This window comes from Quercus lobata, chromosome 8 (genome assembly GCF_001633185.2).
Source record: "Quercus lobata isolate SW786 chromosome 8, ValleyOak3.0 Primary Assembly, whole genome shotgun sequence".
NCBI lineage: Eukaryota > Viridiplantae > Streptophyta > Magnoliopsida > Fagales > Fagaceae > Quercus > Quercus lobata.
This window is the reverse complement of record NC_044911.1, coordinates 52,067,678-52,139,766: the sequence shown is the minus strand read 5'-3', so window position 1 is coordinate 52,139,766 and position 72,089 is coordinate 52,067,678. Positions and strand designations below refer to the sequence as shown.

Sequence of the window (72,089 nt, the reverse complement as noted above, 5' to 3'; positions counted from 1 at the left end):
ATGTATGTGTGATGTATGTCGTGTGCGTGGGTTAGGCTCGAGCTGTATATCGAAATAAAATGTTTTGTCTCTTATTCTTTTGATTCCATTAGTGAAACTTAAAAATCAAAAGAGAGGCATCAATAGACACCACATTTTGTACCCCTTACGACTTGGGCCCCTGTTCTCCAATGATGCTCAAACTCTAAGGCCTAAGGCCAGGTTAGGGCCCAATCAGATATTAAATTGATTTGAGGAGTGTTAAAATGGAAAATATAACATTTTTAATGAGCAAAAATTTGTTTTTAGAAATAAATTGACCAAATTAACCCTCAGCCTGCGTATGTGGGTTGTGGCTTGCGTATGTGAGCCATTGCATGCATACGCAGGCACAATCCTATGCACGTAGCTAGGGTTTTAGAATCATAAGAAAGGCAAGTTTTCTGCAATAATAGCAGAGGTTTGAAACGAATCGCATATCGTCTAGGAGCTACTCCAAACCCTATCTTTTCAACTATAAAAAGTCTTACATGGTACTTTTTCAAAACACACAAAAATCCTACAGGAAAAACCTAAGATTCACTAGAAAATAGTGAATCAAAAGGGAGTTTTTCACAAAACATCCTTAAGTCATTTTTATTTGATTGGGACCTTTTCTGGCCCCAATCTTTTGAGTTTAAGATTATTAATCACTTTTTCATTGAATTGTGATAAATTTGACAGAGGAGAACGATAAAAAATGGTACTCTTTTAAACTTTTCTTTTTCTTCTCTGTCTTTAATTCTCGATTTAATCTATTTCTTTTGTTTATTTTACGTTTATATATGTTTGTTTAGGTTAGTTTTAGGTTTTCCTTATGTTTTTAAGCATGCTAGGTTGTTAGATTTTACATTTATGGTTGTTGCTCTTTCTGTGTTGATTAGGGTTTCTAGGTAAGGATCTACATACGCATGATCTAGCTTGCATATGCAGGCTGAACTCATGCGTATGTAGACCTGTTCTAGCGTACGTGATGCCATTACCTAGAAAACCCTAATTTTTGTTTGTTTTGTTTCTATCTTCATATGTTTGTTTGCATAGCCTCCTTTTCACATGTTTTAAGCCTCATAAAATATTTGCTCACCTTGTTAACATGCTTATTTGTTTTCACATGTTAGAATTAGGGTTTGTTTAGTTTTTTTCTTGTTTTGATGACATGCCATTCATTCACATGCTCATGCATTGATGCCATATGTGTTGTGTTGCTGAGAGGTGAGTGAAGGGTAAGTCATGCATTAACAGTGATCATGCATTTATGTTGAGCCTTCTTAGATTTTCGATTAGGGTTTCTAATATGTTAATGTTTCTTTTTGTTTTGATATGTTTTGTATGATGATATGTTTGCTGCCATGTTTGGGGCTGCTGCCTTGTTTAGATGCATGCTAGGGTTTTGTGTTAGATGGATGCTAGGGTATTCTTTTGTGTGTTTAGTTCTCTTTTGTTTGGATAGATGGATAAGTATGTTTTGTTCGGGATGAAAGATGCCATGTTGTTTGTTAGATGCATGTTAATGTGTGTGTGATTCTAGAATACAAGTGTTTAGATAGTTTTTAATAAGGTTAAGACATAGGACACAACGATGGGAGGCCAACCTTAGGGTTGGGCAATCTTTGGGTGCCTAACACCTTCCTAAGAGCGTATCTAAACTTTGAACTCAAACTCTTGTAGTAAGATCAAAGGTCCTTCCTAGAAAGGACGTTATATTCATGGTTCCTAGACTATATAACTAGGTGGTGACTCCGACACTTTCCGTTGTGTCCATAAGCATCACGAACGCTAGAACAGGTCTGGGTATGCATGAGTTTAGCCTACGTGTGTAGGCTAGATCATGCATATGCAGATCCTTACCTAGAAACCCTAATCAACACAAAAAATAGAGCAGAAACCGAAAAAACATAAAATCTAGTAACCTAGCATGCTTAAAGACATAAAGAAAACCTAAACTAACCTAAACAAACAAAAATAAATGTAAACTAAACAAGAGAAGCAGATTAAAACAAAGATTAAGGCAAAAAAGAAAAAGAAAAGTTTTCAAAGCATACCTTAAAGCAAAAGCTTCTAGACTTGATTTTTTACCGTTCCCCTCAATCAAACCTATTACAATTCAATGAAATAGTGATTAGTAATCTTAAACTCAAAGGATTGGGGCCAAAAAAGGTCCCAATCAAATAAAAATTACTTAAGGGTGTTTTGTGAAAAACTCCCTTTTGATTCACTATTTTCTAGTGAATCTTAGGTTTTTCCTGTGGGATTTCTGTGTGTTCTGAAAATGTACCATATAAGGCCTTTTATAGTTGAAAAAATGGGGTTTGAAACGACCCCTAAACGATATGGGATTCATTCCAAATCTCAGACATTATTGCAGAAAACTTGCATTTTTTATGCTTCTGAAATCCTAACTACGTACGCAGGAATGTGCCTATGTACACATGCTTTAGCTTGCGTACATAGGTTGCGACCCACGTACGTAGGCCGAGGGCTGCTTTGGTCATTTTATTTCCAAAAATAGATTATTTTTGGAATTGAACAGTGATCAAGACATCCAAAGACTCCAGAATTATTTTCTTACAATTTTCGATTGATCCAGCCAAAGTTTCAACTAATCGAAAATGCTGAATTTCAAATTTTCACTTAGAAAATTCCAGAACTTGAATTTTTACTTTATGAAACCATATTCTCCAAACTAAAATATCATTATTACAACCTATCATTGTATATACCTATATATACAACAACACATCCCATAATTCTTCCAAGAATTAGGTTCAAGCATCCAAGAAATTAAAGGTAAAATGGAGTCCAACAACACTGGCTTAAAGGGTTGCACCAAAGGCATCAGGAAAACTGCAAAAGACAGTGCTGGAGTTGTGTTCAAATCCTTTAGGTGTGGGCAGATTGGGCACAAGGCTGATGAGTGTAGAGGAACAACCGAATCAAAATCTTCTATCCCAAACCTTCTGTAGCACCTTATGCTCCACAAATCAAAATAGGCCACCTATACATTAATTCCTAATTTTATGTTGTTTATTTCATTTACCAAAAATAAATAGAAAACAAAAATCCCAATGCATATTCATCCCACCACCGCCACCACCACTAACCTCATCGGCACATCCTAATCTAACTCGTCGGCTCCACCTTCAATTCAACTACAACAATTGTTAGATCTCAACAGATATTCATTCCACCACCACCACATCCATTTTGCTACAGCTTTAGCTCTTGAAACCATCGTGTCTTTCATTTCCTAATAATTGTTTTGGATGTCTTTCGTATCTCATGAAATTTGGATATTAGACATATTTGGGTTGGGGTCTCTTCCAGTTGCCATTGGGGAAGCAATTTGTCAATTTGGATATTAGAAATACTTTGGGTTGGGGTTTCTTCTCTTGTAATCGGTGGGTAACTATTACAATATTTTAATATCTATGGTGTCCGCAACTTGAAAATTTGTCAAACCATCATGCATTTCTCATTAGTAGGTGGTTTGTTTCTTTTTAATCTGTTACCTATATATTGTAGTACTTTAGCCTGCAAATTATTTTCTTTTTCTTCTTCTTTTTTCTTGTGTTGTGAAAAGCATTTGTCAATGTTCAAATTAGCTTCAGATCTGCCTAGACAGCTAGACTTGGTGGCATTGCCATGGTCGTGACTGGAGTTGATAGCATCGGCAGTCACATGTCAATGGCGTTGGGTGAAGGTTGGTGATCGTGGTTGTGGGGATGAATATGGTTTAGGGCTTTTCCTTTTCCATTTATTTTGTGTAATTGAAACAATTGTTGGGTTTTGTGAAGCCTAGTTGTGTTTAATCTGGATAACGACCCGACCTAAAATGATGTTGCGTGGTTTTTAATGGGAGATTTTCTTAGGCTTAGTCTATGGAGCAGAGGCTTGGGCCAATATAGGCCTGCGTAGGATATAAAAACTGTTATTTTGGTGATTAGGGTTTTTGGAAGTAGTTTTTGAGAGAGAAAAACTGTACTGCCGCACTTTGTATTTTTTCTCTGATAATAATGAAATCCCTGCAACTCCGTAGACTTAGGCAAATTGCCAAACCACGTAAATACTGTCTTGTGCGTGTGATTTTTTTTTTTTTTGGCGTGTGTTTTCTCTATTTTGTTTCTCACAGGTTTGGAAATTTCATGTTAATTCCCTACAACAAGTAGCATAAAATTAGGAATTAACGGACAAATGACCTATTTTGATTTGTGGAGCATGGGGTGGTATAGAAGATTTGGACTCAGAACAACCAACGTCTCGCATTGTAAATTAAAGCCTTTATTGGGACATCTATAAGAGTTATTAAATAAAATAACTATTTTTGATAGTTAAAATGTACATGCAAATTTTTTTTAAAAAAATTTTCTCTTGAACAGACTTTTCATAACAAAAAAAATCAACGCAAGTAAGAACTAATTGAGAGACCACACATCTTGGGTACCATGTAAAATTGAGCTGAAGGTTGAAGGTATTCTCAGGATACTATCTACTTCTTGTCTTTGATATTTATTACATCAAGGCTCACTTTATATTCTTTATTCTGGAATTCAAAGTTGTATGTTATCTCTCATGAATTCAAAGTTGAATTTTCATTACTACTTATTTTTGTATGAGACGCAAAACTTCTAAGACATTTCAAAGATAATTTTTCCCACCTCTTGGTGATGTGAATTAATGTAATCCATCCTTGCTAGAACACTGCGCTATTGTTGTAATCGAAAACAGTAAAGACAAACCAAGTTATATAACCTTGAGTGAAGTTATGGTCTACTTTTGTATTAGAACTCATTTCCTCTTGCTTGTGTGTTTGTTTCTAAAAAAAAAAAAAAAGAAAAAAGAAAAAAGAAGAGTTACACAACCTCATGCAATATTAACCATATAGCAATTAGCTTTGCTATTTATCCTTGACGAGTATCAAGATAAGATCGTCTAGGTAAAAGACGATCTTAGCCACACTCAATTCGGGGATGAGAGTAAATGTAAAATCTCGTTATCATACGTCGTCACTTGAAGCGAGCCAGGCCAGCACTCATTGAAGAAGCAAATAAACGCAATCAAGACAGCTAATAAGCAATGACTGCACCGGAACAGTTACAAGAGCAGTAATGGCTCAACGGTCATCCGTTACACTTTAAATGGAATCATCATTGTCAATTAATGCCGCGTTCCTCTCAGGAGAAAAACACTCAGAGCAGCGTTAACAGACATAACTGCACTGACCCAAAGCAAACTATAAAAAGGGAAATGGAACTCAGGTAAAGAGACATGAAAAATTAGAGAAAATTGTGAGAAACTTCTTTTGAGAACTGATAAGCTGGCTTTAGCATTAGAGTATTCTTAGCTGGCATCACGCTAGTGAAAACCTCCTTTGCCTTTCTTTTCTTAACAATTGGTACCAGAGATCGTCCATCAGTATTGACGAGGAGCATACTAACGAGGTCAAGTTTCGGCTTCATCAATCCTCATAAAATAATAAATAAATATATATATAAAAAAAAAAAAAAAAACCATATAGCAATTAGCAAATAGTACAACTTTACTATTTTATTGAGCAAAAAGGAGAGAGGAATGGGGCTTTTTCCACAAACGTGATATGTGACACAAAGTATCTCCCTGTTCAATAGTTTGTTTACCAAACCGTGGAGTCATGGACTTAGCCTAGGATACCTCTTTTACAATGATAACTTTGTCCCACACAATGAATAGTACTCCACTATATATGTAATTAATTTCTTTGTAGCATCATGATCTTGGAGCATTTCTTTTACTACAATATTTTTTTTCTTTCATGAATCCATATAATACTCTCATATGTTTCTAAAATTCAAATAACATGACTTCAAGAGCAGTTTTTAAGGTGGAAAAAGAATTAAAGAAATATGTACTCTTGGAGACTAGTTAGAACTTTGTAATTTGACGTCCCGTTCAGATCGTCACAACATGCTAATTATTTTATGACTTAAAAATTCAAACGGTATGTTTCATGCATGAAATACTCTCATACACATGGTGAGTGTGAGATTACCAATATGGTTAAGGTTTTCTTATACACATGTCCTAATCATGCTATTGAGCAAATTAGGCCATATGTTGGTCTTGTAAAACCATAATTAATATATTTAAAACATGCTATTGACCAAATTAGGCCATATGATGGTCCTGTAAAACCATAATTAATATTTTTAAAACGCATACTGAGTTTAACAATTAAATTTTTTATTAATAAATAAATACTAGCTTGTAATCTATGCACATGTGTGGATGCATTTAAAAATAAATACACTTTTTAATCATAAAATATAGACATAATTAGTCAAATTATTAGAAAAAATAGACGTAATTAGATCCATGTTAAAATTCTTGTCTAAGTTTAGTACTACTTATGATCATTAATATTCTAATTTTTAATAAAATAGAACGGTGTGGTGATTTTTGTTAAATAAATATATGATTTTTGTAAGGACTCGATTTGTAACGACCCGTAATAACGTTGGGTTCGCACGTAAAAAGGCCCAAACAATATCATTTATAGAGCGTGGGTTTGAAAGGCTAAGCCTTGATCACCAGACAATGGGTTTTTTTGTGGTGTTCATACATAATTAAATCGTGTGCGCCCTAGGAGTCTTCCTCCAGGAGGCGGGCTGGGAGGTTCTGGTTTTTGACCATTTTTCCCAGCCTCCTGCTTGGTGCATTAGCCTTCACATTATATAGCCATTCTTGGTTGATCTTAGCCCTCCACTTGTTGGTCAGGCAGGTGCCTACTTCTGTACCCGTCCTATCAGCTGTCCCTTCTTGCTTTCTGTTAGTTGTGATGATCGAAGTTACCCTGTCCAGGCATCTTTTCTCATTAACATGGTCAGGACGCTGGCGAGTGCATTTAATGCGGAGGGGACGTATTTACCTTGAACCAATTTTGCATCGTACCTCCACGTGGGCCCCATTCTACTCGCATCTCCTTCAGGGGGCTGTTTGGGGATAGCCTTCATCGAGACGTCGCTCTTCCCCTTGAAGTCCTGGAATGCCGAGGATAGGGTCGTCCTCAGCTGTTCCCCTCGACACCTCGGCCTTTCATCATTTGTCCTCGGCACACACCCTCCTCGGCATGGGCCCTGAGCCCTAATAGAGTGTGGGCCGTATCATAAGTTCCCCGGCCCCACAATTTTCTTTTTAGTTCATTAATATTGGATTCTTAATATTTTCCTCTCATTAACTCACTTAGTACAAAGATTAAAAAAATGTAAGTAGACACATGGCACAAATTAAATTGGCTCACAATTAAAATCTAATTTGGAATATAATTGAATTTTATTTCAACTTTGGTTTTATTTTATGTGTGTGTGTGTGTGTGATTTGAAAACAATGTAGTTCAAAATATGCATGCTACGTACGTGTATATTATGAGTTTGTAGGATTAGGGTATTACTTGTTGCATATAAGCTGTTACACAGTTTTACATAAACCTCAGTTTTTAATTGAAACCGATTTCTAAGTTCATAATTGTAACTTTAAGTCATGATTTTAGTTCAAAAATAGAGTGTGGGAAAAACTGTGTATAATAAACACAACCCGTAAAATTAGTAAGTGTCATGTCAATATTATAAGGGCATGTATATAAAAAACATTGACTGCATTAGTAATTGTTGTACACATGCTGACAATAAGATGGCGAAAGATATTAATGAAATTTTAAAACTTCAAGAACTACGTTGAATTGATATTTTAGAGATTTTTAGGGATTTTTTTTTTTTTTTTGGGATAGTTTAAAGCTAAAATTGAAATATGATGACACATAGTTATTGGTTAAGTATTTTCCCCGTTATCAATGTTTATCAATTGAAAGTTTTTCATCCAACCTTTATCTATTCAAAATGTTCACTTTACAAGTATAAGTGTTTGTGGGTTATGGAGGAGAAGGGCTGGAGTTCAAATCTCCAAGAGTGAATTTCATATACATATACATATACACTTAGATTAGGTTAAAGTAGAATTTCTATCTTATATTAAAAAAATAAAAGAAAAAAATAGAGAGAGAAAGAAAAAAAGAAAAGAATAAAAGAGTGATAAGTATTACTATAGTACAAATGAACATTCATGCAACTAAACGAAACATTTTGTCAGTGTCTGATTATGAATTCAGCTTTTATGGTGTGGGAGGTAAGGGCCGAATTTCAAATCTCTAAGAGTGAGTTTCACACATATACACTTAGATTAGATTAGAATAAAATTTCTATATTATAAAAAAAAAAAAAAAAAAAAAAAAAAAAAAAAAAAAGAAAAGAAAAAAAGAGTGTGGGAGGTAAGGGTTGGAATTCAAATATTCAGGAGTGAGTTTCACACACATATACACTTAGATTAGGTTAGAGTAGAATTTCTATCTTATATAAAAATAATAATAAAAGCAAAAAAAAAAAAATTAGAAAGAGAAAGAGATAAAGAAAAGAAAAAAAGAGTGATAAGTATTACTATAGTACAAATGAACATTCATGCAACTAAACAGAACATTTTGTCAGTGTTTGATTATGAATTCAACTTTTAAATAGGGTATGCAGGGGGTGGTTTGTCAACAAGGAATATTACTTTCTAAAGTGGGTGACAGGATTACTTTCTTTTTAAAAAACAATTAAATAGTGGGGGGGGGGGGGGGAAGCAAAACTTGAATCACATATATTAGACATCATAAAAAATGTCATTATCACTAAACACCTAAAAGTATGTTTGCTTTCCAAAGATTTAGTTGTTCTACTAACATGGCTGGATGGAAATTGGAGTTATTCAATAATGCTAGTAGTACATACCTTTGCATACACTTTATCACAATTGTTTACAGGGAAGGACCCACTAAGGGGAAGGCCCCCCCTCCCCCCCAACAAACCATTTCTTTGAAAATTTTAAGTATATTGGATGACTCATATTTTAGAGTTTATAGTTGGCCCCCCTCAAATTTTTGGATTGGTTCAAATAGCCCAAAAGAAACTAATCATCTAACCTTTTCTTTGCGCCAATGGCCCCCCATAGTCCAAATATACACAACAAAAAATCCACAAATCACCAATATCATAATTCAATAATTCATAACCAAAAAAAAATCTCATAGAAAATAAAAATCCCTTACAGGGGTGACAATAATATATATGACTTCTTAATTGATTTATAAATTATGGGAAAGTCAATTACAATATTTAAAATTTTTTCAAAAGATAAAATGCAAAAATTTTTTAGAAACCAATATTGATGATGTAGCATTGCCAACTCTTAATATTAATATCCCAATTTTTTAAAATCCTCAAACAAAGTTTTGAAAACTTCATTAGTGTGATTTTCAGTTGCATCCAAAAGTATGGGTTTATCATATTGGTGAGTTGGTTAACGTGATAAAATCAACATATTAATTCCAATTACCCAAAATTTGGAGATCCAAAGTCCTCTTCTTTTTTTATTCTTCTTCTTCGAAAATGTTAGAATATTATATTATAACTTTCAACTTTTTTTGTTCATTTTATTTCCTTCTTGACTTAAATATTTATGGTAATAAAGTGCAATTGTTTTGTCTACCATGATTTTTTTTTAATAAACTATGTCACTTGAAATTTTTTTGGTTCATGCTTTGGCCCCCTAGGTTCAAATCCTGGTTCCGTCCCTGATTGTTTAACATGACAAATTGTGATTTATGAGTGGTGGAAAAAAATGATGTATCTATGTGATAGTGACAGATCTATTACACTTTATCACGATTGTTTAACATGACAAATTGTTATTTGTGAGTGGTGGAAAAAAATGTGTATCTATATGATAGTGATAAATCTATTATATAAAATAATTGTGGCGAAGTGTGTGTATTGTGTAAAAGTGTACAGTAGTAACATTATTGATATTTCTTACCCAATCCAAAGGAGGAAGCTTCAAGTTCAAGGTTATCCCAACATAAGCCCACACCTTACGCATTGTCATTTGTCAGTTCTATATATAAGTTTTGATGGATGATTCCAGCTCTTAAAAATAATGGTTAATGATGACTTTTTCTTCAACTAATAAAAAGCTATAAATCTTAGAGTGGACAACATTCAACATTACGATGGAAAGTGGAATGAATGCAAATAAAAACCATCATATTCATTAATAATCCAAAGCAGAATAGGACTCAGTGGGGCCACGTTACAGAAGACATTAAGAAAGCCAGTTCTTGCTTGCAAGTTTGTAGTTTCTGTCATGTTAGCAGGGAAGGGCCGGCTCAACAATTTTGAGAGTCTTAAGCGAAAAATTTAAACGAAAATTTTAAGTGGATTTTTTAAAAAAACTTTAAAGTCTAAACCTGCATATATAAAAATTAAATTATTACATGGTTTAATAAATTAGTATCACTATAATACAAATAAGTTGATATACATCAAATGATTAATTGGTGTGATAATATCTATATATATATATATATATAAAATCGAAACTTTTGAAGTTTCCACAATTTTTCACGTCAGCACAATATTAAAAAAAAAAAAAAACTTTTTAAGACTAAAAAAAAACCGACATTATCAAAAAGGAAAAAAAAAAAACACCCAAAAATTTCAAACCGGCATTATCAAAAAGGAAAAAAAAAACCCAAAAATTTCAAACCGGCATTATCAAAAAGGAAAAAAAAAAAACACCCAAAAATTTCAAAACGGCATTATCAAAAAGGGAAAAAAAAAAAAACACCCAAAAATTTCAAACCGGCATTATCAAAAAGGAAAAAAAAAAACACCCAAAAATTTCAAACCGGCATTATCAAAAAGGAAAAAAAAAAAACCCAAAAATTTCAGCCCCTTAAAAAACAAAGCTCAAAGCATAAAAAGAGGCTAAAACCAAAAATTTTGTTCTCCCCAAAACCAAAACCCGATGAAAAAAAAAAAACTCTCTCCCCCTTAAACGCAAACATAGTATCGCAAACTCATCAAACTCCCTCTCTTCTTCTTCACATAGTCCCATCTCCATCTTCAAACGCACAATTTCCTCCATGCCTCTCTCTACGTACATGTTCCCCTGCCTCCAATCTTTGTCCCTTCTCTACCTTCAAACCCCTAAACTATAGTTTGCAAGCGCCAGCCACCCACTTCTTTAGTGGCAGAAAGTTTTTGATTTTGAGACTTTACCATCTGACCAGATTCTCTCCGCAAACATTACCGATAAGTTTTTATTTTGTTCTATAATTTGAGAGAATTTAGTTGAATTCAATTTAAGTTAAAAAAAATATAGAACTTATAGATATTTCAATTACACAATAATATGACTTATTCAATTTTATATGATAGTATCTAATTAAAAATATTAATTTCTATGTAATTTTAGTTTTGTGTATTTTACAAAATATGAAAAACTTCACTTATATTTTCGAGTAACATAAGGAGAGGGGCGTTCTACTATCGTAATCAAGAGATTTTCATGGTTAATTGGCAAATATTTTCAATATAACCAAAATTTTATGTTGCACTGGACACTCCAAAACCTTGAAAATGTTGGAAAGAAAATATTTTTGGTGATGTCAAACATAGTCTAACACATATAAATTATATTTTACACGTTTAAAACTAGTAAAAATGTGTATTTTTTTAAAAAAAATATTTGTAAAAAAACTTTTTAAGACTAAAAAAATTACCGGCATTATCAAAAAGGAAAAAAAAAAAACACCCAAAAATTTCAAACCGGCATTATCAAAAAGGAAAAAAAAAAACCCAAAAATTTCAGCCCCTTAAAAAACAAAGCTCAAAGCATAAAAAGAGGCTAAAACCAAAAATTTTGTTCTCCCGAAAACCAAAACCCGATGAAAAAAAAAAACTCTCTCCCCCTTAAACGCAAACACAGTAACGCAAACTCATCAAACTCCCTTTCTTCTTCTTCACATAGTCCCATCTCCATCTTCAAACGCACAATTTCCTCCATGCCTCTCTCTACGTACATGTTCCCCTGCCTCCAATCTTTGTCCCTTCTCTACCTTCAAACCCCTAAACTATAGTTTGCAGGCGCCAGCCACCCACTTCTTTAGTGGCAGAAAGTTTTTGATTTTGAGACTTTACCATTTGACCAGATTCTCTCCGCAAACATTACCGGTAAGTTTTTATTTTGTTCTATAATTTGAGAGAATTTAGTTGAATTCAAGGCGACAACCCTCCTAAACATTATTAGACAAGAAGAGAATAGTTTTTTATGGAATCATATTTGCTGCCTATTATTGCTTGAGCCATAGCTTAAATACAATTATGACAAATTCATTTAAAGCTATTAAAGATGTGTGTTTGAGACTTATTAAGTTTTGTTACAAGGTGAATATTTTATATCAATATCTATTTGTTAGCATGTGTTTGAAAATTTTAGGATAAATGAGTTAGACTATAATTTGTTATTTTTTGCTTTCCAAATTACAAGTAGTGATATATCCTGTTAAATTGGCACTGCATTCTTCTTTTTTATAATAAATAAAAAATTGAAAAAATTTGTTCTTCCATTGGACCTTTAAAGCTTTCAATTTGAAACTTTTGTTGTGAAAAATAACTGGTAGTGATGTTTGTGGCAGATTCGAATTTAGGATTGAGGTCAATCTCGATACCATGGTTAGTTTTCTATATCGTATGTACTTTGCGTATAGTTTATTGTTTATGATGCTTTGTTTACTCACCTATTTAGAGTAATGTTCATGTTACAGACACATCTAAGAATTTGAAAGTCCATTTTAAAGAATGCTAGCACTATAGCAGAGAAGTTCCCCATGGAAGTCACACAAGATCTATGTTTATTTGTACTCCCTCAAATAGCAGCATAATTAGGTAGGATTTCTTACGATTTGTGTTATCATTGTTGCTAGGTTGAAAGTATTCTATGATATATGCAGATAGCTAATTACTGATTAATAAGCCTACAAGTTGCGTGAGAACTTATTTGGAAATACATGGTAATGGTGGAAACCCATTAAGGTCTAGCATCTTTGTTTACTGGCAATGTTAGAATTTAGATACATCTTGGACATCAAGAACGATTAATGTAATTTATGAAAGATATTTGATTGAATGAGTATGGAATTAAATATATTCGTGTAATTAATTGTATTGGAGTGTACTTATATCAGTTATATATTTTCTAAATATGATCTTATGATATCTCATTGCATGTGATAGATTTTATTACTTTGTAAATGATAGATTTTATTGGTTTGGTATATAATTTATACCATGATATATATATATATATATATATATATTCATATTAAGTTATTAATAGCTTTCCCGTGCATCGCACGGGTTAGCGACTAGTTTATAATAATTGATAAAGTAAAAGTTTGTATTTAAAAAAAAAAAAAAAAAAAAAAAAAAACAGATGTGATAACTTATTCATTGTAGGGCCGGTGGGGGCCAACTTAGCTTAGGTCGATAACCCTTGTGATGTGTTGGGCCTTGTGGACAAGACTGCACAGTGTACATAATACTGTGCAGTCTTGTCCTAACAAGTTGTGTGCAGTATTCTGTATAGTGCACGGTTATTGTGCAGTATCCTAAATTTTATGATACAATGTGGCCTTTTTAATGCATTTTATTTATCAATAAAAGTACTTAAAATTTTTTTTGTAATTAAAATATATAGATAAATATTATATATATAATTTTTTTTTTCACAAATGGGGACCTTTTTTCATTTGGGGGCCTTAAGCGATTGCATCAATTACATCTATGGTTCAGCCAGCCCTAAGTAGGGGGTAATAGTTTAGCCCACTCCCTTGCTAGTAGAGCAGTTTTAACTGTTGATATAGATGTGTGGTTAGAAGATCTACCACCGAATTTAGATGATGTTTTTCAGTCTGACTTGCCTTAATAATAATGACTTATCTATTCCCAAAAAAAAAAAAAAAACCCAACATTTTCATTGTTTTGCATTTAATTATTAAAAAGCCCACCATAAAAAAAGCCCACAAATGAGTGTGTGTGTATATATATATATATATATATATATGAGATGGATCATACATTCTATTTGTTTTTAAACACACCCTCTAAATTGTCAAGAGTCTTTCATAAAAAAAAATATAAAAAAAAATTCAAAAGTCTTATAATTCAACTGCCTTGTATTTCCTAATATTTTCAATGAGAACATTTATGGTTTAAATCTCTTTAAAAAAAAACTCGTTAAATTTCACATTCCATAGTCAAATATGCCTATTATTTAGACTTATAAATCAAATTCCAGCAGGTTCCCCCTTTCCAAACAGAATTGGAAACATCTATGTAAACTAAGATTCATGAGAGATTGAAATATGCTTTTATGGGAAATTGTTTGGGATGCTTTACTCACTAAAGAGGCCTTGCATAAGAGATAGCCCGAGGGTGAACTAAGTTTTGTGCTTTGTTCCCACCACTTATAATCACATGACCGCCTTATTATCCAATGCCCTCTCACCATCACCACTATCTCACTTACAGCTTGACCTCTCAATCTCTCAAAACTTGGGTCTATGACCACTATAGGCATTAAGAAACTCTTTGATTAATCCTTCCATACTACTTAAGATACTAGAAGAGGACTATCACAGTTTCACACTTCTTGCCTCTATATTCTTTTGCAGGTACCTCCCTAAATCCCAAAATTGCAACATAGGACATTAACAAAGCCTATAATGAGCATCTCACAACTTGGTCAGCCCTAAAGTCCCCTTTGCATTACACCTGGCTCCCTCTTCCTCTTTGATGGATGAAGACTGATTTTGACATTGCAATTAGGCTTGGATATGTCATAGAAGGAGCAATATGAAGGAATGATGTTGGTGATGTGCTTTTTGCCCAATTTTTTTACTACTCCCATTGGATCCTCAGAGTGGAGAAGTTCAAGTAGCTCTTTTGGTCCTCAAATTGGCGGTTCATCACCACCTTTATGTTTAAAGGCTACTCTAAGTTTATAATCGAGGCTCTGCATCAGCCTCCCAACAACTCTCTAGACTTTCTTTCTTCTTTTGTGCCATGTGTATTGGCTTCTTTAAAATTCCTTGCTTGTTGAGAGTTGAGACTTTTGTCCTGTAAACAGACATATTAATTAATTAGCTCGCGACTTATAGCTACTCTGGCCATCCATTGTAAGTGGGGTGGGCCTTTAAATATTTCCTCTGTTTTCTGCTTAGGTATTTTTCCCTTGATTTATATATTATTTTTGCTTATTAGAAAAAAATGACAATAATTTTTAATTTTGCTTAATAATTGGAATAGCATATTGAAAGAATTCTTGACGACCAATTGCAATTTTTATTATTAGCCTTTGTTTAAAAAATTGCAACTTAACTCGCATCTGCTCTAAAAATCTCCTAAATTAAGCTAATTTAAAAAATAAAAAAAAACAATTCTAACTCATTAACCCCCAATATTTGATACCATTTTCTAACTTGGCAAGCTTGCACATTATCTCTTTCCCAACTTAGCTTATTGGGTCATCCATTGAAAGCGAGACAACGGGTTTTTTAACATCTATTCTCTTTCTGATGGGGTCTTTTCCTAGTTTTTGAGATGGATCCTCGCCTATTTTTTTCATAATTTATATATTATTTTTTTTAAAAATGAAAATAGTTTTTTATTATTATTATTTTATATACAATATAAAATTCTATTTTAATAAGTATATGTATGTGTAAAACTCTCTCCTGTAGTCTTGAATTGGCCCTTACCTCCCAACCTCATAAGAACTTTAAACTTGTGGAGTAACCTGCATGCCAAACTTTCGTTAGAGTAGTATATATTGAAAGAGATCTTGATGACCAATTGCAAAGTTTTTATTATTAGCATTTGTTTAAAAAATTGCAACTTAACTCGCACCTGCTCTAAAAAAATCTCCTAAATTAAGCCAGTATTAAAAAAATTAATTCTAACTCATTAGTCATTAGTCACTACCCCTGTATTTGATCAAAATTCAGATCCTGTTTTCCAATTTGGCGAGCTTTGCTATCTCTTTCCCAATTTATCATTTGAATTTGCAAGAATAAAAAACACACATTAGTCTCAAATTCTCAATCACGAGAAAGTCACCCAAAGGGCCAAAGCTAAAGAGATAATATAATCCACGATCCCCCTCCAATCAACAGCTAATTAACCTTCTATCAAAAAAAAAAAAAAAAAAAAAAAAGCTAATTAACCCCATTTTGTCTATAATACCCCTACCATATCCCCCACCTGACATAGAAACCAAAGGAAATTTATGTCATTTTCTTTAAGAAAAAAGAAAAAAATAATACCAAACTCGATCTAAATCTCAAACCCCCTCTCGATGCAAAGCTAAGTTCACTCTATCTCTCCATGAGACTCTCTGATTCACTCATAACCGGGGAGCCCAAACTCGCCGTCGACTCATTGAGTCAACTCGCCACCGTTACTCACATAGCGAAAAAGAACAAAGAAGAAAATTTAGAAAACACTCATTTCCTAATTCAGCAACAGATCTGACTCGCTGAGCCGGCTCTTATCTTCAACTCGGGAATGGCTTCTTCGGAAGCCGATTCCCGGCTAAGCCAGGTGATATCTCCGGCGCTCGAGAAGATCGTCAAAAACGCTTCGTGGCGTAAACATTCCAAGCTAGCTCACGAGTGCAAATCCGTTATCGAAAAGCTCAAACTACCTCCCAAGGAGCAAGAAGAACCAACCGGACCCGAACCCGAACCCGAATCCGAGTCCGATTCGTCTGGCCCGGGTCCGCTCCACGACGGCGGTCCAATCGAGTACTCCCTCGCCGATTCCGAGTCGATCCTCAGTCCACTCATCAGCGCCGCCAATTCCGGCTTTCTCAAAATCGCTGATCCCGCCGCGGATTGTATCCAGAAATTGATTGCCCACGGTTATCTCCGCGGCGAGGCGGACCCGACCGGCGGCGATGAGGCGAAGCTGCTGTCGAATCTGATCGAGTCCGTGTGCAAATGCCACAGTTTAGGCGATGATCAGATGGAGTTGTTGGTTCTCAAGACGCTGTTGTCGGCAGTGACCTCGATCTCGCTGCGAATCCATGGGGATTGCTTGCTTCAGATCGTGAGGACGTGTTACGATATCTACCTCGGGAGCAAGAACGTGGTGAATCAGACGACGGCGAAGGCGTCGTTGATTCAAATGTTGGTCATCGTTTTCCGGAGAATGGAGGCGGACTCGTCGACCGTGCCTATTCAGCCTATTGTGGTGGCGGAGTTGATGGAACCGGTGGAGAAATCCGATGCGGACGGTTCTATGACAATGTTCGTGCAAGGGTTTATAACGAAGATAATGACGGACTTTGACGGAGTTTTTCATCCGGCTACGCCTGGGAAGTTATCGTTGGGCGGTCACGACGGTGCATTCGAGACTAGGACGGTTGAGACGACGAATCCAGCGGATTTGTTGGATTCTACGGATAAGGATATGTTGGATGCGAAGTATTGGGAGATTAGCATGTATAAGACGGCTTTGGAGGATCGGAAAGGTGAATTGGCGGATGGGGAGGGAGAGAGGGATGAAGACTTGGAGGTTCAGATTGGGAATAAGCTTCGAAGGGATGCATTTTTGGTGTTCCGGGCGCTTTGCAAGTTGTCGATGAAGACACCTCCAAAGGAGGCGCTGGCTGATCCACAGTTGATGAAGGGGAAGATTGTGGCTTTGGAGTTGTTGAAGATTTTGTTGGAGAATGCTGGTGCTGTGTTTAGGACTAGTGAGAGGTATGCATTGTTTGTGATTCTATGTGGCATTTTGGGTTTTCCTTTATTGTTTCATAAATTGTTTCCGGTTTACGTTATTGATAGTTTGTCTAATCTGTAGTTGTATGTATGTATTACTGTTGGCTAGACAATAAGAAAGTGCTTTAATTGTGAACTAATTATATGCAGATGTAGTTTTGTGATTAAATTAGAGTTTCGTGGTTTTAGACTCAACAATATATCTAGTTATAAACAACAATTACAATGCTAGTATTTGAAATGAAAATTTTAATTTCTTTTTCTAGAGGTCAGTGTAGCTGCTAGGAATATGGTTGCTAATAGTGAGATTTTGGAAAAATGTAGATTTTGTTTGCCACAAATGGAGAATCTTAGTGGAATTAGACTTGATGTGGTTGGCAGGAATAATATTCCTATGACATTTTTCAACTGTCTATGGTGCTGGGATTGTGATTAGCTCTAGAACAAAGTTGGTGATTATGATGATAGCAGTTCCTGATTGTGTATCATTAACTTCACAAAAAGCTGTATTTTGAGTAGATGGATATGGTAGCTTCATGGTTCAAAGACAGGTTCTCGTAAGCACTGATAAGTGTCTTACTAAGAAGTTTGGTGTTTTTCCTAAGTGGTCTAAACTCATTCCCAACGCGCATTTTATGTTAATTTCATCAACGACCTTTTATTTTAATTGAGGTTCCAACAAAGGAATTGTTTTATTGTTGATTGTTTGGTTGGGGAGTCTATTAGATATTATGGCCTTGGGCTTGGTTTATCACCTGTAACTGGGGTATGCTAATAATGTGCCCTAGATAAGAAGAGATGGCAAGTTTTTAAACTACAATATTTACATTTTGTTCAAGAATTCCTGAAAATCTGTTTACTACATCTTGTACATTCACTGAATTATTTTGCATAAATAAATTGGACTTTGTTTCCTACAGATCTCCTGCCCAAGATACCTGGTTTGGGAATTATCTAATGATTGGAGCATGGTTGCTTTATGAAAAAGCTCTATACAAATCTATCTTTTTAATGATCTATGCTATTCTTGGTAGTCAATCAATGTTTAATCAGATTCATACATGCATTCCATTCAGACTAAGCCGAATTGTTCTCTGAACTGCATTTTGGCTCTTTCTGTGGCTCATATATCTTGAGCATTTGTTTTTCTGAAATTCTGATTCCCTTCACAAGTGCATTTCATAATTTTAGTTGCCTTTGCTGAAAAGTGACATACTCATACTCTTTTCTTGCTTTAACACATATTCATAGTTTATATGTTCTTTCCCAACTAATGAAGTGTCTAATGTCAAATTTCCGTTCTTCTCAATATGATTGTGATGAACCAGGTTTTTAGGTGCCATTAAGCAATACTTGTGTCTATCATTGTTGAAGAACAGTGCTTCAACGCTTATGATTGTTTTCCAACTTTCTTGCTCCATTTTCATAAGTCTGGTGTCAAGATTTAGAGCTGGATTGAAAGCAGAGATTGGAGTATTTTTTCCTATGATTGTTCTCAGAGTTTTAGAAAATGTTGCTCAACCTAATTTTCAGCAGAAGATGATTGTGCTTCGGTTTCTTGAGAAGCTCTGTGTTGATTCACAAATCTTGGTGGACATATTTATCAACTATGATTGTGATGTTAATTCTTCAAACATATTTGAGAGGTATGTTTTGTTTCATCCTGCAATATTTACTTTGTTTTCAATTATTGTATAGAAGCATGTACAAGGACGAGAATTTCCAACTTAACATTAGATTGCATTTTCTCTTGCTACATTGTTTCATATTCTCTTGATATTTTGAGAATGATTGACTTGGATCAAAAGCTAACATTTTTTATGTAATTTCTTCATTTTGTTTATGCTGATTTTGCCAGAATGGTCAATGGACTTCTTAAAACTGCACAAGGTACCCCGCCTGGTGTAGTCACTACATTGTTGCCACAACAGGAGGTGACCATGAAACTTGAAGCTATGAAATGTTTAGTGGAAATTCTGAAATCAATGGGAGATTGGATGAATAAACAGTTGCGTATTCCAGATCCTCATTCCACCAAGAAATTTGAAGCAGCTGATAGCAGTCATGAACCTGGAAATCTTCCCATGGCAAATGGGAATGCAGATGAACCTGTTGAAGGATCTGATTCTCATTCGGAAGCTTCCAACGAGGCTTCTGATGTTTTGACAATTGAGCAACGACGAGCTTACAAGCTGGAACTTCAGGTAAGAGAATATTTGAAGATTGAGATGCAAGCAGATCAATCTTATGACTATTAACAATGGAATCTAATTTAAATTTTGTGGCAGGAAGGTATATCTCTTTTCAATCGGAAACCTAAGAAAGGGATTGAATTTCTTATAAATGCAAACAAGGTGGGCAACTCACCTGAGGAGATAGCAACTTTTCTAAAAAATGCATCTGGTTTGAGCAAGTCTTTGATAGGTGATTATCTAGGAGAAAGGGAAGAGTTATCATTGAAAGTAATGCATGCATATGTGGATTCTTTTGACTTCCAAGGCATGGAGTTTGATGAGGCGATTAGGGCCTTTCTTCAAGGCTTTAGGTTGCCTGGTGAGGCACAGAAGATTGATCGAATCATGGAAAAGTTTGCTGAGCGCTATTGCAAATGTAATCCAAAGGCTTTTATTAGTGCTGACACAGCCTATGTTCTTGCTTACTCTGTTATAATGCTTAATACTGATGCTCATAACCCTATGGTGAAGAACAAGGTGTGTTCACATTTTCCATTTGATCTGTTCAGGATGTTTATGATAGAATGCTGTTAACCTCTCTGTCTTTCTCTCTCTCACTTCCCTTTGGTCATTAAAATGTGCAGATGTCGGCTGATGATTTTATAAGAAACAATCGTGGCATAGATGATGGAAAAGATTTACCTGAGGAGTACCTGAGGTCATTATTTGAACGAATATCAAGAAATGAGATTAAAATGAAGGAAGATAACTTGGCTCTTCAACCAAAACAGTCTATGAACTCGAACAGACTTCTAGGCTTGGACAGCATCCTCAATATAGTGATCCGTAAGCGTGGAGAAGACAAATTTATGGAAACCAGTGATGATCTTATTAGGCACATGCAGGAACAATTTAAAGAAAAAGCACGCAAATCTGAGTAAGATAAACTTACTTTTCTCATCTGCTCGAATAATTTGTTACTTTATGAAATGTTTGTCGGTGCATACACTATACTCTCTATACCAAATATTAGGGTCTTGATATATCTCTTTTAATTTTTAAACCATATGCTATTGATTTTAGGTGAATGTGATTACTCTTTTATTGTTAGATGTTCCTTTTTTGAAGAAGTTAACAAATAAGAAGGCATGTAACAGTTCCTTTTTTCCCCAACAAGTGGGGAAAGGGGATTTGCAGCAAGGTTCTCTTCATGGGAGAATTGGGCAGTGCCACTGAACCACAAGGCTGTCGGCAGGAGACATATAATTGGTATTTCTGCACGGAGTTGTTTATTTTTAAAATTTGAATTTTACTCTCATTGTTATCTGAACAGTGAGAAAATGTATTCATTGAATTTTAAACTGGTCAAACATTTTGGGATGGACTAGAATACTGATAATCAAAGTAGTCAAAAGCCAAAGGCGACCTTAAGACGCCAAAGCCTTGTGCCCAAGGCGTGAGGCGACAAAAAGATGTTAGCCCGAGTAAAGCGAGGCGCCAAATTCTAAATATATTTATTATAAATATACAAATTAAATCATATGTACCTAGTGTATTGAAATATTATAATAAAATGTTTTTAAATGTGTTGCATGAAAAATTAGGCCTATCAAATTATTTCAAAATAGGATTAACGTGGTTTAGGCTCTATTAGTTATTCTAACAATAGGTTTTACAATGCTTCTACTAGAAATTAATTAATCTAATTCTAAGTTTTACAACAAACTCTTGTAAATTAATTTATCTAACAAAGACAAGTGATAGAGATGAAATATGGATGTGTGTGGGGGTTGGTGTACCAGATATGTGAATGGTCCTTATGGTGTTGGTTTATGGAAAAATATCAGTAAGGGATGTCCTTCTTTCTCACGCCATATTTTGTATGATATTGGTGATGGGTCTAGAGTGAAGTTTTGGCAAGACCGTTGGTGTGGAGAGACATCTCTTTAGCTATCCTGACTTGTTCAGATTTCGCAGCAATAAAGAGGCCAGTGTGGCTGAGCTTATGAAGTCCTCCAATGGTGTCCTCTTTTGGGATGTGAGCTTCTTTAGGGGTGTGCATGCTCGGGAATTAGAGGCTATGTCAGGCTTTATGGAAACCATATATGGTTCTTCAATAAGGGGGTTTGGTGAGGATAAGATGTGTTGGATACCTAGCAAAGATAAGGGGTTCATGGTTAATGATTATTATAGAATTTTACTTGGCCCTACTATCTATGGTTTTCCTTGGAAAAGTATTTGGAAGCAGAAGATTCCCTCTAGAGTAGCTTTCTTTGTTTGGACTGCTGTCTTAGGGAAATGCCTGACAATTGATAATTTACGAAAAAGGAAGGTGTGGATTTTGGATTGGTGCTACATGTGCAAGATTAATGGTGAATCAGTTGTCCATCTCTTCCTTCAGTGTCCTATTGCTATGGATCTATGGTCTATGGTCTATGGTTTTGGGTTTATTTGGAGTAACTTGGGTTATGCCGCATACTGTTTTGGGGCTGTTAGGGTGTTGGCAAGGCAGCTTTGGTCGTCATCGAAATGGTTATGTTTGGTCCATCGTTCCTCATTGCTTAATGTGGTGTCTTTGGAGGGAGAGAAATAGTAGATATTTTGAAGATATTGAGAGATCTATTCCGGACCTCAAGCTATTCTTTTTTAGAACTTTATTGGATTGGTTGTTTGCTTTACAAAAACAATCATTCCCCTCTTTTATTGATTTCCTAGATTCTTGCAATTTCCATATTTGATTTGTTGACCCCTTGTACACTCCCTATGTACTAGGGTGTTCCTTTTTTATATCAATAAAACCTATTACTTATCAAAAAAAAAAAAAAAGATTTTATAACATGCTTTTTAAAATTAATAATCTAATGATAGGTTTTACAACAACCTTCTATTAAAACTTTAAAACTAAAAAAATAATAATAATAATTTTTTTTTTTTGATAAATATCGAAATATAATTAATCAAAAGACCCAGGTACACTGGGAGTGTACATGGAAAGGATTACATCAAGATCAAAAATTACAATGATCAAGAATAATATTTAAAAAATTAAAAAAAAAATTTATTATTAAAAAAAAAAAAAAAAAAAAACACCGAGGCTCTCACCTTAGTGCCTTTTTTCATGGCTTAAGGTGGTCGCCTTGCTTTCCTAGGCTTCCTAGGCTCTAAAGGCGGGTGCCTCACTAAAGGCACCTCACCTGAGCCTTTAAGATGCCTTAGTGGTGCCTCGCCTCACCCGGGTGCCTAGGCTAGTGCCTAGCTCGCCTTTGACTACACTGCTGATATTATTAACATATCTATGGATGAATTACAATTACATTTTCCAGATAGTCTCTTGTTTTTCTCTTCATTGTTCTACTTGCCTGGAAATTTTTGGAATATGCTTATTCTTTAGTGTCTTTATGCAATTTGATGGAAACAATCATTTAGATTTCCTTCTTGATACGCATTTGTTGGGTGATTTGTAGGTCAGTTTATTATGCTGCAACAGATGTGGTGATCCTTAGATTCATGATTGAGGTATGCTGGGCTCCTATGTTGGCTGCATTCAGTGTTCCGCTAGACCAAAGTGATGATGAGGTAGTAATAGCTCTGTGTCTTGAAGGGTTCCGGTATGCAATTCATGTTACTGCTGTGATGTCCATGAAGACACATAGAGATGCTTTTGTGACTTCCCTAGCCAAGTTTACCTCTCTCCACTCTCCTGCTGATATCAAGCAGAAAAACATTGATGCAATTAAGGTTGGTATGCTTTTTACTATTATAGATACCATAAAGGATTAAAATAAGCAAAAAATGGCATTGATTCATCATGCTTCTTGAAATCTACAATGTCTATGAAGGGATTCTCTTTATATAATTTACTTGTGTCATTGGGATAAAAGGTCATTAATCCTTTACCAATATTCACAAAATCACATATTTTCATTATCTATAAAAAAAATTATGTCCATAAAATCACATAGCTTTTGATGTGCAGGGAATCAAATATGCTGCATATTAATGTGTATTTTATTATATTTGGTTAAATTTTGTGATTGTGTGTGCGCTTTTGTCCCTATAAGTCAATTGATGGAACTACTCTTCAGTTATTACTTATCAACTTCATGCTGCTGCTAGGAAATTACCCAAAAAAAAAAAAAAATTGGATTCATTTGAACAATAAATTAGTAAGGTGAAAATTTATTGGACTTTTGTTTGTCTTAAAACAACAAATATGTTTAATTACTTAAGTTATTGAATGGTATGTCAAATGGGATACCTACATCTTGCAGGTGATATTTTACTTGTCCAAGTTTTGCATAGAGAATCCTGTATTCTCTCAAATATTATTGATCCCACCACCTCATCTTTGTTTTGTTTTTTTGTTTTTAAATACCGTTCACTTGAATCTTCTTGTCAGTTTTGTTTAGCTTAGATGGCACCTCCTTTCATGGGTTTAAGACCTATTGAACGCACATGTAACCTATCAATTAAAAAAGTCATGGGCTTAGATTTGACATCTTATGTTTATCAATTTTTCTGGCACATGCTCTTAGGACATTTAAATTACAAAACAATAAATTTTTATATCGGGTATGGTTCTATTGTCTGTCATATAGTAAGGATCCTATGGCATTTGGAATCTATGTTTAATTATGTTAATAATATGAGTAATAAAAACCCAACAGTTAGTACAATTGGTTGGGGATCATGCCTCTTGAAGTGGAGCTCACTAGTTTGAATCTCCACTTCCCCCTTCCTTTGGGGCCAAAAATATTTATAAAAAAAAGGTTGAATAAATTTTTGAACATTAAGACGATGGCCATTGCTTATGGATCTGACTGTGGATGTGGAATCTATATTGTTGATAGGCAATAGTTACAATCGCTGATGAAGATGGGAATTACTTACAAGAAGCTTGGGAGCATATTTTGACATGTGTTTCTAGATTTGAGCATCTACATCTCTTGGGAGAAGGTGCTCCTCCAGATGCCACTTTTTTTGCCTTTCCTCAGAATGAGCCAGAAAAATCAAAACAAGCTAAGTCCACTATCCTTCCCGTTTTGAAAAAAAAGGGACCTGGAAAGATTCAGTATGCAGCTTCAACTGTGATGCGGGGTTCCTATGATAGTGCTGGTATTGGTGGCAATGCTTCAGGGGCAGTCACCTCTGAACAGATGAACAATTTAGTCTCTAATTTAAACATGTTAGAACAAATTGGTAGTTCTGAAATGAATCGCATATTCACACGGAGTCAAAAGTTAAACAGTGAGGCAATAATAGACTTTGTTAAGGCCCTTTGCAAGGTTTCTATGGAGGAATTGCGATCTGCATCTGATCCACGTGTTTTCAGCCTTACAAAGATGGTTGAGATTGCGTATGAATCACCCGACTTCATCTTGTTCCTTTATTAGGCATATCTTATTTATGTTTTCATGATTTATTAGTATCTACTGTATAACTTGGCATATTTTTTCCTTGTAACAGGCACTATAACATGAACCGCATTAGGCTTGTGTGGTCAAGCATCTGGAATGTGCTCTCTGATTTCTTTGTAGCCATTGGCTGTTCTGAAAACCTTTCTATTGCAATATTTGCAATGGATTCTTTACGCCAGTTGTCTATGAAATTTTTAGAGCGAGAAGAATTGGCTAATTATAATTTCCAAAATGAGTTTATGAAACCTTTTGTTATTGTTATGCGCAAGAGTAGTGCTGTTGAAATCAGAGAACTAATTATCAGATGTGTCTCACAAATGGTGTTATCTCGTGTCAACAATGTTAAATCTGGATGGAAGAGCATGTTCATGGTATGAAATCTATCCCATCTATATTCTGTATAAAAAAGAACTTCAATCCATGACAATTTTATGTTGGACCTTAATTTTGCCTTTTGCTTTGATTGGATGAACTTTATTCAGGTCTTCACGACTGCAGCTTATGATGACCACAAAAACATTGTTCTATTGGCCTTCGAAATAATTGAGAAGATTGTGCGAGATTACTTCCCATACATTACCGAGACTGAAACCACCACCTTTACAGACTCTGTGAATTGCCTGATTGCATTCACCAACAATAGATTTAACAAAGATATTAGCCTCAATGCTATTGCCTTTCTTCGGTTCTGTGCAACAAAACTTGCTGAAGGAGATCTTGGCTCCTCATCAAGGAATAAGGAGAAGGAAGCTTCTGCAAAGGCTTTGTCTCCGACAGGAAAAGATGGTAAACAAGAGAATGGAGAGATGGCAGATAAGGTTGATCACCTCTATTTCTGGTTCCCTTTGTTGGCTGGTAAGGAAACTGTATAAATTGGTAGTTATCGTCTGTCTACAATTACAAACTATAAGCAACCTCCTTTTAATTTCAAGGCATGTTTGTGAAAATTTTATTATTTATCTTCTCTGTGTGCAGGTTTGTCAGAACTTAGCTTTGACCCTAGGCCTGAAATCAGGAAGAGTGCCTTACAAGTGCTGTTTGAGACCTTACGCAACCATGGTCACCATTTCTCACTTTCTTTGTGGGAACGAGTGTTTGAATCGGTTCTATTTCCAATATTTGACTACGTTCGACATGCCATTGATCCTTCTGGGGGGAACTTGCCAGGGCAGGGAACTGATAGTGAAACAGGTGATCTTGATCAAGATGCATGGCTCTACGAGACATGCACATTGGCCCTCCAACTAGTTGTAGATCTTTTTGTTAAATTTTATAACACAGTCAATCCACTTTTGAGAAAAGTGTTGATGCTTCTTGTGAGCTTTATTAAGCGTCCTCACCAAAGCCTTGCTGGTATTGGTATTGCTGCATTTGTCCGTTTGATGAGCAATGCAGGGGATCTGTTTTCTGAGGAAAAGTGGCTTGAAGTGGCTTTGTCATTGAAAGAAGCTGCTAATGCCACAGTTCCTGATTTCTCTTTCATTCTCAGTGAGCATGCTTTACCTAGAGAAAATAATGGGGAATCTGGGGAGTCTGATGTGTCTGGCATGCCGGATAATGATTCAGAGAGCCTGAGGACACACCATTTCTATGCTTCTTTGACTGATGCTAAGTGCCGAGCTGCTGTTCAACTTTTATTGATTCAGGTAGATTCTTTCTCTAAGATAGCACATTAGTACAGATGCCTTCCTACTTAAGATGAACATTTGTTCATGACACGAGCGTAATCAGCCCATTAATATATCTGTTATGCATGAGTTTTACACTTCTTGAACATGGTTCATAATGTAGTTAATGGATTTTTTTTTTTTTTTGGTTGGGTTTGACTATGGATCTGATTTTGGTATATTTATGCATGTAAACTTAATTCTTGGTTGACTGACCTATATCTAGTACGTGAATTTTGTTATTAAGCGATGTTGAGTCGGTCATACCAAACTATGAATGAAGCTTTATATTAATTATTTTCTCCTTGAACTTGAAAATTCTAAATTACACCATAAAAAGAAAACTCTATGGGACTAACTAACCACTTACCGTGAAAATATATCTGAAACCAGCACCCTGGAGAATCTATACTCTGTTCTGGGTGGAATTTTACAATTATTGTTCCCACCAGTAATTATGTCATTTTGTGTCACTATAGAAATATTTCACCATCATATTATGTTAAAAAATGTTCTTTAAATGCAAGGGATAATCCACAATTGTACGTGTTTGAAACATTTATGCAACTGTTTTAGTTTAAATAGTTCCACAAGTCTGCACCATGCCTGAAATTTGTAAGTTGCATGTCCTATGTGATAGTTGATTTTGCGTCTCTAAAAAAAAGTAGATGATTTTGTGCATGTTACATGGTAGTACTTTCTTAGGGCAAACATGGCATTAATAATAATACAAAAATACAAACTAATATTCTTAAGAGCTGTGACCAATGAGCTTGATTATAAATAAATAAAAAGCTGTTGCCAATGACACAACTCCATAAAGAATGGGGTGGGGGCTGAGGTTGTGGGTTGCATGTGTGATATGCTTGTAAGTTTGACTTGGTTTGAAGTGCTATATTTGCCAATTGAGGCTCTGGTTGATCTGCACCAAATTTTAGAAATAATATTTTGTGTACAATGTTGGCATTATCAAGTATTTTCATCTTGTTGATATGTCTAGGAAGATACTCTTTTCCAGTTGAATTATTTTTCCGTTTTCTCTATTAAAAGCTTCCCCCCTTTTAAGTGAAAAAATGCTGATTTTGAAAATTTTGGAACTAGATAAAATTCAGACTGGAAGTGGAAGGTCAAACTTAAATATTCTAAATTTCGTCAAAAGTTAAACTTTTGTTGTACTTTATTGAACACATTTTTGCCTTTGATACTGATGGAATTTACACATCTTAAATTGGTCTGGATGAGTCCTGAACGAAATTAAATGGTGTAATATCAATGTTAAGATAGTGGATTTGGATCTTCTGTTGATCCTTCAAGTCAAATATTTGCTGCTATGTGCAGTGAAGAGAGTAGGAGCACAATTATGCCACCATATCACACTATTCTATAATAACATTGGCCTGGTTTGTTGTCAGAGTTCTTCTATGGCCACAACAAAATGTCACAATTTTTTCACAACAAGCTAAGGTGTTCACCCACCTAAAGTCAAAATAAAATAAAATAAGATTACACTTGAACCCACCACAACTCAAAACAAGGTTGTTGTGAAAATGTTGTAAGATTTTGTTGTACCCATAGACTCTTTGTCAAAACATTTCCTCTGTTACTATCAAATTATTAAAAAACATTTCGTCTATATTTAGGAGTTTATAGAAGAATGGAATGGAACATGGTTTATTTCCTCCTGTGTGTTTGGGAAGTTTGTAAAAAGAGTGAATGGAAAGGATAGAAATATATAATTTTACTATTCAGCAATATTTATATGTATAATTTCAATAGTGTACCATTTACTTTTTATTTGTCTTTGCTCAAGATAGGGATAAAATCAATATTTTGCCTTAATCTCATTAAAGAAATAAGTGCTCATCCCACTTTTGGTAGGAATTATTAGAAGTGAATTGAATGAAATGGTATTTCTTTATAACGGTTCCATTCCCTCCCACTAAACTCCTAAACAGGGAATGGATGGAATATCTTTCAATGATTCTTTTTATTCCATTTATTTCAATTCCTGTCCTCCCTCCAAAGCAGTCTTAATTACTCAGAATTATAAAACTCCATCTATGATTGAAATTAATCAGAATTCAATGAGACTGGAAAGATGACACTGAAAATTTTGGGATGATTCCCATATTATTTATTTATTGACTGTAACTTCTTATTTACTAAAATATAAATAAAAAAATAACATTATTTATTTCTAAAGTGTAGTTGCCTATTTGGTGAAGAATAATGTCTTTAATGTTTCATCAAAATCTGCAGGCAGTGATGGAAATCTACAACATGTTTCGGTCTCACCTTTCAGCAAAAAATGACTTGGTCCTCTTTGTTGCTATGCATGATGTGGCATCCAATGCTCATAAGATCAATAGCAATGCTGTCCTACGTTCAAAGCTTCTAGAGTTTGGCTCAATGACCCAAATGCAAGACCCTCCACTATTGCGGCTTGAGAATGAGTCTTACCAAATTTGCTTCACACTCTTACAGAATCTTATACTGGATAGGCCTCCAAGTTATGATGAGGCTCAAGTGGAATCCTACCTTGTTGACCTTTGCCAGGAGGTCTTGCAGTTTTATATTGAAACTGCTCAGTCAGTACAGATGTCTGTATCATCCCTTGGGCAGCCCCAGTGGCCAATTCCCTTAGGTTCTGGGAAACGGAGAGAATTGGCTGCTCGTGCACCTCTTATTGTTGCCACTCTCCAGGCTGTCTGCAGTCTGGAAGAGCATTCATTTGAGAAGAACTTGGATCGGTTCTTCCCCTTACTTTCAAGCTTGATAAGTTGTGAACATGGGTCAAATGAGGTCCAGGTAGCCCTCAGTGATATGCTTAGCTCGTCAGTTGGTCCTATTTTGCTTCGGTCGTGTTGATTTTAGTAAAGATAGGACCCAGTGTTTTAAGATGTATGATATTGTTTATCCAAAGTCTTGTAGTTCAATTTTCTTTTTAGTTTTGTGATAATTATTATCGGAAATATAGCTTCATAGTGTATGAGAGTTAGCCTTGGTTTTGGATTGGCTAGTGCTTCTGAATCTTCTGTAGTTTATTCAGGGGTGCGGCTGCATTCAGAATTATAGATGTTTATCAGGAATTCTAAAGTTGTATGTTAGTGAAATACTCTTTTTTTTATTCTCTTTTACAGTTCCAAAACAATACTTTCTTGTAAAAAAATTGATATTCATATTCAGATTTCAGAGCATAAATGAGGTTTCCCTATATTTTATGTTCTTGATGAAAAAAAGAGATGCTATAGATTCACAAACTGCATGGAGCTGTGGATGCAAAAGGAGCTGGTTGAACGTCATTTTCATTATCATTTTGCGCGGATCTCTAGATTACTGCTGCTTGGGCGGACAAGACTTCTTTTCAGCTGTTAATGCTTTCATTTTACTTGGATGATAAACGTCTCTTCAATGTAGATACATCCTATACAGCCACAGCCATCACATCTAAAATGTAGGTACATCCTATAAATTTGTCTTTTCAGTATCATTTCAGCTACATCTTTATCATGTTAATGTTCGGTATTAGTAGATGTCAGGAGAAGTATCTTTCGTATCTTGCATGGCCGAATCGAAATCCCTTGCGTATATGGATTGTTACCCGTACGTGTGAGTATAATTATAAACTTTTGTATGTCCCTAGCACTACTTATAATTGTATGTGTTTTTACATGTTATAAGAGAGATGCTGCATATACTTATGTCTGAAATAATTATTTTTAAAATAAAGCATACTCTCACATGTGAGTCATACAATCGTAAAAACCATCCTCTAACCGAGGAAGGAAAAAATGAAAAATAGAAGAGAACAAATAGGATGATTAAATGAAGACCAGAAAGCATCTGTATATATATCCAATAATTCTGCCGCATGAGAGTTCAAGAAAAAAAAAAAAAGCCACTTCACAAGTTTCAGGAACCGTACTTTTTTAAGTGTCAAAACTTGATTGATTAATCGAGTTAGTGGATCTAATCTTGGAACATCATAATTACTACTGTAGTTAATGCAAATAAGATGAATTGATAAAAGAGAAAATTTTGTCAAGTGGCCATCTACTTGATCATGAAACTGAGAAGCTCCACACCACCGACAGCCAAAGAAATTAAGAAAACAACTCATTGGTATTACACTCTCAGTCAAGCTACACGGTAAAAACAAAAACGTAAAGTTGGTGAAGATGAAATAATTGCTGGCGCCTTTTCATAAATCACAATGCAGCTGAGCTGGCATCCACAAACTAGACTCGATCAAACCATTAAAAGGCTTGGTCCACACATGGTATTTGTGAGAGAGAGTGCAGGCCGGCTCAACAATTTTGAAGGCCTTAGGTGAAAATTTTAAATGTATTTTAAACTTTAAAGTCTAAATCTGAACAAATAAAAATTAATTTATTACATAGTTCAATAAATTAGTATCATTATAATATAAATGAGTTGATATAATATACATCAAATTATTAATTGGTTTGATAATTTATAACGTCAATAAAGTAAGAGTTTGCATTAAAAATAAAATATTAAAAAAAAGATGTGATAACTTATTAATTAGTGTGTGGCTGTGTGGCGTGTGGGGGCAGCTATGAAGTCAGAAGTGTGAACTATGGAGCAAAGCACAGGCAGATATTACTTGCACATCCCACCATTTCCATTATCATTCTCTTCTTACAAGTAACATCTTCTTTTCTCTCTCTCTCTGTCTCTCTCTCCATTATGTTGAGCTCTTTTGGAACTTGCTTGACTCCTCTCCACAGGAGGGCTAGAAGCTTCTTTCAACAGCTGAGTGACATACACAAAATGAGTGGATGCAAGAAAAGAAAAAAACCCAATAGATTTGCTTCCAAGTTTGACTACTCACCCTCTTCTTTTGCTTCCATGGAAGTGTCTAATCAATTCAAACAAGTTTTCAAGATCATTGACACTAATGGGGATGGCAAGATATCAACCTTTGAGCTCAGTGAAGTCCTTCTCTGCCTTGGTTATGAGAAATCAGCAGCCTTCAAGGAAGCAGAAGGAATTGTGAGAGACATGGATTGTAACGGGGATGGGCTCATTGACTTGGACGAGTTCATGGATGTCATAGACACTAGTAGAAAGCCAATGGTCGAGGAAGAGGAAGATTATCTCATGGATGCTTTTCTCATCTTTGATATTGATAAGAACGGTCTGATCTCACCAAAAGAATTGCAGCAAGTTCTTGTCAACCTTGGATATGATAAATGCAGCCTTGAAGAGTGTATGCGTATGATCAAAGGGGTTGATAAGGATGGAGATGGCTTTGTGGATTTTGAAGATTTCCAATCCATGATGAAAGGAAACGCATATTAAAGATTAGGTAATTAGAGTTATTCTTAAATCTCAAGCAATTGAATTATTGAACTTATCAAATGTGTTCCTTTTATCTCATTATTCAGTCCTATCTAGCTAAAACTATTGTGGTCTATTTGGATTGAGAGGGAGAGAGAGGGAATAGAGTAGAGAAGAGTAGAAATAACCCAAAATTAGTCTATTTTTAGCTAACTCTACTCTACTCCTCCCCACTCCCCTCTCCACCTTTAATCCAAACAGGCTCTTAGAGCTGAAGCTTGATGATAGAGCAGTATTGTATAGAGTTGGCAAATAAGTTCAAGGGAATTTTCATAAGGGAAACAATCTTTTCCATGTTTCGGAATGGATGTACTGTGCATCACGTTTTGGACATTTCTGGATGCTTTTTTTACAAAGGAATCACGGGTTCCCTCTATATCACTTTCTCTCTCTTTTATCTTAACCCCAGTGTAAATATGGGTCCTTAATTTTCATCCTTTTGCGCAATTCTCGTATCCTAGTCCTTATCATTTTGTCACTATTTCTGTTTTCGTATCATGTAATAATATCTAGTTAAATGGTACAATCTTCACTATATTTCAAGGATACATGGAAGATTGTGAGAGCTTAAGAAACACTTATTAGGACATACCACCCACCAACAAGCTTGAGTCGATGGATCTCCCAATTTTCTTCACTTCAAAAGGTATAACACTTAAGGAACTTTACCTATAAAAAAAAATCTAAGTTTTAGCTAGTCAGTAATAAGGATAAGTATTTTTCTTGCTATTTTAAGCTTATTGTTGGCTGCACTCTGTGGATCGAAATTAAAGCATTGTCCTGTTGACATGCTTTGTTTTTAAATGCTTATTAAAATATTTAATTCAAAAAATAGACAAAACTCAAATGAATGAATAAAATCCATGTCCAAAAGAGAAAAATTTTCATTTATCTTAGATTTAATAGGAAACTTTGTAAATGTGCTTGGGGTGTTTGTAAGAGCACGATTCAAAGTTCAATATACCAAACACACGGGAGACTCCTTTGCATTTGTTGGATTTTTTTTGCACTGGTCAATATTTCAAATCCATAATCAATGCCAGCTCCAATCACCGTTGGTGATTAATACTGATTTTTCACAATTCCATAAATTTAATAAATTTTGGAAGCTTTTAGTTTTCCTTGAAGGAACAAAACAAATGGGATTGAGTCAACCAAATTAATTGGCATAAAAGCAAATTGACCAAACTTTCCACGAAATGCATTGCTGAAAGCTCTAGCTTTGCCAAATACCCATTGACCAAAATTGTTTTTCTTTAAACTTTTTTATTTATTTATTTTTTATAGAGTTTCAACCTCAAGTCAAAACTTTAATCGATTTTCAATGTAAGCTGGATTGAATTTCAGATCTCTTATTCAACTAGAGTATCTTTGACAATACCATGAAACATACTTAAAAGCCAAAGAAGATCCCAAGATTAGGAGGGAAGAAAACCAACAGTAGTCTCATTAACTCTTGCATAATAAGTTTTTGAGCAACACCTTAATTTCTATTTCTCCCGTGATTCATTGATATAAATCACCATTGTTAATTAATGTTCATTTCTATTCATCTTTTCGCTAATTTGTTGTTTTGGCAGTGGCTTTTGATGCATTGATAGCTAGCTATCATCACTCAAGGCTTCCCCAAATTAAACTTTTTTTTTTTTGAGAATCAAAACTCTGAAACTTTATTAAGGTAGGCTCTCAAAATCAGCCAGAAATACGATTCAAGGTTTGGTGGCACTTTTTCCATCCAAACGGACATACTAGGAGTTATTATTGCTCTCCTTGCTAATGAATGTGCTAACTGGTTACAATGTCTCCTGACAAAAGATATATTTGCTTTAGAGAAGTGAGACAACAAGAACAGAATATCAGCTGCTATGTTACTGTAGTGGGTCAGCTTGCTGTCTCCATTCTTCAGGTTCTTTATAAGGAGCTCAAAGTCACCTTCAAGAATTATATCGTCAAAGCCAAGTTCCAAAGCAAGTTCCAAAACTCTTCTAGCCGCCAGCGCTTCCACCTCAATGACTGATGTTGGTAGAGGTATTTGTTGAGTCAAGGACGCCATAATCATTCCAGCGTCATTTCGGATTACCACACCGATCCCAGCACGGTCCCTGTTTGCAAATATCGCTCCATCAAATTTTATCTTGTACCCGTTAGCATCAGGTGTTGTCCAATGATTTGTTGCTCGTCCATGGGGGTGCGAAGATCGCTCGTTGGTAGCTTCAGTCCCCGTCAACCATTCCTGGGTAAACTCCAACACTTTGTCCAGTGGTAAGGCCGGTTTGCCGAGGCGTAGGTTGTTGCGCCTATTCCAAATTGTCCAAATTACTGCTGCAAACAGCTCCGGCTCTTTGTTTCCTGCAAAAATGAAATCAAACACGTCAATAAAGGAGGAGCACGCATGAAGCGTGCCATGGTTCCACTCTGGCCGTGTGCACCACAAAGGCTTCAGTTCTGAACAGAGCAACAAGGCATGCACAGCATCTTCTTGGTGCGTTTTATACCTATCACAGGTGCCTGTGGTAATGATTTTCCGGTGGACCAGGTTCAGTTTAGTGGGTAGAGAGTCTTTGCAAGCTCGCCAGGCCAGATGCTTCACTTTGTTTGGAACATTAAGGCCCCAAATCTTCTTCCACAGTGGCTTCAAGGCTTCATTCTCAGATGGACCAGGTTGCCTACCAAGGTGCTCTTCATACAAAAACTTGTACCCGGATTTAACAGTGTAGGTACCGTCTGGGTTGAAAGGCCAAATCAAAACATCCTCTTGAATCGTCCTACAAAGGGGGATATTTTTTATGATACTCACTTCAAACGGGTAGAAGCTATTCTCTAAAACATCTTCCCTCCAAACTTTCTGCTCTTGGTCTATCAAATCACGAACGAATGTAATGGTGCTGTCCTCAATAAATGGTGACAATAGCTTTGGAATAGCTTTGATTGGCAGCCAGTTATCCCCCCAGATGTGAATCGAGTCCCCCGAACCAATTCTCCACCTACTCCCCCGTTTGATTACATCTCTTCCCCGCATAATACTCCACCATGCATAAGAAGCATTTGCAGGTATTTTGGCCTCCATCATCATAGAATTGGGAAAGAATTTGGCTTTAAAAACACAATAGAATAAGGGGTTTGTGTCATGAAGCAACCTCCATGTGTGTTTTGCCAAAAGAGCATCATTAAAGAGGGAGAGATTTTTAAACCCCATACCACCTTGAGATTTAGGCTTACATAAGTCCTGCCACTTAACCCAATGAACCTTCCTATTATCACCCTTTTGACCCCAAAAAAATCTGCATATCATCATTTCAATCTCATGGCAAAGTGTTGCGGGGAGCTTAAAACAAGCCATGGTATAGGTAGGGAGGGCTTGAGCCACGGCCTTAATGAGGATCTCTCTTCCCGCTTGGCTGAGGAGTTTTGCTTTCCAACCTTGGATCTTTTTCCACACCCTCTGTTTGATATATGTGAAGCTTTCCTTTTTATTACGCCCAACAAGAGAAGGGAGGTCTAGGTATTTCTCGTACTGTTGGACAACCGGAACCCCAAGCATCTCCTTTATAGCCAATTGGGTATCGTTGGAAGTTGATTTACTAAAGAAAAGGGTGGTCTTTGCTCTATTAATTTGCTGCCCTGTTGCCCTCTCATATTTAGCCAATACATTGAGCAAACTTTGGCATTCTTCTATCTTGGCCCTGCAAAAGATGAGGCTATCATCTGCAAAAAGGAGGTGTGTTAGTTTAGGCCCATTACGACAAAGTGAGACCCCTCAAATATCTCCATTATTGGTTGCATTTCTAATCAACCCATGTAAACCCTCGGTACACATGAGGAAAAGGTAAGGAGACAAAGGGTTGCCTTGCCTTAATCCTTTAGATGGAGTGATGTGACCATGAGGCTCCCCATTAATCAAGACTGAATATGAGGTTGTGGTGATGCATGCCATCATGAGTTTCACCCACCTATCATTGAACCCCAACTGCACCAAAACTTTCTCCATATATGCCCACTCCACCCTATCGTAAGCCTTGCTCATGTCAAGTTTCAAAGCCATAAAACCCGACTTACCATTAGTATGGTTTCTCATGTAGTGCAAAGTTTCAAAGGCCACTAGAATATTATCTAATATCAGTCGTTCAGACATAAAAGCACTTTGGTGTTCTGAGATAAGCTGAGGCAAAACATCTTGCAAACGGTTGGTTAGAACTTTAGCAAAAATTCTATATAACACGTTGCTCAAAATTATGGGTCTAAATTCAGACACATATTTCGGGTCCTTTACTTTTGGGATCAAAGTAATAAAAGAATGGCAAAGTGCAGGAGGTAAAACACCTGAATTTAAATAATGTAGGATAGAATGTGACACATCAGAACCAAGCAAAGACCAATAACTTTGATAAAATAAAGGGGGCATACCATCCGGACCGGGTGCTTTCAAAGGGGCCATTTGTTTCAAGGCAACTTCCACTTCTTCAATTGTGAAGTCAGCCACAAGCTTTTCATTCATTTCATTTGTCACCACTTGAGGAATTAGGTCCACCACCTCCTCAAAATTGCTGGGATTAGCTGAAGTGAAGAGGTTTTGGTAAAAGTCCACAATAGTGGCATTTACTTGAGCTTGCTGAGTGCACCATCTGCTAGTAGCATCATACAATTGCCAATAGCATTTACTCTGAGATGCTTTGCTATGGAAAAATCTAGTATTACGGTCTCCATCCTTGAGCCACATCACCTTTGATCTTTGTCTCCACATTTTTGCTTCTTTATCAAGTAACACATTCACTTCACTCTCCAACCTTTTCATGTGTCTAGAGTCTCCAGTCCAAACAGCCCTCTTTTCAGCCTCCTTCAATTGCTTTTTTTTTCTCTCTAACTCTTTTCGGACACTGCCAAAACTCCTCCTACTCCAATGGGTCAGCTCCTGCCCACATCTATCATTTTTTTTTAACACCCTTGTATCCCATGGTTCAAAGGAATTCTCACTCCAGACAGCCTCAATTGTCTCACTACAACCTTTATCGCTCATCCACATTTGTTCAAAGCGGAAAGGTTTTTGGAAGCTACAATCCATACCTTCAGGTGAGATACACAATGCCTTATGATCAAAGGCGGTTCCGTCTAAGTGCAACACTTTCGTACCTGGAAACATAGAGAACCATTCATTAGTGGCCATGGCATGGTCAAGCCTCTCCCAAACTGTGAATTCAGCAAAATGTTTGTGCCATGTAAAAGGAAAGCCCACAAATCCTAAGTCCATGAAGCTACACTCATCAAGAACATCACGAAACAATTGCATTTGATGGTGAGGTCTTGGCTGGCCTCCCTGTTTTTCAGACTGTCTTGTAATCTCATTAAAGTCTCCAGCACACAACCATGGGGCTGACCCCCTAGTTTTTAGATTTCTCAATTTTGTCCACGACTCATGTCTCTTGTGTGTATCATTGTGGTTCTTGGAGTAAGTTTCAATCTCCAAGGGAAAACCTTCTTTCCAAAAAATTGCCAAACCACCTCCTTTATTAATCCGAGGAACTTCAAATAAATTTTTGAATTGGATCCTTCGTTTAACTTGTTCTAGCCTAGCTTTGTCTGTCCATGTTTCGGCTAAAAACACGACAGAGAGATCTTTTGCCCACACCCAATCTGCAAGCTGATCTTCTGTACGTAGGTTCCAAAGCCCACGACAGTTCCATACTAAAAGACTCATTGCTTCTGGCAGGGCTGAACACCAGCCTCTGCCAATATCTGTATTTGTTCTTCATCAACCTGTGAAACCACGGATCTCCTTTTTGGTAACTCAGATTGTTGTATGTCATCAGGTAGAGCCCTTTTTGTGCCACATGTAGCAGCCTGGCACGTTTTCTGTTCCACTTCAGCCTTGGGAATACGTTTCCAAGTTGGTCTACTTGGAGCATTTGATGAGGGTGGGGTTAGGTTGGGAATATTTGATGAGGGTGGGGACGGGTTCCCCAAATTAAACTTGGTTATGAAAGACAAACCAATAAAAAACTCAACCAATGACAAAGTGACCAAAAGGAACCAACAGTAATCAAGATTGGGTGAGCTAGGTTTTTATTTATTTATGACTTTTGAGTTTTTAACTTTGTCTATAACCTTTTGAGAAGCAAGTCAAGTAACTTCATCTGTCACCACCTAATTATCAAAAGAGATAATATGTTAATGGATATCTTAATGACATTGATTTAAGAATTATTTTTAGAAACTTTTTATAGAAAAAGAAAAAAATTATTGATTTTTTTTATAACTTTTATATTTTTCATAAAAGTAGTATTAATTTTTGGGTCATGTTAACGAGTGCCGTACAACATTGGTTAAGAATCCGTTTTAGGAAAATTTTGACATCATTTTTATGGGAAATAAAAAAAAACTGTCAAAACATTATTTTTTTTTCTTTTTCCATAAAAACTTTCTTTAATTAGATTCTTAACCAATGTCGTACGGCACTCGTTAACATTTCCCTTAATTTTTTTTTAAATAATCTATTAATAAATGTCCTAACTTCTGCTTTCAAAAAAAAAATGTCCTAACTTCTAAGTGCACTTGTTTTCAAAAAAAGACTTGTTAGTGCATTCCTTAATTAGACCGAATTATTAAAATATTTTATATAGGTGAATGGGTCGAGTCGGTCGACCAATGCTAATTCATTGTTTTTATCTTTTCAAAAAAAAAAAAAAAAGTACTGTGGGTTAAGATATAAAAATAAATTAAAATGTTTTTTAGAAGAAAAGAAAATAGATTAAAGTTAATTCACTGAAATTCACAGGGGCACTTTCGTGTGTAATGATCAAAATACCTCCATTATTTGTGCAACAGCTTCAGACAGTGCAGAGACCAGAGAAACCACAGGTTATACGGCCCAAAGACAAAACAAGACCTGGTCCAAATTCCAATTTCCAATTGCATGGCTTGGGTGTAGGGATGGCAATGGGGCGGGGCGGGGCCGAAGGATGGGGTCTTCGTCCCCGCCCCGCATGGTTTTATCTTGCCCTATCCCCGCCCCGCCCCGCATGACGGGGAATACTTTCTCACCCCATCCCCGCCCCTTGGGGCCCCACGAAGCCCCGCCCCACCCCACCCCGAAACACTCTACTTTTTGTTAATTTACCCTACAACTAGTACAATTTTTTTAATAAAACCTATTTCATTAATAAAAATATACTTGAAATTACAACTAAATTTATCTCATCAAATCAAATCAATTTTTAGAAAAAATTGAATAATATATCCAAGTGTTTATCAAGACAATCATTAAAAAATAAAAATAAATAAAAATCTCATAGTATAACACAACAAAATAAAGGTAGAGAATCACATTGGGTAGAATAAAATATGCTAATATTAATATGTTTGTTTAAATAGTAGAGTTTTAGAGTATGAAAATTTTACAATTATAACTTTTAGTAACGCGGGGCGGGGTGGGGATGGGGAGGGGCGGGGCGGGGTGGGTCTAAAAAGCCTAAACCCATCCCCGCCCCGCCCCGTGGTGCGGGGCTAAAATCTTGCCCCATCCCCGCCCCACCGCCTTTGCGGGGCGGGGAAAACCCGCGCGGGGCGAAGCGGGGAGGGGCGGGTTAAGCGGGGCGGGGAAAAATTGCCATCCCTACTTGGGTGGGGTCAAAAGGGCAGTCATCAATACCTAGCTATAATTTTGAGGTGAAAAATTAATGTAAAAATGGATACTATAAAGCATAAACTATAAAGTTAAGGGAAAAGTAGGGATAGGGCTACTTCTCCACAAAAAGGATCAGCAAGACCTAAAGAGTTTTTTACTAAGTGTCAAAATGAATATGGCTCTTTCATATTTCGAAGGACCAATTAGTACTATATATATATATATTCCAAAGTTCAATCATTAGTGCATGGTGGAGTAACCTCTTTTTTTTTTCTTTTTTTTCTTTTTCCTTTTTTAATTTTATTTTATTATAAATGTGGCATGATGGAATAACTTAAAAGTATTGAAAATTGACTTGTTAAGATATATATTGATTTTTAAATTGTTCGACTAATAAAGTTTCTCATTATCCAACAATAAATTTGGGATTTGAATTTCAATTACATTAAAAATGGATTGGTTGATGATAACAGTAATTATTATCATGAGTAAACGTCATATATATATATATATAGAGAGAGAGAGAGAGAGAGAGAGAGAGAGAGAGAGAGAGAGAGAGAGAGAGAGAGAGAGCCTTTGATTTGGGGGCAATGACCCCCCAATTTTTTTTAAAAGAATATTAGAATATATACTAGGTATTAATTTTAGCAATTTTGTTCTATAAAATTACACTTTGCCCCTTTAATTCTTTTAAGAGTGATGTTATAGTCACAAATTTTTCTACAATATTTTTACAAATTCCTGAGATGACAAATTCTTATTAGTTCGCATCTAAACCCACCACTTATACCACTTTTTTACTTACCAATAACTACTCACCACATCAGTAATTTATATAAAAAAAATTGTAGCTCTAGCATTTTCTTCTTTTCAAAGACCATAAAAAATCTATAAATTTAAAATTAAAAATATATATATAAGCCCAAAAAAATTAGCCCAACAACAAAAATTACCAATAGTGAAATTAAAAAAAATTAAGTCTAATCAACCAATTTTATATAAAACAAACAACCCGGCCTTTTAAAAAATTTCAAACAAAATAATAGTCCTTACCCAACAACACGCATTAAAGTCACCAAAAAAAAAAAAAAAACCTCAGTGACTAATCCACCTCAAATAACCTGCAACAAAGTCGCCCTCTCTAACTACAAGTCATGCCTCCGTCCATATATATATATATATATATATATATATAAGTAAAGAACTCATGTGAGAAAGCACAAGACTCTACCAAGTGGCACATTTTATACAAAGAGAATTGAAATATTTTCAAGTGCCATAATAGAGATAAGAACAAATTAAATATTGATTTTTTATTTCATTTGGTTCAATATTTCAAGACTTTTTTAATTAAAAAATAAATATTCTTTATGTCGTTTGGTTCAATGTATAAAGATTTTTCATCCCTCACACATACACACAAAACTCTTTGCATTTTAATTCACAAATTTTCACCGCTTGAACTTCTACCCCTTTATATATACCCACCCATAACCCTTCATGTCATACCATGTCAAATACATAGAGACAAAAAATTATGTCAATTACCTTCAATTTTTTGATGACACCTACCTAGTTATAACATTATTGTTTCATCTAATTTTAACCCATATGAGTTGACTACAACTAAGGAAGGAGGGTTTGCATTTTATATTTGAGTGACAACGCCAATTACAATTCTAATGTTAAGGTCAGATGTTGTGAATTTGTGGGTTTTGAAAATTATGTGATTGATTATGCGTGTTTGGAATGTGTATTTTGTTGTAGAATTAAGGAGAACGAGAAAGACACATTCTATATCAACTTTAATTTATTCTATAAATTTCCTCCAAAGTTTTTTTTTTTTTTTTTTTTTCTAATTCCTTCAAGTAAATAATTATAATAGATATGCGTATGAAATTTATAATTGTTACTTTTTATGATGAACTCATTACAAATAAAGTTCTATAACAATTATGCTATATATAATCCATATACAACATTATCCGTGCATTGCACGAGTAACTTACTAGTTACTCATAATTGTGGTATAAAATTTGATTGTCTACGCTAGCAAATAGCAATACACTCCTTTCACAACATGTATAAAATGTGGCCACCAATATTCTTATTTTTTATAAATATTCATATTTTATATAAGTGTAAAAGGAATGTGAATATTGTCAGTGTAAAATAATAAATAACATAAAATGATTTATTATAGATGATTGACTTTTTGAACAGAAAAAAAGAGGAGACCTTATTGATCTTTTTCAAGGAAAAGTTTATATTGAAAAACGAAGTTGAAGGAAAATTACGAGAAATGGTCAAAAGTCTGCTGACTCTTATGTCATCGTCCAATTTTTCTATTGAGTATAAGCGGATTCAATTCCTCCAACCTATTTGTTGTAAGCAAAAAAGGGAAAAAAAGAAAAAAAAAGTGAGATCTTATTGATACTGTAAAGGATTAAATACATCATTAATTAATAGTTAGTTTTAGTTAGCTCAACTAGTAATGTTTTTAATAGTGAATAAGAGATCTAGAGTTCAATTCCCGCTACACTAAAAACTGTTTGGTATCTTGGTCTAATGATAAAGAGTATAATCATCAGAAGCGGACGTCATTGGTAGAAAAAAGTTTAGTTACAAAATTGGTTATAGTCTAAGGCTATGACCTTATTCAATCTCTCTTTATTGGAGGTGAATTTTGACAAATCCACCATTGTATTACATTTTCTTCTTATATCATTCATACTTGCAAAATCTGTAATAATAATAATGATAATCTATAAATATAATAATAGGTGAAGCAGAGAGAAACTCAAATTGCAATTCCAAATTAGAACTCTAATTTTGTGTCATGTGTCTACATCTATGTGGCAATCAGTTCATAATTATCCTTCCAATTATTCAATTAAAATCTATAATTGAAGTTGAATTTTGCTCCATGCAGCTAAATGTACGTGGACCCATTCTCATTATTCATTAAAATCACTTCTATGTATAGGGTCAAGTGAGTTACTTTGTTAATTAAGTTTTTTCTTGATTTTGCAGCCAAATGTGAAAATCAAAGAGGCTATTTTTATACCCAATGAATTCACTGATTTCACAAGAGACAGGGGAGGGAGAGAGTCATAAGGCACTATGAAGGAGAGATTAAGGACCACCACCATGTTAGACCATCTCCCATCTTCAACCCAGCCTCTTGCCACCATGTTAGACGAAGCAGAACCCAGCGGCTCTGCCAAGCCGTCGAATTCCTTCTTGGTACTGAGCAGCGACGACGACGATGACAAAGCGGCAAACGAAGATTTGAGCCTAAAGATCATCGAGAAGGCGCTGTTGATGCGCGCTGCCAAGTTGGTTCCCGACGCCGTCGTCCATTGGTTCTTTTTACTCGTGAAAAAAAGGAAGAGACTCCATTGTTAAATAACGGCCAAACCAGCCACTAGAAAATAGAATGCAACAGTCACCTAACTTTATATCTAAGGTAAAACTAACGCATACATAAAGTGTAAGAGTGTGTGAGAATCTCAAGTCAACTATCAACCATAGCTGCAGCTGTAGCTATAAGCAGCACAGTGAAGTACGGGATCATAGGTGTGGGAATGATGGGCAGAGAACACCTCATCAATCTCCATCATCTTCACACCGAAGGCGTAGCTGTTTTTGCTATAGCTGACCCCCATGTCCCTTCCCAAGACCTTGCCCTGCAATTAGCTCAATCCTTTAATTGGCCACTGAAGGTATTGTTGCGTTGCATTCGATTTCATATAAAATTAGATGGGAATTTTTTTTTTTTTTTGGGTATATTCAATTTTGTATTTTTATTCACAGTATTGTTGTTTAATTAATTGGATCAATGCTTTCTCAAAAAAAAATTAATTGGATCAATGATGGGTACATGAACTTTGGGATTTTAAATGTGGTAGTTCTACTCATATAATTACAAAACATTCAAGTCCTAATGAGTATATTTTATTCTTTAGGGGTCTTATCGTGCACACTAATTTAAGAATTAATGCCTTAATAGAGGTTTTAATGACCTTTAAAAGTTATGAAGGTTTTTTCGGGGCACCGGGAGCTATTGGACAGTGGTCTCTGTGATGTACTAGTTGTGTCAACACCAAACATGACCCATTATGAGATTCTTATGGATATCATCAACCACCCGAAACCCCATCATGTATTGGTGGAGAAGCCATTATGCACCACAGTTGCTCACTGCAAAGAGTTAGTAATCTGGTTGCGTGATCATCTCTACATAGAGCTTATCTATTATTATGGCTTGTCATTATATAGATTGTATAGTATAACAAATCACACTATATATGTAAGATGGGGAAGCTGTTTTGGAACATTATGCCCATTTGTTTAGATGCGTTGTATTAAATACTTGAACTTTGTTCAATTGACGATTATGGAATTTTCACAAATTGTCTCACTTTTTGGTGGCTAACCTGTGGTGGTAGGGAGTCTGGAATTTGATTTGGGTCAATGACTTATGACTTCAGGAATTAATGGGAAGATGAATATGCGATTTAAATGTCACGAAACCAATATGACACATGAAGCAAATAATTTACTAAACAAAACCAATTTGTTCCATGAATCCATGATGAAAGTAGCATATGTCACCATTTTTTTGAATGATATACAATTGGTGGGAACTTACATGATCAATGTATGAGAATAGAGAACCAAACACTTAGGCCTGACTGAGTTGAGTTTAATGTGAACTTAGGCATTATAGTCATTTGAAGCAGCATTCATTAGATTGTAGCATTTCCATGTCATGAAGGTGATTCCTTAATGAGGCAGTTAGCCTAATTTTGGAAATTTGCATCACGTAGATAAAAATGTAAGTCATTTTCCTCATTTTAAAGAAGTGCAACATGATTGACAACAAGGTACCTTTGTTTCTGTGCTACAGCTATAATGCTAATGGATATAGTCAATACTGCTTCTGAGGTTTGAATTTCCTTGACAACCAGATGAGCCATGGTGAAAAAGTTGTGAACTTTCACAATTTATTTGTTTAGCAGAAAAAGGAAAATCCCTAGATTTATTTGGTCCAATACTATTTTATCAAAATTCTTTTTTGCAATGTGTCGAGAAGAAGGAAAAAAATATAGAATAAAATGACTGAAGTTTATCACAAACAGAATTATAACTTATTGACCAGCACTCTACATTAGTTAGTTGATTGCCTTCAGCTATAATTTGTAACTGAATTACATTTGAATACAATTGTGTAGCTGATAACTTTAGCAAGACTTGCATGCTCTTCCATTTTGTTTTAGATTCTAGATTTACACATTAGTTTAGTTGTTTCTTTCTCTGTTTATAGGTTCACAACATTATGTTCCCAATTAAATTCAAACACATAGCTGTATTAAATTTAGAAAAATGCTAAAACCATGGACTATTTTACAATGTTTTTTACACGTTGCTAATGCGGTGAATGGTGGTTATTGGTAAGCAAAAAAGTGATGATAATGGTGGGTAGATGAGAACCAGTAAGAATTTGTCACATCCATAGTTTGTAAAAATATAATAAAATAGTTTGTGACTATAGCATTACTCTTGAATTTAATTGTCTTTGGAAAAGATAGCAATATTTTTACTTCATTAGATTTGAATATAATCAAGATAGCATTTAAGGAATTGTACCCAAGTTTTGTCTTTTTTATTTGTATATATATATATATATATATATATATATTTTTTTTTTTAATTTTGATATTTCTATATTGGATATGCGGATATAAGTTTCCCCATTTCGACAATTGAGTAAAAATGGACTTTTGGCTTACTTGGTGGGTCATGAGAATTTTTGTGTATGACTGTTTTGGAAACTTATATTGCCTTAGGTTGTTGTTGTGAACGATAAAGAGGAGGAGGAGACAGTGGAAGCCTCAAATAGAGTTGAGCCTATTGATCTAAATGCTGTTGAAATAACCGACAACATTGTGTTTCGGAAGCTTCTTGTGAGTTCAAATATTTGCTCTCAAATGCCAATTTTGAAAATACAATTCCTATTGAAAGGCTTAGTTTGGTATCTCTATGATTTCCATTCTCTCAACGGGGCCAAGGTATTTTGATCCCCTAGATAGCGGTTGGGGAGCATGCTTTAATTGTGGTGAAGGTCATACAGTGGCAAATTGTACAGCAACTAAGCGGAAGAAACCTTGCTTTGTTTGTGGGAGTTTGGAGCACAATGCAAAGCAATGCTTAAAGGTTCGTTGAATGAATATTGAATTTATATTATTATTTATTGTAGGACTTATTTCCTGCGCTACTAATTGTTGTTATATTTACCCTAAGTTGTATATATGTTTTGCACATACATACATGTAATGTGCACACTAGCTCGTGCATATGTGTTTGTGGGTGCTCATGTGCATCTGTGCATTTATCTATTTGATGGGCCTTTGATTCTGATCATCATCCATATCTGGGTGTTTGATTTACTGTTTAGTTCTTTTTCAGGGACAAGATTGCTTTATCTGCAAAAAAAAGTGGCCACCAAGCAAAAGACTGTCCTGAAAAGTACAAGGGTGGCTCTTTAAGTTTGAAAATTTGTTTAAAATGCGAAGATTCAGGACATGTTTTCATGCTAGAATGATTATTCACCTGATGATCTCAAGGTTTTTTTCCCCTTCCCTTCTTTCATACCCAAAGAAAAAAAAAAATCAGTCATTTTGCCATTTTTTTGTACCATTTGGAGAGGAATGAAAAACAAAAACATCTCATGTTGGGGAAGATAGAGAGACATCTCAAGCTAGCACCACCAACAAACTGACTTTCAAGTCTAATTTTCCTCCATCCGTCTAAATTTAAGTGGGATCAGTTGTAATTATGCTCACTTTCATTTAAAAAAATGTTGTGCTCCTTTTTTTTTTTTTTTGGCTGAATAAAACATTCTGCTCTTCCACAATAATCACACCCCGCGTATTTTCAGGTTCACCTCCCCTTCTACAATAATCAAAACCCAAAATCCTTTCTCTCCTTCAATATACAGCTCCCCTCTTCTTCAATGAATGCTATGGAATTTCAAAAGAATCTCTCGGTATCAATGATTACTTTTATTTGAGTTTTCCTGTTGGATAGGTTTAGATTTGATTTGTTTTTGTTTCAGGTTTTTAAAACACAGAATGATTGAGATTTGAGCAGGTTAAAGAGATAGTATTCGTGAATGTTGCTGCCACCATCATATTATCAGAACTGGCGCCGATACATTCTTTCCCCCTTTTTAGATTTAAGTATGAATTTTTTTTTTTTTTTTTTTTTTTTTTTTTTATAACAGAACTGGCGCTGGTACATTCTTTCCCCTTTTTAGATTTAGGTATGAATTTTTTTTTTTTTTTTTTATATAACATTTAGGTATGAAATTTGATATTTTTTTAAAAAATTCTTTGATAGGATAGGTTTTTTTTTTTTCTTATTCTTCTTTTTCTTTTTTATAACTTACAGAAATTACCAAAAAAAAATTGATTTTAATTTTGTCTTTTCATCTTGGTTTTGATTCTTTTTTTTTCTGGGTTTTTGGGTTCTCCATGAAAATGTTTGGTTTCTCAATTTTTCAATATTTTTTTTCCTATTTTCGATTACAGAAATCACTAAGCCTTTCCCTGTTTTCTAATATCTACGTTCATAGTTTTTTTTTTCTTTTTTTTCCTTTCTGGGGTCTCTGATTCTAGGAATTGAAGTTGCCCTCGAATTATGAAGTTCTTCTTCGGAAAGTATTTGATGATTGTACTAAGGTATTGCTCTCTCTATCTCTGTGTGTGTGTTTGTCTTCTGTTTGGGTGCTGAGAAAGTGTGTGAAAATTAAAAGTTTCGAGTTTTTAGATATGGTTTTTGATTGGTTGTGATGGGGTTTTCATTTATTAGGAAATAAATACGGCCCTGTGATGGGGTTTTAGTTTATTAGGTTTTGAGAAAATAGTCGCTAACCCGTGCAATGCACGGAAGAGTCGAACAAAAGTTATAAATTTTCACTTATAAAAGTTACAACTTAAGAGGAAAAATAAAATTTAAGACCAAAAGTGAAACTCTAACACCAATAATGTTGTATGGTCTCAACCTTCAGATGAATAAAATGACATTGTTAGGAGTGAAGACAAATAAATGTATCAAATATTGAGTAAAGATTGCTTTAGTCATCTGACTTAAATAGTAAAACTATTTTTAAAAAAAAAAATTCATTTGGACACTTTTAAGCCAACAAACAAAACAAACCCTCATCACACACACAAACGTGAGAAATTTGGAAAGAATAGATGTTGAAATATATGAATGTAAAAAAGAAGAAGAGGTACCAATTGAAAGGAAAAAAAGAGTATTAATCGAGTAAAACTGCAAATTGATCAAATATATGAAAAAAAAAAAGGTGAGGCACTAAATTCCAGCAGAAGATGGGCTACTAATAACATATTTCATAATTTAAAAATAAATTCAAATCTATAAAGATGTATTTCATGCCTCTTAGCCCACCTTTTCTTTACATACCAACAATAAAAAAAAAATAAAACAAAGTTATAAATCAAAGTATACAATTATTTTATGTGTTAGTTTTTTTTTTTTATAAATTATTATAGTTTCTTGATTACACCTAGCATCATTGTATATGAACGCTAAAATGCAAATATATTCGTAACAGATTAATGGTGAAATATATCTGGTATTCCATAGCAAAAGTGATTCTCATAGGATTTGAAATCATGAAAATTTTCTTTACATACCAACAATAAAAAAAAATAAAACAAAGTTATAAATCAAAGTATACAATTATTTTATGTGTTAGTTTTTTTTATTATAAATTATTATAGTTTCTTGATTACACCTAGCATCATTGTATATGAACGCTAAAATACAAATATATTCGTAACAGATTAATGGTGAAATATATCTGGTATTCCGTAGCAAAAGTGATTCTCATAGGATTTGAAATCATGAAAAATAAATAAACTTACAAAAAATATTCAAAAGATTTTCTTTCCGAGAAAAATAAAACTACAGCTCCCCAATCTTTAATCTCTCTCTCTACATATTAGTATTATATATATACCTACCAGTCCTTCATTGAGGCATTCCCTTAAAAAAAATCATTAACATTGCTAATCAATGTAATAAACTCCAGTATGCGAGAGAGTAGGGAAAACCGATTAAAAAAAAAAATTCTGCCCAGACGTCTTTGATAATTCATTCCCAAAAAAAAACAAAAGGGTGGAAAATTTTTATTACCTTCAGCCTTGCAATAAGGTTGCTCTCTAAGAAGCTTCAACATTGTAAATTGCCAAGCAACGATGGCTAGCATGAAAACCACCTTCTCCTTCTTTTGCAAACTGAGTTTATTTCACTTGAAGCTATATGGTCCAATTCTAGTGCTGGCAACTCCACTGTGGGTTGCATTGACATGGAAAGGAAAGCCCTTCTTAAATTTAAAGAAGGTCATGATGATCCTTCAAGAACTCTTTCCTCCTGGGTTGGCGAAGATTGCTGCAACTGGTTGGGAGTACCGTAGGATTATAAGTCAAATAAAAAGAAGCTGTATTAGGTTTAGGGTTAGTGTCGTGGAGGAATAATTCAAATTTATTATTTTATAGAGTCCAAAATGAAGAAGGAAATACATTAAAGTAAAAAACCTAAAATAAAAAATAAAAAGAAAATAGTGATGACGTGGAAAATTTATTATTTTATAGAGTCCAAAATGAAGAAGGAAATACATTAAAGTAAAAAACCTAAAATAAAAAATAAAAAGAAAATAGTGATGACGTGGAAAATTGTGGAAGCTTCAGAGGCTTCGGTTTTATATATATATATAGATGAGGGGTAGAAAATAAATTTTAATTTAGGAATCTTAGACTTTATTTTAATTAACTGAGAGGGGAATAAAATTATTTGGTTTTGTTGTAATAAAGTTTTGGTACCTCCCTGATATGGCTCTCTGGCTTATTTCCTGTTTGGATTATTCATATTATATGATTTTCTTGATATGGATCTGTTTCTGATGGATTTGTTGAAAAATTGGCTTTATGCAAAGAGTTTGACTGCATAAAAGAATGGGTGGTGTTTGTTTGTCCATTGCTTCAAAAGGGTTAGCAATCACCAGGATAGGTGATTGAAGATATTGGAATCATATCCCAACTGAAGAATCTAGGTGAGATTCGTTCAATTTTTTAACCCTCTTTTTTTAGTTTTTATGTATTGATTTTTCAATGGAAATGGGAGAAAAATTGTATTTTTCTTCCCATGTATGTTTTAGATGGACGATCAAAACTCCAGCCAACTGTGGAATTTCCTTGCTGGAATTTGTCTGAGTAGGCTTTTTTTTGGGTGATCTTTTCTATCAATTATGATTGAAATTTTAAAATTTATTGTGTGATGCTATCATAATTGCAAGTGGTTTCATAAATCATAATAACTTTATTAGCAAGTTTTCTTAAATAATAAATACGGGTCATTTCGAAGGATGTCCAATACCATTGAGTTTGTTTGGAAGTTCTTAATGTTTAAGGCAGTTCTTATTGGTAATAAAATGACCATCATATTATTGAACTTGAAGTTATGCTGTCTTTGAGTTGGAGTAACACATTTGATCCTTTAAAAACTAATTGCTATGAGAAGAATCATGACAAGCCTGAAAATCCTCCCTTCAAACTTTCCATTTTCCCTTTTCTTACATTGTTGCTATGCTGATCCAAAAGTAGGCATTTGTAGTCTCTTAATTGCTATTAAAAGTGTGAGGAAAATTATTAAAATATAACAAGATGCTAACTTTTGTTTTTTGCTTGACTTTGTGATTCATTAGATTGATTAGAAAAGCTTTGAGAAATTAAAAAGCTTTTTTTGGTTTTTGAAGTGTTGCTTCAGTTTTTGAACAATGGAGAACTGCAAAGCTTTTCATTTGTTCTGGTACTCTTTTTGCAATTGTATTTGCTAGAATATGCTGCCTTATTTCTTGGACAACTTTTCTGCCAAATTTGTTTGAAGGAATCTTAGCCAATCAATTACATTACATAGCGATTTAGATGACCACCTACATCTATTAAATAGTACTATTCAGTAAATCATCTACACAAGGCACATGATTACTAAATATGTCATGATTAAATACATGTGAATAGCTGTTTTTTATCATTTCTTTTCCTGCTTAGTGTAATGGAGAGAACCTTTTGGTTGAAGTCCAGTTTGTCTTCTTTTCTTGGTTTGCATGGGATTGGACATTTATTAATATACCATAAATTGGCTGTATCTATCCTCTCTCTCTCTCTCTCTCTCTCTTCTAGGGAATTTCAGATTTTAGATAAAGGCATTTGATTTTCATAGGAATTGAAACTTTCTGGAATATGTATGTGTATTGGGTCAAATATTTTCAAATCTTAGTATCTATCTAGAGATGGTTTCTTTGAATAGAAGGGTACCCCATGCATAGCACAGGTAATAGGAGGAGGTGCTGCCAAGTTAGGAGAAAATCACGCTTAAAATTCTGACACATATACATATTACAAGAGAAAACTCAGAAAAGTCAGTTTTTTTTTTTTTTTGTTAAAATTTTTTTTAAAATTCCTAACCTGAGTGTCACATTTTATTGTCATTTTGGAAGTGGTATTGCGTTTTGTGGTGTAGAGTTTAGGAAATCCTTATTCATATTTGTGTTTGGCCTCTTTGTACTTTGTAGTTTAACGAATTTGAAGTAATTATACTTTAATTGTATAAATAAGATCTATTCAAGGAAAGGGTATTTCTAAATTTAAGTTAAGCATATGGATATGGTATCTAATGTAGAAAATATTTGTGTGTTAATTAATCCTTTGAATAATTTACAAAATCATCTATTAAGGCTTAGCAGTCATAATTGGATGAAAATTGAAGAAGATTTTCATTATTTTAAATTGTGTTAGTTATGAGAGGATGAAAAATGAAAGACCATGTTACTTAATGCAGAAAAGACCACGTGGACACAATACTGTTTTGTATGTGTTAGCATATAGGACAGCGACAATGGTTTTGGATACCACAATATTGATTGTAAATTTGTGACTATCAAGACTTGATTTTACACAAATCTGTGAGATTTTCTTGTTGGGTGATTTCACAAATGTTAGAGTTGATTTATCATGTTCATTGTGTGTGCATTATATTTTGATTGCTTTAATATATTGTTTTAAGTTATCATACAATCTAGGATATGTTAGCACTTAGCACAATTAGGCAATATAAGGAGTTCCTGTATAATATTCCATTTTTTAAATCATCATTTGTAAAATTATGTTTAGTTTATGAGAATGTTGTGGGCTAAAATTTTCCAATACTTTTTGTAATACCCAAAAGAGAAAAGGGAAGGAATGGGGTTAAAAGTAGTGATAAATTGGGTTTAATCTACAGAAACAATAAGAGATATTTCTTTTATTTTAACTTTTTATATGCTTCTTCATACCCTCACACAAATTATGATACATACCTCAAAGCGGCTCTAACTAATATTGTCATATAAGTTTTAGTTTGGTGTGGTTCATTGTGGTTCCTTGGAATAGCAGATATGGTGTTTGAAATTGTCATGTAAGTTTTAGATTTGTGTGTTTTAAGCTTTTATGTGGTTTGTAAATTTTTTTTTACTTAGGTTTGTTTCTGTGTATCATTTTTTGTAGGTTCTTGCTTGGAACAAATTAGTAAATGCTTTAAAAATAAAATGACCTTAGCAAATTGTTAGTGAGATTAGTAAAGGGCAGACTATTGAAAGCCAAAACCGTAGAGCACTCCATTGCAGAGTGTACTATGCAAGCCATAGTCCAGGTATAAAATTTATAAATGTGGTTTTTTTTTTTTTTAATTTATTGGGTTTGTTTATGTGAGGAATAATGGTTAATGGGTGTTTGATTAATTATATATTGAACTAAATTTACAATGATGGGCATGGATATCTAATGTTATCTACACTTTTTTGTGTAAATTGTATTGGATTCAGTTGCCAAGGTTAGATCTTTTTGGGTCCTGTTTATTGTGGTTGTTTTAGTGAGGAATAATGGTTAATTATGCATTGAACTTAATTCACAACAATCTATACTACTAGACATTAAGTACATTTCTGTTGTGAATTGATGTGGACTTGCTGACCAGTTATGCATGGCATCATAATTCAGCTTCCAAATCGGTTTGTAACAAAATTGCAATAGAACTTATAATACCTAGAGCAATTTTCATGTGAATTGGAATTACAGGAGAGGATACATTATATGAGTTTGTAGTAATACTATTAATACTGAATAGAGATGAGTCAAAAGGGACTATTCTTTATAAAGGTTGCCTTTTAATATATTTTCTTGATGGTTTATATATTATCTAAATTACAGACCTATTATCTTGCCATTATGTAATCATTGTGTTCATTTTTTGTGTTAGGTTTCATCTAACTCCTGACAAATTTGATACTATAACTATTTTTTACGGTGATATTTTGGATTCGCTTAATTTTCAGGTGGCTTATTAGAAATAGGCTCTCAAAGATTAAGAACAAATGTCCGATCATAATATTATTTATAACAAACCCTTGATGAATATCCTCCTCAATGTATTGACTCGACTTTGAAGATTAGTCCCAAATGTTTAGACAATGATGTTATACCAACTCATTTGGATATATTTGCACTATTTTCTAAATGATTTCCATTGTAATAAATTGTTCTTATTTGTTTCCCCTTATTTTTAAGTAAGTTATGATATCAAAGTAAGTCAAGTTTTAATTGCTTTGAAGATATTGCATTTTTGCATGCAAATAGAGAAGCATTCTAGAGAATTTCCTTCATTCAAACTCATTTGAATGCAATGGAAGTAATAAAAGTGGTGGTTGCTCATTTCATATGTTCCTCCAAATGGTCTATTGGAGAATGGAAGTACATACGTGATGTGAAAACTGAATTAAGGTACAAGCCATATCATATAAGGTTTGCTTGCCTGCTCGACTGAAATTATGCTTAATTATCATCTCCTCTTCCCCTCCTCCTTTCATCTACTCTATCTTACCCCACCACTCATTCTCATCAACAACTTCCATCTGCACATAAATATCATTTTCAAACCACAAAAATGGAACAAATAATATATATATATATACTGCTAAGTTTTGTTAATGAAATTTTTTGATTAATAATATGAATTTAGACTTAACTGAGCCTTTTAAACATGAATAAACTCATGATTAATAATATATCCATTCTCATGCGGTAGCACGGGTTACATACTAGTAATAATAATAGGTGAAGCTAAGAGAAACTCAAAATAGAATTCCAAATTAGAGTTCTAATTTTGCGCCATGTGTCCTAATTATTTATTCTTAAAGAGTTTTATTTCTTAATTTTAGAATCAAATGTGGGGTCACATAATAAATATTCATCTAAGTGAGTTATTAAGTACAAAAACTAAAGAGTCTAGAATAAATGAATCGTAAAAAAAAAAAAAAAAAAAAATGCTTCACAATAATAATAAAAAATGGAAAATTTACATTTTATACCTAATAATATCCCTACAAAATTTTTTAAAGAGTTAATAAAATATAAAAGTGACTATCAATAGTATTTAAATTATATATATAGGAATTATATTATGTGTTTTATTGTTTATCTTTAAGTGTATCCATGCATATGCATGTGATTACAAGCTAGTTTCTATAAAGTTAAAGATCAATAGCTATGTCATCAATAAATTTTTTAAATTACAAATTTTTGTAATTTAAAATTATGCTTAAAATATAAGTCTATAGATCATAGAGTAAATAACATCTGATTGACACAAAATTTGAAATGTGTATTAAAAGCGTAAAGAACTTGTAATCTAATGGTTAGATTTTCGAAATATAATTTTTTTTTTTTAGAAGAAGATACAATCAATTTTTTTGGTAAAATTTATTATAAAAAAAAAAATCATTAATAAAAGTAGACGTTATAGGTTAAAACTCTATAAATAAATAAATATATAGAAGACATCATTAATAAAAGCAGAGGAAATTACGCCAAAACATTGACAAAAAAAAAAAAAAAAAAAAAAAAAAAAAAAGAGAACTAAGAAATGAGTATGGCTAACCTAAAAAGACAAAGTTATACTTTAATTAATACAAAAAAAGGGGTAAAAAAAACATTGCAAGAATGTATTATTAATTGAAGCTTCGGTTGGATCAATGGGCTGGACCTAAAGAACTTGGATGGACCATTCCAAGAGTCAGAAAATACAGATGGCCCTTGCTCTAATCCTCCCCTAAAGGTTCAATCCTAAAGCCTAGTGTTTAGTGGACTAAGACTACAAATAAATAAATAAATAAAAACCCAAAATTAATCCAATAATGGGCTTGATCTGCAAGACCATTAAAAAACAAAAAAACGAAAATCTCTATTGTCAAAGAATTCCTTCGTTTTCCTCTCTCTCCAAAATCCAAAATCTTGAGCCAAACCCTCGGTTCAAATTTCCTTCCTTTTCTGTACCGTACGAGGCAAACAGTCCTCAAATCCCAACATATATTTTATGTTAGTCTTAAATCAAGTAGCCCAACAGTTATGGCATGTACAAGCAAGTCACCATTCTTGGGCGATTTAAGAAGCTTCTCAAATATTTTGTATGTATCACTACCATTAACTGCCATAGTTTTTATATCCCAAGTAGCGATATTCATTTTTTTAATGATATTTAAAGAAGATCTACATGGTTGTCACTCTTTCTCTAGCTTCTTAGTAATGAACTTGTCTATTGCATGCCATCATTTTGTTTTCTTTTAAAATATTGGACTTTTTAGGTTTTACTATCATTTATCATTCCTATCAAATGGCAATTTTCCAGAAGGCAAAAAATATTAGTATGTTAAAGAAACCGTATAAGCAATGCCTCAAAGTAACATTAAAGATAGCACATTGTCTCTGGAGACAATTTCTTATTCAATTGTATAAATCTTTCTTTATATTACTTAACTGCCCAAAATTTACTTTTCCCATGTCTTATCTAGTTAATTATGATTACCAAAACATTATTATTATGATAATTTTCGTAAAAGGTTCTGGTCAAATTTCGGCACTTCCAAATAGGTTGGAATCTAATTATTTTAGGTTGCCTTTCTTTATTAAAAAAAAATTAATCATTTTTCTGGTTTAAAAAGGATGGATATTGGATATATAGGAATAAATTCAGAGTTCCTAGCTAGGATTCTATATTTCTATTACCTTCTAGTTTATTTCTTTAGATGAACCAAGAAACCATTTAAAAGGAGTTGATAACTTGATATTTAATGCAGAAGATTTAGTTTTAGTGATTCCCCTAACAAAGATGCTAATAGAAAAGTAAGAGAGGAATTCGATTCAAAAAGTTTAGAAGCCTGGAAGTAACAATTTAAGGTTTTGCATAATAAAGAAGCCTATACATCTTCAAATCAACACAAAAAAGGGGATGGTTGACGTTGTGCTAAACAAATGCGCCAATATTTGATTTGAAGGACAATGTTGAACAAGTAGGTTATAAGAGAGATGACTAGAATTATTCCAAATCAATCACCATCAATCACATGGCGACCTGAGTTTGGTCGGCTGTTTAGTTACTAAAATATTCCCATTGCTCGATGCTACTTTGATTAATTAACTAATGTTTGAAAAGTTTTTCTTGATTGGCCTTGCATCCAGGACAAGAAATATTGGTGCAAAAATCTCAAGCCACTCTGAGCGAAAAGCGGCTTCCGAGAGAGTGAGAACATGCAACATTATGCTAGATTCGAAGCAATTGGTGCCTTTCACATGGAAGTGATAGTAATCTCTCTTTGAGGTGGTCCATACTCTCTTTGGATTAGCTTTACCTAAATTATTGTTTATTTGGACATGATAATGGGGTTTGATTTGTTTAATAAAAGGGGACTTTGATTAAGATAACCATCACAATATTGTCATTGCACTAAGACCAGAGTAGCAACAGTTTTCTAAGCTTTCATTCATTTCTTCTTCTTTCTAAAGGGAAGACTATGTCTTTCTTGAAGACTTCATATGTTCACAATATTCAACATATAGCTAATTTTCTTGAACTTTGTGCGGTTTGAACTTGGTTGCACTGTACTTGTGAACCCAAGAATTTTTTGGTCTTAAAGTTCAACTTCAGAAAATGTCAATACCTTACAACGTTTGTGAAGTCCACCAAATAGTTGATGAGGATGGAAGGAAAATATTTCTTACAGCCATTTTGATAGCTTACAATGAAGAAAGCAGTATAGGTAGCAAACAAATATCTATTCAACAATTCTTGTGATTCAAAAAAAAAAAAATGTTCGATTTGGTTAATTTTCACCAAATACTTGCAAATGAATTGGACAATAATGAAGTCAACATCCTGATCTAGAAACCCCAGGGACACTATCTTGGTTCACTCAAGATGCTACTTGAAGTTAAGGTCTAAGTTTTTTATATCACTCCAATTGGGGACCATTGTATTTAATCTTACTTGGAGTAAAAGTACTGTGTAGTCTATGGTTAATTAGTCTATGATTTAATCTATTATAAATAAGAGATAGTGACACAGTGAGTCACCACAAGAAACATAACACATCTCAAGAAAAAACCCTTCCGTCATCAAGGGACGCCTTGAATCCGCAAAGAGAACTATTGAATCCACCATAAAAAGAAGAAGAAAAAACCTCCTAAATTTTTATTAATCAACTTTTTGAATGCCCAAGGGCTACAATCACTAACATTTAATAAAGAAGTCCTAAGATGGCTAAGAAATCCTATAAAACCCTAATTTGTTTAAGCACATAATTAGGCTAGAAAAGAGGGGAAATCGTAAAAAGAAGAAGAAGAAGATGAAACTATGAATATTGCATAAAATATACTGCAAACTCTAAGAAATGTCCCAAAACTGACGGGGTTTTATTTTGACTTTCAATTTTAAAATTATAATAAAAGAAAATTTTATCATAAATAGTAAAATTGATTTAACGGGAGGCCAAATGAAATAATTTTCATGAAAACAACATAGCTAGGTCACAATCTTAAGTATGAGTTTTGATTTTCATGGCAATTTCTCTTCGATTACCAAATATTTTGCTTCTATTGCCTCAATATTTTTAGTAGTGCTTTTTCCAAACTTATTATGGTTTGACTTTTAATTATTTCTCTGCTAAAGGAAAGCATGTAATGTCTATAAAGATGCTAAAGGCATTTTATTATTAAAAAAAAAAAGTTAACAGATATCTTAAAAGTATTGATTTAGAAAAAAAAAAAAAACAATTGATTTTTTTGATAACTTTTTGTATTCCCCACAAAAGTAATATCAAAAGTTTCCATAAATTGTCCATTAATAAACACCCTAAGGGCACTCATTAACATAGACCTACGTAGACCAATAGATAAAAGTACCAAATAACATTAATTGCTTTTGCTTTCTATCATCTATCACTCTTGATTACACCATCAATTCTAATATGGTATCATAGGTATATTTTCATCAATTTTAACAATAGCAATACATGATGGGAAAAGTTGATAGATTCCTTAAAGGCATTGGTTTAGGAAATATATATATATATATATATATTTTTTTAATTATGAGAAAAGAAAAGAAAAAACTAATTTTTTTGACAGTTTTTTATATTTTCATAAAATTTGTATAAAAAATTTCTTAAATTAGTCTATTAACAAATATTCTAAAGATACCTGTTAACCGCACCCATCAATAATAACTATAAAGTTATCAAGGTGTAATCCACTAGACTTCACGAAGCATATCAATCTCAATAATTCAACTAAAATGGTGGCCAACTTTTCAACCTTCTATCTTCTTACCAAAGCACTATCATCATGGAATTCAAACACCTTGAAAATTTAGAAAGTCTTATATCATATTTTAAAAGAATTGTGTTTAAGTTACAACTAGTATAACTCTAATTAAACTATGTTATACTACTCAATTTATCACCCACTATTCACTTCAATATATAATATCCTGAACTTTTTCAGTGATTTTTTTGTCATAAGTTTTTGGTAGGGTTTATTATGAAGAAAAAAGCAAAAGTGGTATTGAAAACTTGAAATGCAAAAGCGGTCTAGACAAACGAAGAAGGTTGCAATTAAATTATTTATTGTATAGACAGACATAGATAATGAATGGTGGGTATAATGAGAGTATTAGAGAGGTTATTTGTGATGTAGACGACTTGGATTTCAGTACCTAGGAAAAGAGTTGTTGGGAGCAACGTTGACTGTTTAAGAAAACGATGCTTTGTTTGTTGAGTGAGAGAGATGGACGGTTTGCTAATTGCTGTATTATCGCTAAGTGTATTTTAAGCTAATACCTTTATTTTGTGTCTTCTGAGAGAGAGAGAGAGAGAGAGAGTTTGACGAAATTAACGTGCGAGAAGAAGGCGGGCCGGTCGACCCGGAGAGGACCCTCCATTTAGATTCTCCTTCATCCAAAGACAAACCCTTCTCTATTGTTTAATTATATATCAAAACTCTGTCTCTCAGACATTTGAATGCAGCAGCTTTGAGATAATGGAAAAGCTGGACTGGATTGATTGACAGTAATTAGCTAAATGTTGTGAAGTTTTACCACTCAATTAATAGTGTGATTTGTGATGCCCTCTCGTTACTACCCAAAGTAGAAATTTTAAATGACATGGAATATAAGTAATAGTATTACAATATCTTTCACTTTGTGTCAATTTGTTAGTCATCTAAGAGACTATTAATTTTTTTAAATGTACCTTCATTGTTTCGCTCTTTGAAATTAACTGCGAATGACTAATTAATAAAATTATCAGAAAAATTTTATATTAAATATCTGAAATTAATAATAATAATGGGACTTCTAAAAAGGGAAATGAGGAACTACTAGAAAGACAAAAAGAGTTTATAAATAATTAAGAGATAGAACACAAAGTACAGAATTTTCAAAACACAAGTGCATGGGAATATTGAGTTTAAATGTGCATATACTTGTCGGTTTAGACTTAGCAAATCCAAGCATGTGTGTTGAACTTGAATATATGAAATTGAAAAGGTTCCCATATTAAACATCAACCAAAAAAAAAAAAAAAAAAAAGCAGCCAAAAGTCCATCATGTTTTCTGCAAGAAAATGTAAAATATCAAAGATCATATATGGTTATATACCGAACTTTTTTTTTTTTTTTTGGAGAATCAATTATATACCGAACTTAGATTTGGATCACCAATTAACACCAATACTAACCTTTTGTTATAGCCATGTTAGTAAATCTATAAATTTCCAATATATAGCTACATAGAAAATTTATATAACTTCTATATTGTAGTAAATATAGATTTGACCTGAACCTTTTTTTCAATTTTTTTTGAGAATCTGAATCCATATTAAATTTTCATGTTAGAATTTAGATGCATATTCATCATAGGTCCATATAGCTCTTATTCACATGCTCTAACAATTTTGGCAATAATCAAATTTAGGAGTTCTTCTTCTTTTTCTTTTTTATTGTTTTATTTATTTTTTTTGGCTTCACCTCTCAACTCAACCACTAATAGGAAGAGAAAAGAGATTTTTTTTTAAAAAAAATTACAAGTTACACCCTTAAAGTTTGAAGTCATTTTTATTTCGTCCTCTAAACTTTAAGAACTTGTATTGTGATTACTAACGCTATAACATTTTGATTCAAGTCCTCTTGTGCATGTCAATTGCTAAGTTGACCTTTAAGGGCCAACTAAACTCAAAATGGCGTAATTTTTTTATAAATAAAAAATAAAAATAAAAATCCACAAAACCTAATACCTTGAACACGAAATCTTTAAATGAATAAATTTCAACCAGATTTTGCAAATCACTGGTTGGGTGGTGCGTGAAGAGTGCGACCAACACAACCGCATCCCTTGATGACCATTCGAACATTAGATCCTCTCATCCAATTCGACCCGACTTCCACCTCCTAAATCCATTGTCAAACTCAAAGGGATCGAACTTATCCCAATCCTTATAAGAATGTGGCAGAGGTTTGAGATCAAGATGTGTAGAACTCATTAGGATCCCTAGGTCTAATAGTAAAGGGATGATCCATCATTCCTTGTTTTCCAGTATTCCAAATCTTAGAGTATTCTCATCAGCACTTGTATAATAGAAAAAGTATCACATATTAGCCAATCAAATTCAAAATTCACTCACATCAGACCATGCAAAATTGTGTTAAAATATATAATTGCTATAGTAACTGTGTAAATTTACATTCGCACTATTTATTTTGCATTTAGTTTTTTATTCTTTCTTTACATATCCCAATGATGAAGGAAGATAGTGGATGGTGGTTGTTGTATGTAAAGAAAGAGAAACAATTAAAAAATATTAAAATATATTGATATTTTAATGAAATATAATGTAAAATATATAATATGATATGAGATGTTTTAAAAAGTATGCATGATTAAAAAAAAAAGATTCTTTTTTTTTTTAGGTATATGGAAAATTTTAATTGTATCCACTATCATATCTGTAGATTTAATTGGCATTGAATGGTCAGCTCAATAATGGGTATGGATACAGAGATTCTAATCAAAACACTATGTAAAGTTAAGAATTATAATCAAAAGAATTTTTTTTAATATTATTTTTATAAGTAAGATCAAAATAACTTTTATTGAAATCATTTACAATTGGGAAATATTAATATATGTCTTAAGGAAATTGATTTAGAAAATATTTTCAGAAATTTTTGTGGAAAAATAAAAAAGTAAAATTTTTTTTACCGATCTTTAGTATATTTCCCATAAAAGTTGTGTCATAATTTTTTTTAAATTGTTTATAACCAATTATCTTAAGGATACCCATTAACAAGACTCTTTACAATTTAATAGGAAAAAAAAAAAAAAAAAAGGTCATGCAATCATATATATGGTAAGTAGTGATTGATGGAACATAGAATGGTACATAAAAAAAGTGGTATAGAGAATTTGCATTCGTTAACGGGTGCCCTTAAGGCAATTGTTAGTAAACCATTTTATGAAAGTTTTGACATCACTTTTATGGAAAATAGAAAAATGTGTCAAAATATTAGTTTTTTTTTTCTTTTCTTATAAAAACCCTCCTAAAATATTTTATTAACAAATGTACTCAGGAAAAATTATTAGGTCCACATAAGGATTGCTAAAATAGTCCTCCTTGATCCTCTCAATTAATAAAATACTATCATTTATACAAACATGACTTCATCTTATGGTTTATTATTTTATATTTTCTTATACTGATTAGAAAGCAGACTCACATACTTATATAAGTGACATCATTTCATTAATTGGAAAGACCATTTCAACAACTCTTCCGATAAACTTAATAATTTCTCCAGTAGCGGGTAATTCATTAATATTTTCCATAAAAAAAAAAACAAGGGCAGAAATGAAAATAATGGTAATAGCTAGGGGCCGTTGAATAGGGACCCCGACAGGGAGCATCAAATGAGTTCATGGGATTCAGCACATGTAGGGTAGTGTAGGAGTGTGCAGACAGTGAGTCACACCCCTTTTTTCTCCTTCGACTCCCAATAAGCTTTCATTCGATTGCACCCCTCCCGCGCATAGAATGACCGCTCGTGCCATAAGTCTGCGTCTCCAGTCTTTATCACTAGGTGTCACTGTCACCACTGCCATTGTCAGCACCTCCTTCTCTCATTAGCTCTACTCTCTCACTCATTCAATCACGCCCACACACTCCGGTTTGCCATTCAACGTACAGCATAGCACCATCGACGATGCAGTCGATACCGTGTCTGATTATTTTTATTTTATTTTATTTTTATTTGTTTTCGTTTTCCTACTTCCACCCCTAGTATTTTGGAGTTTCACCTAGTGTAGCTTTTATTCGTATTCACCAACTTCAAAGAAGGAATAAATAACAGCTGGTGGTTAATTATTTGGAGTGGTTTGTCTTATCCCTACTATATCAAAGGCAAGAATGTGACTCATCGAGTAATGTTTGTAAGGACTATAGAGTACAAGGTTGATGTACCTAGAAAAAGAGTACATAGGTTGATCTATCGTAACCTTCATATTGGTTCAGGGGATAATAAATTTAATTAGTCACAAAATTTTTTTAGTTATCAAGATGGTGAGTTATTTTCAACATGTAAAAAGTAATTTTAGGGGTAAAACTAAAATGACAACTAATAAAAGCTAATTTCTTTAATTATTGCGAAAAATATTAAGTGTTATCTATCAATTCAAGGCAATAAAATTGAGACCCCAAGGTTGATGGACCAAAAATTGTAACTATTCGATTTTTTTTTTTTTAACAAATCTTTACATAAAAAACAGAAGGAATGAAATAAAAAGAACTTTCTCATAAGTTCTACTAGGATTGAACATCATTGGTATGGTTAGATATTGGGAGAAATCTTGGTCAAATCGTTGCAGTTGGTGTGGCTAGAACCGATATTGATCAGCCCTGCTCTAGATTGGTATTCCAATCTTGGTCAATCAAGATTTTGGTGTTCAGTTTGGCCAGTAGGATCGGTCTGAGGAGGTATAAAGTAAAAACTCACAAAAAATAACTTATCCTTGCAAACTAGTGGTAGATCGATGAAAGATTGGTGATAGAGTTAGGGTTTGGAGTCCTACAGTGTCTCAACTGTTGAGACCAATCGAAATTGAGAGAGAGAGAGAGTTCTAAATCAAATGATAGAAGATGAGTGTTATTTAGGGTTACATTATAGACATTATTTAGTTCAACATTAAACAATCTGTTTAAGTTTTGTCGAAATTCAAGAATTACTATCGACAAATTGGCTAACCGAAATCGACTAGCACTCCAAGTATTGTCACGAACCTCCTTTAGCTGTTCGATCAGTACAAAATCCAATCAGCTAGTCGGTGTTGAATTGGGAGAAAGAAATTATAAATAAACCGATTTTTATTATTTTATAAAGTAATCATGAAGCTATAATAAGATCTTTTTTCTTCTACTTTTTTTTTTCTTTTTCTTGGGGATTAAAAAGAACATTATAGAACTATAACAGCACAGGACAGCTTCATGTGATTATATGTTGTTGAAATTATATTAAAAAGTGATAACAGCACAGGACAAGAGTCTCTTTGCTACGCTGAAATAATGGAAATCAGTTTGGCTTCAAGGTACTTCCTCTACAATCCGGGAAGAAGAGAAGAAAAAAGGTACTTGAACTGAAAGCAAGCTGTGGTGCGTTTAGTGTTAACTGTGACAGAATGAATGATATCATCACCGGCAAGTGTAACCGTGCTTTAAGAGTTTAGAGACACCCGTGGGTGTGCGTGTTGCGCATGCACGTGCGCGTGCGCGTGAGCTAATTGCTTACGTGGGAGCCTCGCAACGTGGGGACAAAATCCAACGGTGTCTGACGTGCTCTTATTTATTTCAGTAGCAAATGAGATTTGACCTAATTTTATTATCCTCATCAAGTCAATCCCAAATTAATACCACTTGTATTACATTATTTCATTCAATTATTATATTCCAATTCCAACCTTCCCTAATAAGTTTATTTTTTTGGTCAAATTTAATTTATTTATTTTTCAAATTTTGGTTTAACGACTTTAAACTCCTAGTGATTTTTATTTAATTATTGAGTTTTGTTAATGGATATCCCATTTGTTAATGAAAATTTTTTATATCATTCTTATAAAAAAATTAATTACTTTTTTCATGAAAATTTTTTTTTTAAAAATTATTAAACAAATATCCTTAAAACATCCATTATCTTTTCTCTTAACTATTTACATTATTTTGGGCTTTCCATTTTATGGAACAGAGATAAAGTGTGAAATTTATAAAATCAATATAAACTAAAATAGATAGGAAGAAGTTTTAATCAAACACGAAAATACCAACTTCCAAAGAACAGAGAGAGAGAGAGAGAGAGAGAGAGAGCCATCCAATCCCATCAATAACTCGAAATGGTAGACAACTTCCCACAAGACCAAACTCATTGATAGAATTGATGCATTGATACAAAGTTTCGCCAATGAGCTGGAATTAAGAGCCAGACAAACATATCGGAGGCATTAATGTAGTTATCAATTTGCAGATATGGATTGATGAAAGTCTCTGTGATTGTGAAGTACCATGCACACAGTTCGTACTTATCCGAAATGTCTTGTCTAAGAAATTACAAGTTGAAGACAGCCTTGACAAGTGTTCTACTTCTAGCTCTAAAAAAAGCCTATTAGGTTTGACTATCCAAGATAATATTTCTAAATTTTCGTACCATTTCCAGCTAATTCTTCGTATAGGTTAAGATCAACCTAAAGTTTTCTTTTCCCCTCGAAGAAGGAAATGTCATACTAGCTGACTTTATTTATTTGCCCAAAAAGGAAATTTCCTTCGTTTCATCTATAGGACTATAACTTTGATTTAACCAGGCGAATCATTTAGAGCATTCCCATTAAATGAGTGTTTGGGATCCGGCGTTTTGCGTTTGTGTTTTTCTCTTTTTTTTTATTCACACGTTTTCTGCTTTTTGGAGACAAATATTGTTTATTATTGTTTATTACTGTTCACGTACTATTCATGTACGGTTCACGGAACCTACAACCACTTTTTTCAGAAAAAAAATATTTAAAATGGATCCTACAGTATTATTTACATATTTAAAATTTTTTTTGCTATAGTGTATTCAGTTTTCAGCAAAATAAGCTGTATCTAAACGGACCCTAAAACTTCTAAAAAATTTAGGGCCCGTTTGGTATGTGTATTTAAACACATGTTTTCAGTTTTTTTTGGAAATACATGTGGATGAAAATGTGTGTAATGTTGTTTAAAAATTGAAAACATGTGTTTAAAATTATGTACCAAACAACCTCTTAGCATTTATCATTTCAAAAACTTACTTTATTGATTTTAACTCTTCATTTTACAATACACCATACATCAAAAGTTCTATTTTTTTACCACTTCATTTAAAATAAAATATACAATACTTTAAAATCATATAAAAACAACCTCCACAAAATCCAATTGCAACAGTCATAGCCACCTCTGCCACAGCACTACCAGCATCAACCTCCACTGTGGCAACCAAAATCCACCACACAAAAAAAAAGGCCCAACCACTACCTTCCCCTTCCAAATCACAAAACAACCACCATCACAATCACAAAACCTAGATCAGCGAGAAGAAAGAAGATGATCACAAAACCTAGATCGGTGAGAAGAAAGAAGAAAGACAGAGAGGCAAACCCATCACGCCGGCAAGTAAAACACCAAGCAAAACACACACACACACAAACCCACCACGGAAAACCTCCACAAAAGAAAACCCATCATGCCGATCCACTGCACCATGACCCACTATGACCCAAACCCATAACCCACCATCCCGCTACCACCAGATTCGACTCACACCCCTACCACTATCAGCACCACCCAAGCTGATCACAATCCCAAATCACAAACCCACAATCCAAACCCCGCCAATCACAATTCCAAATCACAAACCCATAACCCAGACACATGTCAATCACAATCCGAAATCACAAACCCACAACCCAGACCCACGCCGATCACAATCCAAAATCACAAACCCACAACCAGACACACGCCAATCACAATTCTAAATCAAAAATCCACAACCCACAAAATCAAATCACCCCACTATCAAGCTCTACCTCCATATCGGCGGCAACACTCCGAAGGCGTTTGGGCTTTGAAGTTCTTGACTGACGAACCTTGGAGGGAGGAACTCAAACCATGAACCTGAAAGAAACAGAAGCTACGGGAAAGAGAGGAGGAAAGTGAGAGAGGAGAGAGAAGAAAGAAGGGAAAAATAAAAAAGAAATACACACAATTACTATTGGGAATAAATAAATAAATAATTTGGTTTAAGATTCTTGCTACAGTGAGCTTGTATTGATACAAGCTCACTGTAGCTGTGTCTCAAAATTTTTGAGATTTGAAATCTTTGATGGAGTGGGTTTTTTTGTGTATTGGTGCTAAAATTTAGCACATACCACTTTTAGCTTCCTAAATGGGAATGCTCTTAAAAGACAATAAAAATGTAGAATAACATATGAAACATCTTTTGTTTTCATTTTTGTTAGAGTATGATGTTTGCATTTTTTTTTTTCCCTAGGTAAAATTGTTGAGCGGATTTGAATACGTCTTGGACATACTCCTCTATTATCCTCTATAAAGAAAGTATTAATTTTCCTCTCCCTTATGTGTGTGTGTTTATTTCAAATAAAAAATAAAAAAGGCCCAAAGGACATTAGCGCATGAAATGATGAAATTAATTTCAACTTATTTTTATTTGTTTCTTTTGTCTTCCCTACTTAGTCTTAAACCACATTTCTCAACCAAAAAAAAGTATTAAACGGCAATGTTGAAAAAATACTGGGGTAAACAATGAAAGAAGTGATGAAAATTTTAAATAAATTACAATGACTTAGAGGCACGAATTGATGTTGTCTTTAGACAATATTTTCCAATATACAATCATTGCTAAAGAGTTATAGCAAATTTGTCTCCATGATACATTTAAGTGAAGAAATCTAAAAGTACCAACTTTGGAGAATTGATGTGAATTTATATCATGTTAGAAAAGTTTGTTTAAAAACCTAAATATAGGAGCAATATTTATAGATAATGGGGTATGACACTTTGATAAGCATCTTTGAAGAGTCATCTTAGTTGGATCAAGTATGAAAGATTGTTTCAAGACTCTTACTAGCCGTTTGAAAAGTTTTCTCAAATCTCTACTTATTTTTTGCAGACATTGTTTTTGCCTAGAGCTCTCCCTAGTAGGCTTTAATGAGCCGCTTGAGTGGGCCTTCAAGCTTGCCTCTAGCGGGATCCTATTTACCTATGCTTGACCACACTTGTTGTTCGCTTGAGTAGACTTAGCCCCACTCGACCATCTGCTCAACTTGCCTCGAGCGAGATTGTGTTGCTTGACACTTCACTCAACTTTGCTCGAGCAGGCGAGTCCCCTCATGAATCAAATGTTGAAATGCACTTCTTGTATATCTTCTCTATCAAAAAAGAAATGCACTTCTTGTTTCCTAATCAGCACTTCTCGAAGTATTGCCAAATTTGAACCCCACAAGGCCCACTCAAGCAAACCACTAAAAAAATACAATTTTATTATTAGAAATTCTCTCCAGCATTTTACTTATTCAAAGCAAGATTAATTACATATATTACAACCTACGTTTGTATACACACACAAATATATATATAGACAGACACACAACAAACAATGCCAATTTATTCATTTATAATAAATTTTATGCCAAATAAAATTTAATTTACATACACAAATGACACAATATAATATAAACATGCTTGATTTTGAAGTTGATAGACGAGATTGAATCAACAGTAGAATGGTTAAGAACTATCTTATATATAAAAAGTTCATACGTAAATTGTAAGTATCTAATCAGATAAAATAATATGAGATTAATATAAAATGTATGGTTATGTTGAGTATAAAGTAATATCTAACCCCACAATAAATTTTCAAAATTTGTAATCGATTTGTAGTATTATTTTGTATTATAAGGTGAAAAAGAAATCATATGACGTAAATCAAATCTAGGGCTGCAGATAAATTTATTTTATTTAGAAACAATTTAAGTATACTATATTTTATGAACAATATAATATAAGGTGTTAAAAGAAAAAAAAAATCATTTGGATGCAACTCACAATTATGGTTGTAAATGAACAAAATTGTTTATAAGTAATGATGTCAAAAAATCACCAATAAGCCACACGGTCCTCACGTGCTCGAAATGATGCCTACAAAACAAAAACAGAGAAAACTCTAGGAAAGTACCAGTGTGGTACCGGCCAAAGACCCTCCAAAGGTTAAGTCAGAAAAGCCTTTCACAACTCTAGAGTGTCAAAACTGGGGTGAATTATGCGTACCTTGTTCTTTAAGGGTCTTTGGGTTTTTATAATAGTGTAGAACCAACCTCCGTTTCTTGCATAGGAAGGTGTTTCCTTATAGAGAAGATCATCATTAATAGGCGTATATTACGGAATCCTCCTCATGTTAGGATTCTATTCATATTGGGACTCTATTCATATTGGCTTCTAGTCCCGTCCACCTTGTGTACGTGCATTTTGGAACCGTCCACTATCAGCTCACTGAACTAAAGTCGTCAAGTTTACTTAAATGGTTCCATCATCCATAATTTTACCCTCTTCAGTTACCCCCTCACTCTATGGGTCCGTGATCTTTGAGTGGATGGACTCGTAGAGTGACGGTTTGATTTGTCTCTTGAGAAACATACCTAGCCTGACAGACTGGCCTAGGGTCATTAATGTCGTAGGGACACGTGGCATCTATTTAGTGGTCAATCTCTTGGAATGAAGTGTCCCTTCGTCTTCCATGTCGTTCCCTTTATATTAACCTGCCTCCTCCTCCCTCATTTTCCACTTTCCTTAGAAATTCTATGATCAGAGCACTACCATCACTTTTGTCAGACCAAAATACCTTTTAGTTAGTGCATCTGTCATCTACACACGCTGCTCATCTCCAATTGGTAAGTACTCTTCTCCTTTCATTAAAGAACTTTTTGTCATCTTTTTTAGACACAGTACTATCGTCATCTATTTTAGACCCGTCAATGTCTTAGGGTTTACCGTCACGTGTATGTGACATATGTCTAGTGCATTGAGTAATCAGTCATTTGTCCGCGAAGGGGCGGGCTACGAAGAAGTATACCCGTCAGGTCAAAAAGACCCTAACACCTTAAGTGAAGAGAGGTATCCGTCTGCCACCTCTCCTTCCTCAAGAGATGAGGGTTTGGAGAAGGATAGGCCAAAGGGTGAATCTAGTGACAACCTAGACGGTGATGAGCCCCCAATCCAATCCATCATAGGTCCTAATGGACCAAAGGAGTTCATCATGCTACCCTTGTGGACGGTTAACGATTTTAGGTCCACAATCAAAGAATTGCACTTCAAATCACTTAGGGCTAAGTTCCAGATACCCGACAACATACCTCTCCATCTACCATACAAGTTAGAGAAATTCTACTATGAAGGTGTGGATGGTGTCGAGGTCTATGAGCAGATGCTAAAGGCAAGGCTCGGATTCCCTCTAAGTTCTCTACACTGTCACCTTCTTCAATACCTAGGTTTGGTCATCACCCAAATATCCTCAAATGCCTGGAGGGTCTTCCTTGGTGTGGAGGTCCTGTATGGGGTTATATCTGACGGTGCTCGTAGGTTGATGGTGGAAGAATTCTTTCACTGCTACCGTCCAACCTAGATCACTCAATCGAAGGGTATGTACAGCTTCATGCCCAGGAGCCCGTTATTGAGGCTAGTGTGTGATACCCCCGACTCCAATAAGAACTAGAAGAGACGGTATTTTTTTCATACAAGGGGACGAATGGATGTGTCGTCCTGGTGACAACGAGTATATGCCCATCGACACAACATAGGGCATAATGGCTCCGTCTAGTATGCATCCGTCTTAGTAGGCACTTTGTCTATTGTACACCCGTCTATGATTAGGCTTTAGTTATTTCAGTTTTAAACTTGTTCTAACCGTCTTCTTTTGCAGCTCGAGACTGTCCACAAGTCTCACTTGAGTAGTGGAGTTTTTTGGAAAATAAATTTTAACAAGACCAAGCTAAAGGAGAGGACGTAGGCCAAGTTGGTCACCTTAGACACTCTCTTTTGGTACTGTGACGGTCCAAAGCCCTCTCCAGCCACCCGTCGGTACAACGCTTAAGTACGCCAATGTAAGTCTTTCACCCAATATTTATTATCTTTTATTTTTTAAATATTATCAAACACCTGACATCCATTCCCTTTGCACAAAAATGGACGCTGCCAAGAAAAGGGCTTATATCAAGTAGCAAGCTACTTTAAAGAAGTAATAAGAGGGTCAAACCCCTAAGGGGACGGGTTCGGCTAACTCATCCTCTAAGAGGAAACAGCCAGAGAAGACTGGCGTCTTCCAAAGAAACCTAAAACCATCCCTAAACCCATCGTGGGTTTGCAAGCCGAGGCCAAGAAGACGGTCACTCTGCCTAGCCCGGGAAAGGGCAAAGGACTCATGACGGGTTCTGTCCCTGTCGCTGAAAAACCACATATCCTCCTCCGTGAGGACTCTAAGTATGCGTTGGAGCAGCTCTCATCCATTACCACAGCTGATGATTATGAGGACTTGAGCAACCACGCAACTGAGGCCATGGGGGAGACGGGGCTTTTTTGTATTGCTCAGGTCAAGCTTTCTTTGGATGAAAGTGGTTCTTCGTCAAAGGAATGTGGTTCTTCGTCATCATCTTCATCTTCTTCAACTAGTTTAGTGAAACCATCGTCTTATTCTTATGGTACTTAAGTCTTTTTTCTTTTTTCTTCCCTTCCACTTGCCTTGTTACTAATTCTTGTACCTTTTCAGGCAATGCTAACGATGAAGGGGTTGATGGGGCGCTACCTAAACCATGAGATGGCGCTGAACCGTATACGGGTGAAGGCAAGGTCGATGGAGGACAAACTGAACGAGTTGAGGGCTTGGAAGACAGTCTAGGAGATGAAACTTGCTCTATTCGAGGAAGCCAGGGGTGGGTTGGAGAAGCAGACGGAGCTGTTGAAGCAGGTCTTGGAGGACAAGAAAAAGGAAACCAATGACACCAAGAACCAGCTCCATCAGGTGAAAGAGGAAGCAATACATGAGTATCGTGACTCTGACGCCCTTCTAGCAGCACTCAAAGGCTCCTTTGCTGAAGGCTTCGACAACGCCCTCCATCAAGTCAAGACTTCTTATCCTGACCTGGACGTATCTCATATCAATATTAATACCCAGGACCAAACCTCAGTTCAACCCGTCCACTCCAAGAGTACGGACGAGTTTTTCGCTGATGATGCCCCAGTCGACGACCCTCATGATGATGGAGGAAATGCTGTTGAAAGTCAAATTAAACCCGTCATGGACAGCGCCCATCACTCTGATGTCGTCCAAGTAAAGGAGGAGAAAGAAAACACCCCTGTTCAGCAATAGTTTTTTTTTTTTTTTTTTTTTTTTAATGTAAAGATTTTGAAGAACAGCTAATGTTTAATTTAACCGTTGCCTTCTATATCTAAACTACTCTCTTTATGGGATTTTAGCAAGATTTCATTACTTATTTTGTTTTATTCATCTACTTTTATGCATTTCTTATGAATCCGTTCAGTTTATGGTTATGTATAAATACAAC

At 34.4% G+C, this 72,089-nt stretch overlaps 3 protein-coding genes across 3 annotated transcripts; all 3 read left to right on the top strand.

Annotated features, from left to right (window-relative positions):
* Nucleotides 1-16,226: 16,226 nt before the first annotated feature.
* Nucleotides 16,227-30,178, top strand: LOC115956795 (brefeldin A-inhibited guanine nucleotide-exchange protein 2). Its single transcript, XM_031075085.1, has 11 exons — nt 16,227-17,686; nt 19,033-19,350; nt 19,563-19,908; nt 19,993-20,415; nt 20,523-20,815; nt 23,343-23,616; nt 24,729-25,234; nt 25,345-25,666; nt 25,778-26,150; nt 26,271-26,941; nt 29,222-30,178. Exons 1-11 carry the CDS (start codon nt 16,488-16,490, stop codon nt 29,828-29,830), a joined length of 5,334 nt encoding a protein of 1,777 aa, XP_030930945.1. The 5' UTR covers nt 16,227-16,487; the 3' UTR covers nt 29,831-30,178.
* Nucleotides 30,179-31,531: 1,353 nt separating this feature from the next.
* Nucleotides 31,532-32,702, top strand: LOC115958075 (calcium-binding protein CML24-like). Its single transcript, XM_031076438.1, has one exon. It carries the CDS (start codon nt 31,673-31,675, stop codon nt 32,285-32,287), a length of 615 nt encoding a protein of 204 aa, XP_030932298.1. The 5' UTR covers nt 31,532-31,672; the 3' UTR covers nt 32,288-32,702.
* A 10,359-nt stretch (nt 32,703-43,061) lies between these two features.
* LOC115954439 lies at nt 43,062-46,095 on the top strand. Its single transcript, XM_031072294.1, has 3 exons — nt 43,062-43,669; nt 43,987-44,157; nt 45,797-46,095. Exons 1-3 carry the CDS (start codon nt 43,532-43,534, stop codon nt 46,025-46,027), a joined length of 540 nt encoding a protein of 179 aa, XP_030928154.1. The 5' UTR covers nt 43,062-43,531; the 3' UTR covers nt 46,028-46,095.
* Nucleotides 46,096-72,089: the final 25,994 nt, after the last annotated feature.

Excerpts from the sequence above, each read along its gene's own strand:
- LOC115954439 (XM_031072294.1), top strand. The coding sequence starts at position 43,532 with ATGATGGGCAGAGAACACCTCATCAATCTCCATCATCTTCACACCGAA. Across the intron at positions 43,670-43,986 it reads CCTTTAATTGGCCACTGAAG|GTTTTTTCGGGGCACCGGGA; the intron begins GTATTGTTGCGT and ends AAAGTTATGAAG. Across the intron at positions 44,158-45,796 it reads CAGTTGCTCACTGCAAAGAG|GTTGTTGTTGTGAACGATAA; the intron begins TTAGTAATCTGG and ends ATATTGCCTTAG.
- LOC115958075 (XM_031076438.1), top strand. The coding sequence starts at position 31,673 with ATGTTGAGCTCTTTTGGAACTTGCTTGACTCCTCTCCACAGGAGGGCT.
- LOC115956795 (XM_031075085.1), top strand. The coding sequence starts at position 16,488 with ATGGCTTCTTCGGAAGCCGATTCCCGGCTAAGCCAGGTGATATCTCCG. Across the intron at positions 20,416-20,522 it reads ACCCTATGGTGAAGAACAAG|ATGTCGGCTGATGATTTTAT; the intron begins GTGTGTTCACAT and ends TAAAATGTGCAG. Across the intron at positions 26,942-29,221 it reads TTCAACTTTTATTGATTCAG|GCAGTGATGGAAATCTACAA; the intron begins GTAGATTCTTTC and ends CAAAATCTGCAG.